The sequence below is a fragment of the Ahaetulla prasina genome, chromosome 3 (assembly GCF_028640845.1).
Source record: "Ahaetulla prasina isolate Xishuangbanna chromosome 3, ASM2864084v1, whole genome shotgun sequence".
Classification (NCBI taxonomy): domain Eukaryota; kingdom Metazoa; phylum Chordata; class Lepidosauria; order Squamata; family Colubridae; genus Ahaetulla; species Ahaetulla prasina.
In genome coordinates this window covers 61,889,771-61,961,859 of record NC_080541.1, presented here as the reverse complement: position 1 = coordinate 61,961,859, position 72,089 = coordinate 61,889,771, and the positions used below count along the sequence as shown (strand labels likewise).

General features: G+C 37.3%; 2 protein-coding genes across 3 annotated transcripts; one reads left to right on the top strand and one right to left on the bottom strand.

The window, feature by feature from the left end:
* Positions 1-7,241: 7,241 nt before the first annotated feature.
* On the top strand, positions 7,242-31,450 carry APCDD1 (APC down-regulated 1). Its single transcript, XM_058174272.1, has 4 exons — positions 7,242-7,434; positions 8,709-9,240; positions 17,788-18,109; positions 26,538-31,450. Exons 1-4 carry the CDS (start codon positions 7,355-7,357, stop codon positions 26,987-26,989), a joined length of 1,386 nt encoding a protein of 461 aa, XP_058030255.1. The 5' UTR covers positions 7,242-7,354; the 3' UTR covers positions 26,990-31,450.
* Positions 31,451-32,717: 1,267 nt separating this feature from the next.
* Positions 32,718-71,497, bottom strand: VAPA (VAMP associated protein A). 2 transcript variants are annotated; one of them, XM_058174273.1, is made up of 7 exons: positions 70,867-71,497; positions 49,244-49,396; positions 45,065-45,168; positions 43,973-44,053; positions 40,668-40,796; positions 36,870-37,046; positions 32,718-36,141 (listed from the first exon to the last, which is right to left on the bottom strand). In XM_058174273.1, the coding sequence occupies exons 1-7, from the start codon at positions 70,940-70,942 to the stop codon at positions 35,986-35,988; spliced, it is 876 nt and encodes a 291-aa protein (XP_058030256.1). In that variant the 5' UTR covers positions 70,943-71,497; the 3' UTR covers positions 32,718-35,985. The 2 variants fall into 2 exon arrangements, with proteins under 2 accessions (XP_058030256.1, XP_058030257.1); XM_058174274.1 differs by lacking the exon at positions 40,668-40,796 and having other exon boundaries at positions 70,867-71,468.
* Positions 71,498-72,089: the final 592 nt, after the last annotated feature.

Here is a 72,089-nt window from a genome sequence, read left to right as displayed (position 1 = left end):
TTAAGATTGGTCCGTGGTGGCTCAGGCTGTAAGATAGCCTGTTATTAAAACACAGCAGCCTGCAATTACTGCAGTCTCGAATCCCACCAGGCCCAAGGTTGGCTCAGCCTTCCATCCTTTATAAGGTAGGTATAATGAGGACCCAGATTGTTGGGGGGGCAATAAGTTGACTTTGTAAATATACAAATAGAATGAGACTATTGCCTTACACACTGTAAGCCGCCCTGAGTCTTCGGAGAAGGGCGGGATATAAATGTAAATAAATAAATAAATAAAAGATTATTTTCCACCCTGAACTAATATCCCTTAAATCACTCGTTTTCAATCTAGTTGTGTGTGTGTGTGTGTGTGTTGTATGATACACCAAACACAGTATCAAAGGGCCTGGGGTCTACCTTGGGAGAAATAAAAGAATATTTTAATGCTTATATATATTCTGTCATTACATTTATAATTTACTGTCTCAGCAACTGTAGTTCTCGATTTATGACTACAATTGGGACCAGAATTTCCATTGCTAAGCGAGGCGGTTGTTAAGTGAGTCACATCCAATTTTATGACCTTTTTTGCCATCATTATAAATGAACCACTGCGGTTGTTAATTGAATCACATCACACGGTTGTTAAGCAAATCCAGCCTTCTCCATTGACTTTGCTTGTCAGAAATTGGCTAGGAAGGTCACAAATGGTGATTACAAGACTCTGGGACTGTCATAAAAAAACATGCTGGTTGACAAGTACCAGGATTTTGATCAAGGGATCATTGTGTGAGTACCAGTTGTAAGTCACTTTTTTCAGTTCCATTCAGTGGTGGATTTCTACTGATTCACCCTGGTTCGGGCGAACCGGTAGCAGCGGGAGGTTCCGCCCACCCACCTGGATGTCATCACGGATGCTCTGCGCATGAGCAGAAGGTTCTGCGCATGTGCAGAAGCGCTGAGCACAAGCAAAGCAAGCATGCACTCACAGTTCCAAACCAGTAGCGAAGGTAAGTGAAACCCACTACTGGTTCCATTGTAATTTCAAGCAGTTGCTAAATGAATGGTTGTAAGTTATATATATATTAGGTAGGTAGGTAGGCAGGCAGGCAGACAGACAGACAGACAGATTGATTTTTCAAACACTGCTGGTTAGGTGGGATATAAATTTAGGATTATCCAATTAATTTAGGACAGAGGACAAAAATATTGCATATAATTAATTTAATAATTTTGTTGCCTTAAAATGTGATGGATTTGTTGAATTAATTGGAGAATAGATTTATTTAATAGAATAGACTATTAACCCTGATAATCATGCAGGAGTTGCATATTCTAAAACAGTACATTTCTGAACTTCAATTTCTTGCATGCAAGCACACATTGCCTCCCGTGTCTTGTTTGTGGGTTTCCTATAAGCATCTGGCAGGCCATTGTTGGAAGCAGATGGCAGAGATAATCTAAATGGACTTCTGATGTCTTTGATTTTTGTTCTAAACATGGAGAGTCTTTGTCTATTATTTCTATGACTCATACTCTCTGAATCTTTTCCAATTCCACCACTGGTCAAAACTTGAAAATCTTGTCTGGAAGATTATATCTGTCGGAACTACATAATAATAATATTACATCCCAATCTCTGGATTTTGCTTTTTCTATACCTAGATTATTCCTTCAGGTCCACTATTAAAATTGACATTTATCATTAATGACTGATTAGGCAAGATAAAACTGAAAAAAAATCTGTCAAGATACTAGATTACATAGTTGTATCTAACCAAGCGGGACTTCATGTGGCAATTCATAATTTATATATTTTTTATCAAATATACAAAAACACTGCTATTTATTTAAAAATTGAATTATCGGTAATTTCCTTATATACTGACATTATGTAATGGAGTAAAATGTAAATTTAGAAAATTCATTGTATAGAGGGAAATAGAAAAAAGAGAAAGAGAGCATCCTATCTCAGTAACTTATAAATGACTTTTAAAATACTATATTTATTACTTGTTGAATGTTAAAGAAGGTTTCAATCATGTGACAAAATTTTTCTGTTATCAAAATTCTGATTAAAATGAGCAGTAAAATGAATTCAGAACAATGGGGTTAATTCATTTTACAATAAACTATGATAGCTTTCCAAAATAATTAACATTTATATTGTACATTAAATGTAATTTTGCTTTCTCAAAATAACTATCACTGTTATATTGAGTTTCCAGCTAGTTAACATGAAATATCAGAATGTATGGTAAATACATACAGTATATGGTACCTATTGTAATTGACTCCTTTAACTACACGGGCAAGTTCATGCAGTTTTCTTGGCAAGGTTTTTCAGAAGTGATTTGTCATTGCCTTGTTACTAGGGCTGAGAGAGAATGACTGGCCCAAAGTCACTCAGCAGGCTTCATGCCCGAAGCACCACTAGAACGCACAGTCTCCTAGTTTCTAGCTCACTACCTTAATCATTTCATCAAGCAGGGTCTCATCCCCCTCTTTTTTTCTTAAATAAAGAATGTTCATCTACATTATTTAAACTTTGGAAGATTCTTTCTAAATTACTAAATACTGAATTACCTAACAAACTCTGCTATAGACTTTCATGAGATACAGTAAACTGCTGCTTTCTGTTCACTCTTTGTTCAGTTAGCTGCTTCTTATGGTTGGTCACACAGTTAGCCAGATGTTTAGACAAGATTTGGCATTTTATCCACCCATCATGTCCTTCCCAAGGACCTGGGATAGGCCGATGTTATTTGATGATGTTATAATTAAAGCTGTTCCAAGCAAAGCTGCCTTTTGCAGTTGACTGATAATGATTTTGTCAGTACCCGATGGTGGTACTCCAGTTATTTTGGGATTGTACCCAATGTGTCTATCACCATTGGTACTATCTTTGCTTGGCTGAGTTACCACAGCCCTTCTTTTCAGGCCAGATATTTTTATTATCCTATTAGTTGTTAAATTTAAGACCTTTTACATATAGATCATATAGTCTATCACTGAGTTTTAGTTCCTCCCCCTTTATAATTTTTTCCTTTAGTAAATTTGCATCATAATCACAGATTTAAACATAAGCAAGAAAACATAAGAATATGGCCATTGCTCAGCAAAAAAATAATGTATTTAGCCATTCTCCTGTATTTTGCAGTTGTTCCATTTTATATTAAGTCCTTGCAAAAGATACATGTTTTGAAGGGATGTATACTGAAATATTTATTGACCCACAGAGGGAAAATAGGTACAGAATTTCAGAAGAGCATTTGATTATCCTGTAATAACTTGGCTGTAATAAGTTACTGTCATTAGAACTCCATGCAACTTTCATTAACTAGCTCCAAATGGAAAACATTCGTTCCAACGTTGTGCAATCTCCCATCTTTCTGGATTAAGTAGGAAAAGTTACTGTGTTATTAATAATTTACTAATTAGTTTGTATGGCCGTCCAATTCACAATTGTGACTTTCAGCAGCTAGCATCAGCAGAAAAACACATAAACAAAAGGCAACAAAATGAATTTTAAAAAGACATCTATCCTTAACCGCAACCACTCTTAACTCTTACACAACATGCTTGTCTAACATCCTAGTCCAATGCCTCAAAGAGCACCTCAAACTAACCACACTGCTTCATTCTGGACCAGTTGTCTCTTCCAGGTGGTCTTCAAGGATACTTAATGTGTAGTTTGCCTTGTAGAAGTCCAAACGGGAGGTACTCAAATTTGAGGGATCATGAACAGGGCTTCCCAATCGAGGAGCTGGTGCAAATAGTGCATAACATAGGTTTGTTGAAAGACTTTCCTAGCCATAGCAACCACTATGGGATAGGAGCTATGAGTCCAAGAAGCTCCCAAATGTGTACCAATTCTGTTTAGGGAAGCACTACCCTATCTAGAACTAATGATGGAACGTCCTCAGCTCTGGGGAGCCCTAAAACCCACAGCCATTTGGTTTTGAAGCCTATTCTTCCTCCAGACCCACATAGCCTTCAACACTGGCAAAGAATCTAGGTGGAATCACTTGGTTGGCCAGGGATAAAGATGTGCAACTGAGCATCATCAGCATATTGATGTTGCTTAATCCCTTACCAAAGAAGCACCTCATCTAGAGGCTTCATGTAAATGTGAAATAAAAGTGGGGAGATGAGCTCTAAAGAACCTCACAAAGCAAAGTCCTAAAACTAGACCTGTCTCCCTATCAATATGATTGGAATTAGGCCACAGGTAGGAGGAAAACTACTGTAACACCATTCACTCCCCACTCCTAATTCTAATATCCTATGCTGATCCAGAAGGATACCATGATTAATGACACTTATTTTATTTATTTATTTATTTATTTACTTACTTACTTACTTACTTACTTACTTACTTACTCCAGGTGACTTTATTGAAGGTCTTTGACAGATGAGACAGGGCAGTGATAGATGTTCTACCTCTGTCTTGGCTATGTTACATTGCTGTCACTTGAAGTATCATGGTATTTTTTCCCTTTGTGGAGCTGGGGTGGGTGTGGCCTGCACAAGACGCATCTGGCCGATGGGCCGCCACCCCTGAAAATATAGCAACAAATATCCTAAAGCATGACAAGTCCTTTCAGCAATGATTTGAGATGCAGGGAAAAGAAAAGCTCCATTGCATGTAACTCAGAATTTTCTAGAACTTCTGACAAGTTTTTGCTCCAAAAAACATGTTGCAGAATGTAAAGCTTTATATCAGAGTATTTATATCAATACTCTCATAGCAGAGCGGATATTCACAGGTTACATATTTTCCTTGTTTATTTATTAATTTTATAAATAATTCAAGGTGGTGAACATATATAATGCTACTTCCTCCTCCTGTTTTTCTGACAACAATCCTGCGAGGTGGGTGGGGCTGAGAGAAAGTGACTGGTCCAATGTCATCCAGCTGGCTCTCAGGCCTAAGGTAGACTAGAACTCACAGTCTCCTGTTTTCTGGCCTGGTGCATTAAATATTAGACCAAACTGTCTCTCAGTGCTCTCATGTGCTAAACCTATTGAATCAAATAGGCCAAGTCTTAATTTCTCTTCGTGAAAATATTTGCTAATGATTGCACAGTGCCTTCTTATACATAGTTATTCAGATGCTCCTTGCATAAAATTTGTAACCACAGTATTTGTAGCCATATAAACTTGAGATCTATACATATATTGGGTATTAATATATCATATAATTTTTGTATAATTGTATCAATTCAGATTTCCCTCAGTTTCAGAATTTTAGAAATGAAATGGCAGTTCTATTGTAAGGCATTTATATTTGTTACAATGTATTACAGGATGAAGTGTTTTCATGGGACATTGTATACTGTATATAAAGTATATAATAGAGATATTATAAGTATATAATAGTATATAATAAAGACTTGGTTTTCCTTTACAGTGATTAGTGGATCAGTGTTACCTAAAAAGTAAACTAATCCTGCTATAACTTGTCCAAATATATATAAAAACTATTTTCTAAATATGTTCTAGCATAAACAAGAAATTTAAATGTTACAAAGAAAGAAATTGGGATCTGCAATTAAAAACAACTTGATTGTTTAAAAGAACAATACTGTAAAATGAGAATAGAAGAGGGTGTTGAAAATAAAGGAATTACTATAAAGTGCAAAAGGCTTAGCAGATGCTCCTGATACCTTTGAAGATTAGTTATCTCTTGGAAGGGCTGTTTGACTATGAAATTTAACCCTTTTTAAAATGGGCAAACAGGTGTCTCTTTTCTTTTCTCCCCTGTTTCTCTTCCTTCTTTTTCCTATCCCTTTCTTCTTTCTTTTTCTTTTTCTTTTTTTTTTTTGCTGTTTCTTTCATGAAGGAGGACAAAGTGTGAGTATGTACGTGCATGTGCGTGTGTACGCATGCACACGTGTGTAATATGTGTAATATCGACTTGTGCATGAGAAAGAATAGTTGGAATATACTGAGCTTTCATTACTTTTGTAAAAAGTATATTTTACTGGCAATTAATTTGATTTAATAAACATTAATTTAGTCAATATTAACTCCTTTCATCCCAGCCCTGATTTTTGCAGGGGGAGGGGGAATGATAGCTGCTGGCAGGTATCCATATTGGCATACATAAAATCATATATGTCACTTGCACTCATTTACTGACAAAAGGAAATTTTTAGAATAGGTTTCAGCTGATTTTGGCAACTCCAGGTTGATAAATTTGGAAGCTAGGCATTGCATAAAGTAAAGCTTTTTTTTCAATGTAGTGATAGCATGCATGTAATTCACTATTTGTTGGATCCAAGTATTAGAATCCGTCAGTCAGTAAACTTTTCATAATATCTCTACAGTCTTTCAAAATTTGCATTCATCATCATCTCCATTTCAAGCAGATGGTCAGTTTCTAGAGGCCTGCATTCACATGTCAAACTATCTCTCATTGCCAATAACTGAAATTTATTTTTTATATTTTTTTTAAATTAATCTATATTCACCAGAATGTTTATGTTTCATCTTTGATTATCCAGGGCTGGGAGAAGGTTCTGCACTTCACGACAGCAGGACTCATCCTCAAACATTAGAAAAGAATGCGTGGCGAACTTTCAAGGAATCGCAGTGTCATCACATGCTGAAACATCTTCACAATGGAGCTCGGATTACTGTACAGATGCCACCCATGATTGAGGGACATTGGGTTTCAACTGGGTAAGTTTATAGGCAAACAAAATGATCATACTGGAAAACACTACAGGCTAAAATACTTTTCACTTGCAATCAGTTAAAGGATTTGGGTGCATTAATTTTCCCCCCTTAATGATAGTAGCTAGCTCGCCCTCCCTCCCTCTCCCCCTCCCTCTCTCCCAACCCTTTCCTGCCTCCCTCCCTGTCTCTCTGTCTCCATAAATATCAAAGTCAGCTCTTATTGTAACATGTGGCTGTTGTGATTGGCTGCAGAATTTTGTGACCACAATCTGTGTTTAAGCCATTGCAAATATTTTCTATCTTCCTTACTTGGAAACTGCAGCATAGCAGAAAATTGTTCATATGCTGTTCCTGTGTTGGGACTTAAATATTATAAGATCTTTTGAATAAATTCATGACTTCACGTTTTATCTTCTGACGTTTGTACAAATTCATTTATAAATTGAAATTACAGAGTTATAGTTGACAATCCAAGCATGTGTAAATGTTTAATTGACATATAGATATTCTTGTAGAATAAGATTTATTTTTTATATTTTTTTTAAATTAATCTATATTCACCAGAATGTTTATGTTTCATCTTTGATTATCCAGGGCTGGGAGAAGGTTCTGCACTTCACGACAGCAGGACTCATCCTCAAACATTAGAAAAGAATGCGTGGCGAACTTTCAAGGAATCGCAGTGTCATCACATGCTGAAACATCTTCACAATGGAGCTCGGATTACTGTACAGATGCCACCCATGATTGAGGGACATTGGGTTTCAACTGGGTAAGTTTATAGGCAAACAAAATGATCATACTGGAAAACACTACAGGCTAAAATACTTTTCACTTGCAATCAGTTAAAGGATTTGGGTGCATTAATTTTCCCCCCTTAATGATAGTAGCTAGCTCGCCCTCCCTCCCTCTCCCCCTCCCTCTCTCCCAACCCTTTCCTGCCTCCCTCCCTGTCTCTCTGTCTCCATAAATATCAAAGTCAGCTCTTATTGTAACATGTGGCTGTTGTGATTGGCTGCAGAATTTTGTGACCACAATCTGTGTTTAAGCCATTGCAAATATTTTCTATCTTCCTTACTTGGAAACTGCAGCATAGCAGAAAATTGTTCATATGCTGTTCCTGTGTTGGGACTTAAATATTATAAGATCTTTTGAATAAATTCATGACTTCACGTTTTATCTTCTGACGTTTGTACAAATTCATTTATAAATTGAAATTACAGAGTTATAGTTGACAATCCAAGCATGTGTAAATGTTTAATTGACATATAGATATTCTTGTAGAATAAGATTTATTTTATAGTCTTCTTTTACAGTATACTCTAAATTATGTTCTTAGGCGTATATTCTTCAGGTGTACTGTTCTTTCAAATCTAATCCAGCAGTCCTTATTCAGACAAAAGCCACAGTTAAAGTTAATGGGACGATTATTTTGATAAATACCAGTCTTCATTCAAATTACTAAAAAGTCCTGGTAGAAGCTATAAAAGCTCATTTCTTAGGTAAATTCTTATTTATAATTGGAAAATTGGCAAATAGGCAGATTGGTTAAACATCATCTTTTGCATTTATAATCTATATGCAACCGTTTGATACAGGTATTTGTTTAGTATATTAGTGTATCATATGTTACATTATTAATCTAGAATACATTTATGCTACCAATTTGGTGGATGGGTCCAGTCTTTTTATAAGAATGTGGATGAAGCACCTTTACAGAAATTGCATTAAACTATCTCCATATAACATACCATGAGTTCTTAATATATAATAAAAGGGAAAAAAACAATAAGTAAAATAGGAAAACAAAGTGTAGTGCAACAAGTAGGAAGAGAAATAAAAGGCTCTTACCTGAAGTGTTCTGTTAAGAAATCAAAGCAAATATTGTTACATATAGAAGCGTTAAAGCTCAAGTCTTCCAATTATCATTATTATAAATACTGTGAATAGGTTGTTACTTAGAAATGTATTAACTCCAGAACCTGTTTTGACAATAACTATAATTTCATACCTTAACAAAGGATTTTTTTTCCTGTTTGACTATAGTTGTGAAGTTAGAGCAGGTCCCGAATTCATCACAAGATCCTACAGATTCTACCATAACAATACATTTAAAGCTTATCAGTTTTACTATGGAAGCAATCGGTGTACAACCCCAATCTATACCTTGGTTATCCGTGGTAAAGTCCGCCTTCGTCAAGCATCCTGGATTATCCGAGGAGGGACCGAAGCGGATTATCAATTGCATAACATTCAGATCATCTGCCACAATGAGGCAGTAGCTGATAAACTAAATCAGTTGGTGAATCGTACATGTCCTGGATTTGTAGCAGGAGATAAACCTTGGGAGCAGAATGTGAGCTATGATTTATGGAGAGAAGAGAATGGCTATGAGTGTACAAAGGCACTGAATTTTGCTATGCATGAACTTCAACTGATTCGAGTAGAGAAACAATACCTTCACCATAATTTAGATCACTTAGTAGAAGAACTGTTTCTTGGCGACATCCACACAGATCCTGCTCAAAGGATGTATTATCGCCCATCCAGTTATCAACCTCCACTCCAAAATGCCAAGGTATGTGAACATTTCAGTTGTATTTCCAAGACATGTAAATGAAGTATGTTTTTAAAATTACCAAAGATTTTGGAGTATAAGATGCACCTTTTTCCCCCAAAAAAGAGGGTGAAAATCTAGGTGTGTTTTATACTCTGAATGTAGCCCCGCCCAGCTTCTCAAGCGGAGATTTCAGAGGCTGAAAAAAGCAGCAGAAACAAAGCTTCAGAAAAAAAGCCTCCAAACAGAGCTTCAGAAAAATAGAGGAACAGAGCTTCAGAGGCTTTTTTTCTGAAGCTCTGTTTCGGAGGCTTTCAGAGGCAAAAAAAAAAGTTTTTTCTGAAACAGAGTTTCAGAAGTTTCAGAAGCAGGAAAAAAAAAGCAGGAAAAAAAAGCAAGACACAGAGCTCACAACCAACAAACCTGTTGCTAAAATTCACTTCTGGGAACAGCTGATCGGGGGTATTCCGGGAGGCCAATCCACCCGCCAATCAGCTTTTTTCTTATTTTCCTCCCCAAAAACTAAGGTGTGTCTTATACTCAGGTGCATCATATACTCTGAAAAATACAGTACTTAGCCCAAAGTCCAGATCCTATGCAGGCTTTGTTTTCCTTATCAAGGTTGCTTATCTTGTCTGTCAGTATGCCTTCTAGATGTTATTATCCTATTACATCTTCCTATCTGACAATCAAACTGCTATATTCTCTTTGCTGGCTTATCACCCATGTTGCCACGTTTTCATGTCTTTTTAATTTGCACCTTGGATGCAGACTTGTAGGATCAAATCTGTTTCATGTTTTTAATATTTTAATTGGAAAGAATGAAACAATGTCTCATTTTGTTCAATATATTTACAGCAGTGGCATCTGGAGTAGGTAGTGAGGTACAAAATGATAAAAGCAGTATCATGACGGTGTAACATACATGTACAAAAGGGACTGAGCTTGCTGACAGAATGCAACAATATTGCTTTTGTCCTTTTGACGAACAGACATTGCTGCTTGGCAGAATTTTTTCCTTGGTGGCAAGGAAGCATTGATCCATACTCTCAAAAGTTTCTGCTCTTTAAAATCTGTCTGATAGTTGCAAGAGAATACCTTGCAAAATTTCCTGAAAAATTGAAAAATATACTGTGTGGCCAGTTACCCAGCTACCCACCTGAAAGGAAATTTCAAATTTTATATTTTATAAATATAAAATATATTTCTACAGGAAAGATAAAAGTAGAATAAGGTAATGGCAAACTTGTTATGTATAGATTTTCATAATGATTGTGAAAAAGAAACAATAAATAATGTATAGTAGTTCATTGCTTTTCAATATTTGCCATTTCAAAGTGCATTTCATAAGATTTTTTAAGACCTAACTTTTTTTCACCTTGTATGTACTTTATACACTTAATTTGTTTTATATTTTCTTCTTGCTCTTTATCCAAAATATATTCAGAATGGCTTATATATCTCCCCCCTGTCTCCTTGAAAGGAAGAAGCAAAATGAGGGAAGCAAAGTTTGTTAAAATGTATTAAACCTTACATTTACAGCACAGCTGATAGTATATCTTCCCTCAAAATTATAAAAAATATGGAAATTATTAAATGGAATCTCCAGTGCCTTCCTTTTGAAAGGAATTAATGTTATAAAGCAGCAAAAAATGGGCAATCCTCCTCAATGGGCAGCATTCCTTTATATCAGGAGTGGGGAACGATGGCCCCTTTATGACTTGTGGACTTCAACTCAGGAATTCTGGGGGGTGAAGTCCACAAGTCAAAAAGAGACCATCATTCCCACCTCTGCTTTATATAATCTTCAAACATCCTTGGGTCTTGATGATTTCATTGGGGGGGAAATGACATCCATTTAGAGTAGGTTGGGGAACTATGGCCCTTTTACGACTTGTGGACTTCAACTCCCAGAATTCTCCCAATTCCCCACCTCTGATTTAGAACATCATAAATTGCAATGAAAATTAAAGGGGCAACTGTTTGTAACAGAATGGAATAAGGCAGATTCAGGATAAGCATATCATCTTATGAATCAAAGAATACATTTTTTGCCTTACAAGTTTTGATTGAAATGTAGCTTCCAAGACCGAGGAGAATAAAATATAAATGGAAGCTTTTCCTGAAAATATTTAGTAGCATTTTCTCTCTCCAGCAATCTGTTCACATGGAAGCAATTCATGAAAATATTTAATAGCATTTTCTCTCTCCAGCAATCTGTTCACATTTGATAAGCTGCTCTTTGCTATCAAGTTTTTTCTTTTTATCTCTTGTTAATACTGCAATTATTACAATTCCCAACACATTATAGTGCAATATCACAATAGATTTTGATATTTGCATGGAGTGTGATTATCATTAAAGCCCCAAAAAGGTTAATCCTAATGGGGAAGACTTTTACTGAAAGAAAGAAAAAAATGTTTGAGAAAACATAAGTGGGGGAAGAGAATGATAGCAGTCAACAGCAGGGACAAGAGCTTAAAGTAGAGTTCCTCAAGTGGTGATACATGTGTCCTTCAAAATAACCTGAGGATCATTCCACCGTATTGGCAGTTTGGCTTATTGATAGGAGGATCAGAAGCACCATTCAGGAGCAATGTACTTCCATACTACAGCTAGAGTAAAGAGGCCCATCCAGTTGCCTGTTTTGAGGGAGAAGGAAACTTGGGAGGAGCTGACAAAAATAGAGTGGTACTTGGTCATGAGATTAAGATTGTATAGAGTAGTGTTTCTCAACTTTAGAAATGCTAAAATGTGTGACCTTCCTAGCTGGATGGGGAATTCTGGGAGTTGAAGTCCAGATATATTAAAGGTGCTAACATTGGGAAACACTGGTGTAGAGATTTACTTTTGCATTATGGGATAATTTGGTGATATATCATGTGATTCCAATGCAGTGGAACACACCAGTGTAAGATTAACTTTTTTTCTGAGTAAGGTGTTACCACAAGCTTCTCTAATACTTATTATAATTATGTCTAATTATTGCTATGACATCTTTCCTAGTAATATTTTTCTTATCTTAGAGTTATACAGCAGTAGAAATCAATATATATATTTACATATTTTAGTTGTAATGAAAACTGAAGATGCAGCACCTTAATGAACTATCTTATTAACAAAAACATACATAGAAATGAGAATATATTGTTAAAGTTTCACAGTAGGGCTATACATCTTTTCTGATGACATCTCAAAGGAATGTACATAGCAATTGGAACCACATTTGAGATCATAGTTGTCATCAGTTAATTCCAGCAGAGTCTTTCAGAGTTACTTCAAGTTATTCTTTAAACATTTTCATAATGTTCTGAATGTTTTTTAGAAATAAAGTTGAACAGTACATATTTAAGTGAGGCATATGGCATTATTTTAGGCTATATAATTTTATTGTATGCAGTGTTACAAATTGTTTTATTTTCATGAATGTGCAATAAGAGAACGGAGGAACTGGCTGTCTGGTTCAGATCCAGAACCCTTTGATGTAATGTTCCATTTCAAGCAAAAGTGCAGATATGACTGTAAAGTCTTTGGGTCAGACTGTGCAATTAAGTTAATATGCGGGGCTGGGGAGGGGGTTTATTGGGCATCTTTCCCCAACAAAGCATCGTCCAGATATTTAACTACAAGAATGCTCTGCCAGCGTAGCTAATGGGAAAATTGGGAATGCTGTGATTAGACTTAAACAAAAGTAGAAATTCTATTTGAAGTATAATTGCAGTTTCAAGAAAGAATTCATGTGGCTGCAAAGAGCATATATTACTTTTCCCATGTCCTACTTTTTAAAATATTAAAACTTGCCTTCAGGTTGTTTTATACCCCAACAGTACAGTTATGAACATATACATATACATACATACATACATACACATACATACATACGTACATATACATATACACACACACACACACACACACACACACACACACATATATATATTTTGGCAGAATTCTGGCAAAACTAAAGCAAAACAAAAAACACTCCTCTCAGAAGAGAATCCGTTGTAGAGAATCTGCCTAACAAATCTTGCTTGATGATCTGTTTTTAAATTGTAAAACATAAATATAATCCTATTTATAACAAAAGAGAGTTTAGAAGATTTTAAAATTGAGGGATTCCATAGCCAAATTGCCAAAAAGCAGAACAGTAATCCCTCAGCACATTGTTCTGGAAATTGTCATTGAAATAGGATCAGAACTACCATGATACAGGGCCTTCACCTCCAATTCAGATGGTCTGGCCAGCAAGAGTCTATGTTCAATATTTTCAGGACATTGATAGGTTAAGAACCAACAGAATTGCTATCTCTGTCTTTTTCCTGACACAGATCATTCCACAGGGTGACCAAAGTTATTTATTTTTTATAATTAAGGCTAAAACTAGTTTGAAAGGAATCTAAAAATCATTTTCACCCAAGAGAATCTGTAACTGATCAGTTACCACCCTTACAAACTACCTTGCCTAGCAAGGGAGTATTGACCACTAGTATGCAACTGTTTTCATCCACTGGGTCCAGGCTTTATTTCTTCAGGAACAGCTTGATCATTGGTTTTAAAGAGGTGGACATCACACTCTGTCTGAACAAGGCACATACAACTTCCTGCATCCATCAGTTCTGAGTTACTTTAAATGAACTTTTTGTACTATTCATCTTGTATTGTTTTCTATTGGTTAGTAAACGTTAGTTAAAGCTTTGTTAATAAGGGACTTTTTCCTGGGGGATGCTGATGCTTCTTTCCAGGATTGGCAAATGTTTCATTGTAAATACTTTAGATTTATTTAATTTGAGTTGTTCCTGACCTTTTCTGGTTCTCTGGTTCCCATATTGGTGACTCTCCCATATCTTCCAGGACACTGATATCCCAAGATATTCATGAATAAATAAATATTAATATATAATAATAAAACTGGCAGCCCGAACATCTTCTTTTCTGCCATTTAATTAGGATTGAGCCATTGGTTTTCTTCACCAGTAGGTGACACAGAATAGAAGAGAAAGAACTTCAGGGAATTCAGTTATTATTCAAAACCTGTCCTAATTTACACTTTATGAAGTCAGCAACCCTGAGTGGCTCTGCTTGTGAGACATGATAAAAATGGGCTGTGGGAGCAGCACTTATATCAACATGCAGTCTCAAGCAGGGGAGGGCAGCACATTAATGTGTTGTAAAGAAGAGCCCTAAAGTGTAGGATGGACTCTGTGAAAGTAACTTAGGTCTTTGTCATGTTTGTCTTTGCACAGTTTGCGCAGCAATTTGAAATGGACAAGGAATTAGTAACTAGTTCAGCTACTTCACTACAGGACTAATATAGCACTTATAGCACTGCTACTTCCTGGGCCAATTGCAGTTTCTGAACACTCAAATGAGTAAACTGCAGTAATCCAATATTAAAGTTACTGGCTATAGTTTATTAACTCATGTTAAGACAAAAAAAAATGCTATTTAGGTAGTGTCAGTGTCAAATTTAGGTGGAACACCAGTCAGAGAACTTGATTCTTATCGGAAAGGGTCAAGGGCATCTTCCAAATTTCAAAATTCAGCTTGTAGAATCAGCAATAGTAGATCTTGCCTCATTTGAATTCAGCTTTAGCAGACATTATAGGGAGCCCAAAAATTGAGTCCTAAAGGGCCAAACAAGAATATTGCAACAGCACATTTTGATACATCTCAGAATAGTGTTTTAGAGAGAGAGAGAAGCAAAATAAACTGTTCAGGACAAAGCAAGTAAGTCAAATGTTGCCTTTCAGTTGTTTTCTCATTTGAAACATTTATTATTTAACATTAGGCATGGAGATTTGTATTAACAAACATACTTGGCATTATGTTTACTGTTAAATAACTAAATGGATAAGCTAAACCATTTGCCACAGAACTCAAGATGTGTTATTGTATTCAGGCAGTGATTGGGTAAGCAAGAGATTACACTGGATAAGGTGATTCGGCAAATAAATAAATAAGGACAAGAAAATCTCCTGATAAACTATTGTAATGATGTCTGAACTGCATAGATCAAGATTTAGTAATTCAGTTTATTGTTTCAGGTGACAGTATATTTTTAAACCCACAAATTAGTTGTGTTTAAAGCTGTGCTGTAGTTTGTAATAGCATGTTAGCATTTCGAACTATCAAAGTATACTGAAAATCTAAAAGAATGTTTTTTAAAAATACCCTGTTCAAAATTACCGTATATACTCGAGTATAAGCCGAGTTTTTCAGCACGTTTTTTGTGCTGAAAAACGTCCTAAACTTATACTCGGATCGGCTTATACTCGGATCGGCTTATACTCGAGTTTTTTTTTCTTCTTCTTTTTTTCACATTATACCGGATGGCGCAAACTTGGCGGGCTTTTGCATTAGCGCGGGGAAGCCCTGCCAGTGCAGTGAGAGGGCGGGGCGGGGGAGCCGCCAGCCTTCTCGGCTGAGGGAGGGAGGGTTTCCCCGACCGGTAGCTGCCTCATTTCCCACCCTCGGCTTATACTCGAGTCCCCAGTTTACCCCAGTTTTTTGGGGTAAAATTGGGGACCTCGGCTTATACTCGGATCGGCTTATATTCGAGTATATACGGGTAAGTGAATCTACACCAAAAATAATTCTATAATGGAGTATTGGCTACTCCCAAATGTCTCATAAAGCTATCATTTATACAATACAAAATACAGAATATTTCTGACTTGGCATGTCTTTTTTCTTCAATATTTGTAACTGAACATTTTATGAGCTTCAAGGTTCACAACTAAGTACTTATTTTAAAGCAAATCAAAGTCAGCTCAAATAAAAACCATTCTCTTAGTTCTGTTACCTGTTCGTAATTCTTTAGCTTTTAATCAAAATACAACTCAGTTCCTAATCAATAAACTGGAACTGGCATAGCTTGACACAGGTTATTGGATAAAAGCTGATACAAATCAGAGCATCTGGACATTTTTATATAAGCATTCTGGGATGTAGAGAAAAGGACAGGAAAAATAATTTCTGAAACACTTTATTTTAGTCTCACTAAATCAGAGCAACGAATTTATTATTATTAATCAGGATAATATCATCAAGAATAGAAAAGCTATCATAAAGACATTCAGAAAAGGTTATGGAAAAAGCAAATTGCATGTGTATTTTTTATTTAAAGTGCTGGTCTCAACAGATACTTCAAAAAATCGATTAAACTACAGTTCTTGAACTGCATTTTAATTTCACTGTTTCATCATTGAAAGGAGAAAGAATAAGCAAGGAGTGAAAGGAAACACGAATAAAAAAGAATTTACTTTTCTTCCAACTAAAACTAAATTGCATTCCTTAAGCTTTTATCTTTTTGAAAAGGATTCACATACTATATTATAATTTCAGAATGTGTGCATCAGAGCTACAAAATACAGTAATTCTCCCTTTTTTCTTCATCAAAATATTAATTCTTTATTTTGTTTCTGATACTTTCATTTAGTAGTTTATTCATCATTTTTAAATTAGTAGTCTGGTAAGTATGTATGTTACGGAGAAGTGGCTTTGAGTAAGATTCGGGATTTAACATAGTATTTTATATCAAATAGAGGAAACTAATACTTTGCATTTGGGGATGATTAAGTATAGAAAAAGGAAGATCGTTCTCCTGAAATGGTTCCACATGTAAAATGCAATATTTTGCATCTGTGAAATAGGAAAATGCAGATGCATAAAACAGGATTAATGACTTGTAATTTAGAACTATATAAAGTATAAATCAAGTGAAAAGTTTTGATTTTTATTCTAGAATATCAATTTTGCTTAATAATTTTGTTTATAAATTTCAGATTGTCTCATGCATTTTCAGATTCCATATCCTTAACATAGCACAGTAGTTTCAAATGCAGAATCTAAACAGTTTCACATAAACCAATTTTACTACCTAAAATACATTTTTTCTTTTTTGAGAATGGATCTTGACCTTTATTCTCACATTTCAGTAAAAGAAATGAAATTGCAGAATAGCATTTTTAACAGCCATCAGCGAATAAACAATTTTAATTTATATTTTAAAAATTCCATTAGTTATCGATCTTAGTCTGGTTTTCTTGAAGGTTGATTTAGAAAAGGCACAGAAAGGTAATCGGAGTGGGAGAGAATTTAGTGGTTCTTTAAACAAACTTTTCTTGAATTGAGATACAGATTTTGGCAAGGAATTTTTTTTGGTAAGGGTCATTTCCCTAACCTATTCTATGCAATTTTACATTTAGTAAGGAATTAGGATGACTTAACTTTGTTCCTTATAGACCACCATAAGGGGAAAAAATGTATTTCTTGCATAGAGTTGTAAGAAAGATCAGAATGTGTATTTTCACCACTATTAACGTAACATACTAAGGCTTGTGAATGCTCAAAGGGCCTTTTTTTAAAACAAAAAGTCTGAAGATTTATTTCCAGCATGAAAGTTTTCAACCCCCGTGGTCTCTTAAGCAGGCAATTCTAGTTTTGTCTCATTTTAGATTCTAGCCACATTTAAGCACATGACCATATGATATGTAAAGGTTATGAGCATTATGTAATGAATTTTATTTCATACATTTTTTAAAATGGCCAATTTTTTTTTAACTTCAGAACCATGACCATTCGTGTATAGCATGTAGGATCATCTATCGATCAGATGAACACCATCCTCCAATTTTGCCTCCAAAAGCGGATTTAACTATTGGATTACATGGGGAATGGGTGAGCCAGCGCTGTGAAGTACGTCCTGAAGTGCTCTTTCTTACTAGACATTTCGTTTTCCATGACAACAATAATACCTGGGAAGGTCACTACTATCATTATTCTGATCCAATCTGCAAGCATCCCACGTTCACTATTTATGCAAAAGGCCGTTACAGCAGGGGTGTACATTCAACCAAAGTGATGGGAGGAACAGAATTTGTCTTTAAAGGTAAGATTCTATTCTCTTCAGGTTCAGATTCTTTCATTCTGGGTGAGATGGTGATGTAATAAAGTTACTGAAAGAGATGGAATTTGAAGCATGTTTCCTCCTCTTGGTTGTGGGGAATGATTTTAAACCTGGAGGGATTTAGTACACCAGTGGGATTTTGTTTTTCTCTTGTTTTCTGTCAAAAAATATCAAAGTTACACTGCTTCCGTTTGCCCATTTGTATTGTTGTAATATAGTTAAAAGTCTTAGAGGGTATGCAAGTAAAGGCAGTTAATCAAGGAAAGTTAAAATATGCATTTTATTAAAGGGAAAAGATAGCAAGGGCATGTTTATCTTCTAAGTAAGGAGAAATACTGATTTAAGGCAGTTTTCCCAATTTTGTGGTTTTAGCTTTATTGTGTTCATACCTGCTAGAACTATGTTTTTCTGTTGGCTGGGGAATTCTGCAATATATCCTAAAGTCGCTGAGGTTGAGATACACTAGAGTTTTCAGGTAGAACTTTAAGCCAAATATATTTGAAGGGCACTGAATTAGAGAAGGCTTCATAATAGAGAAATTTGGAAGCAACTTTCACAATGTAAGTGTAAATACAGCTCTTAGTTTGGTTGAGCAAAGTTTAGCCCCTTGATTTCAGACTGCGTGCAGGTAAATGACTGTCAGCTCCTTAACACACAGATATCCTTTCCTAGGATTGTGCTGTCGTTCTGCAGGGCAGCCACACAATCCTGAGAAAGGCAAAATTGACTTAAGGCATTTCCAACAGGTGCTGTCTTAAAAGCTTAAGCACACACTTGAAAGTCCTTTTCCCTTTGAACGAAGTGTTCTCCCAACCGTACTGGTTGAGATGTTGGCTTTGGGCCAGGCAAACACATTATAACACTAAGTCTACAGAGCAGATTTACAGCCTTTACTTTGCCTTTTTTTAAAAAAATCAGGTGACATGACAAAATTTAAAATGTACCTTTTGCGAGTTAATTATAGAATAGCCTCCCTGGTTAAATGGTCAGTTAACTGGTCACAAGGGCTGACTGAGATTATTACCATAAAACTAAACTTTTAAAATGAAATAACATCTGTATTGGTAATGGCAAAGAACTTTTTGCTGGGGTTTTTGAGTTTTATATATGATGTTGACATCAGAATTGAAATGGAACCAATGTCTGTCTGCTTAAGAATTCTTTTGAGGGAGACTATTCAGTTCAGTTGGAAGATAAAACTAAAATCATTTAAATTACGTTTAGTCGTTCTTCTCAGAATCAAAATAACTTGGCTCATATAAATCAAGTTTATTTTTCCACAACACTGGTCTTTATACATTATTTTTCCTCAGGAAATTATGCTAGATGAAAGCTCAAGAGGATAATATATTAATGGCTGCCATTCTATCTGATGCTTACTCCCCATTTGGCTACAATTTTAAAAAGAAATTTAATTTAAGTTTTGCATCATTCTCTCTCCACAATAATTCCATAAATACCAGTTTATAAGTTTGGTTGGCCAAGAACATTAAGAAACAACAAAAAAAATTATCTTCAATTTTCCTACCAAGAAATTGATTTTTCAAATGGAGTCTTTTCTTTTTTTTTAATGGGATAGTTATGTGCAAACCCTGAGCTATGGTAGTTTGTTGAATGCATTTAGAATTTTTTTTTTAATTTGAATTTATATCCTGCCCTTCTCCGAAGACTCAGGGCGGCTTACATTGTGTTAAGCAATAGTCTCATCCATTTGTATATTATATACAAAGTCAACTTTTATTGCCCCCAACAATCTGGGTCCTCATTTTACCTACCTTATAAAGAATGGAAGGCTGAGTCAACCTTGGGCCTGGTGGGACTTGAACTTGCAGTAATTGCAAGCAGCTGTGTTAATACGTTGTTTCACAAATGAGTGGCTCACTTGATCTTAATTGATCCAAAAATAAATCAGAAATTGTAAATATAGTGACTGATGAGTAGATATATTCTACACTTAGTACATGCATTTTATGGTTTAATTCTAAAATTGTGAAAGGTGTTGAATTACATTTCTATTTTAGAGAAAAGTAGAATTACACCATATGAAAACATTAATACTTATTATTTGTAGGTAACAGGAGAATGAAAATAAATTTATCCCACCTTGCTTTTCTTGCCAGCAAGTGAAATAAAATTATAGGATTTTTGCATTTCTAAGAGTTTTATATGCACAATTGTTAAAATCAAACTGCAAATTACAATTATCTCATTTTTGAAATAAAAGCTTTTTTCTTGGTGCTACTTTGTCCTAATAAAAGAAGCCATAAGGCTTTGTTCTTGATCTAATTTTCCAAGAAATAACCTGCATTCTCTTCCCAAGTAGCTTTTTCAATAGTGTATTAAAAATGTAATAGAATTTTCAGCAAAACAATCGCATGAGATCCACATAGAAAATATGAATCCTGTTTTTCAAAATGATAAATTTTACCTGTACAGTTAAGATTTCATTACTATAGTCCAAGCAACAAATCAAAACTAATAGCTCTAGCAACTTAATCTCATGAGTAAGTTATCCGGAAATTATTTATACCTAGGTTAAAGAAAATTATGAGGAAATTTGAGCAATATTGCTTGTGGCTTCACTTCAAGGTCTCTTTAAGATGAGTTACATTAACACCAGGAACCAACACGTTACTGGTCTCATCCTTATTAGAATTGTCAGATGTGGGTAGCTAGATGTCATGCCCTCTTATTGGGAATTATTGGGAATTGAACTCAAGGATCTTGCAGATGGATGACTATATACAGTATAACATAACATCTGTTTCTCTCTTCTTGAGACCTTAAGGGAAGATGGACTTTATATACTATTCTGATGGCCTGTAAAAAAGATATTTTCCCCATAAAATATTCTTGTAACAATTTATCCTAAAAGCTTATCTATTTCTATATATCATTCAGCTCTCTCCATTTAAATCAAATGCTACTACCCACATAAAAAGAAAGTTTCAGATGTGCAATCTACTCAGAGAGGACATTCACAAAACCTTGGCAGTAATAATTACCGTATATACTCGAGTATAAGCCGAGTTTTTCAGCACGTTTTTTGTGCTGAAAAGCGCCCCCTCGGCTTATACTCGAGTCTACGTCTTGATGTACTTCGGGAACCCCGCACAGGAGACGCCAAAGAGGCGGCGAGATCGTCCGGCGGGATTTGCCCAAGGCTGAGCAATTCGCCGCGCGGACCTGAGCCAAGCCGGTCCCAGTCCAGCCGAACGGTGAAAGCGACATGCCGAGCGCCGCTCCGCTTTCACCGTTCGGCTGGACTGGGACCGGCTTGGCTCGGGTCCGCAGTAACTCCGCCAGGCTGTGCGCGAAGAAACCATTTAAAAGCCCCGCCAGGGCTTTCTTCTCCTCCGTGCTTCAGAAGTTGGGCTTTTAAATGGTTTCTTGGCGGCACAGCCTGGCGGGGAGTTACTGCGGACCCGAGCCAAGCCGGTCGCAGTCCAGCCGAACGGTGAAAGCGACATGCCGGCGCCGCTCGCTTTCACCGTTCGGCTGGACTGGGACCGCTTGGCTCGGGTCCGCAGTAACTCCGCCAGGCTGTGCAGCGAAGAAACCATTTAAAAGCCCCGCCAGGGCTTTCTCTTCTCCTCCGTGCTTCAGAAGTTGGGCTTTTAAATGGTTTCTTCGCGCACAGCCTGGCGGGGAGTTACTGCGGACCCGAGCCAAGCCGGTCGCAGTCCAGCCGAACGGTGAAAGCGACATGCCGGCGCCGCCCGCTTTCACCGCTCGCTGGACTGGGACCGCTTGGCTCGGGTCCGCAGTAACTCCGCCAGGCTGTGCAGCGAAGAAACCATTTAAAAGCCCCGCCAGGGCTTTCTTTCTTCTCCCTCCATGCTTCAGAAGTTGGGCTTTTAAATGGTTTCTTTGCGGCACAGCCTGGCGGGAGTTACTGCGGACCCGAGCCAAGCCGGTCGCAGTCCAGCCGAACGGTGAAAGCGGAATGGCGCTCGGCATGTCGCTTTCACCGTTCGGCTGACTGCGACCGCTTGGCTCGGGTCCCAGCGGGCGGGCGGGGAGCCGACTTTGGCCCTTTAGCAAGGAGGAAGGTGGGAGGCGGAGCTGCCGGCTGTGGCGCCCGCTGAGCCGCCGCCGCCGCCGCCTGGAAGAGGAGGAGGTGACCTTCACGCGGAGAGGGTGGGGATGGGGGTTGAGGCGTGCAAGAGGAGCGGCGTGGAGGAAGAGGAGGAGGCGACGGCCCCGCCGACAGCGCGGCTTCTAAGATCAGCCCACGCTCGAAGAGGGAAAGGGAGCGAGTGGGTGGGTGGCTGGGATGAGACCCCACCACAAACACACACACAGCCGGTCGGACGGCGCGGTTCCTTTCTCTGCTCTCTCGCTCTGCGTCAAGGCGCTGGAAGGGGGCGGAGAGCGAAACAGCAGCAGGAGCAGCCGCGCCGCCGCTTCCTCCTCCTCCTCCTCCTCCTCCTCCTTTCGTGGCGGGCTGCTTCCAAGTCTGGAAATCTGTTTTGGGAAGTGGTGGTGCAGCTGCAGTTCAGCCCTGTCGGCCGGGGGAAGGAGGCGGTGGATCGGATTCTCGCGCCACACCGAAGTCGGCTGGAAAGCTTGCTGCTGCTTCTTCTTTTTTGCTTCTCTCCCCGCCCCCCTCTTTTCGGCTCTCTTGCAACGTTGCTGCAGCTCCTCGGCTCCTTTTCCCGGCGCCCCAGAAGGCTCGAGCCTCTGCTGCCGATTGAATACTAAAATAAAATAAAAGAGCGGAGAAGAACGGGGCGCCATGGTGTCCGCGTCCCTGCCCCCGCCCGGCAGGACGCGTTTAAAAAAAAGGGGCGGGGGAGTTGAAAAGAGGCTGCCTCTTCGGGTTACCTCAACATCCATTCCAGAGCCGCTAAAAGAGCGGCTGCTTGGCCCGCCCTGGTTGGGGAACGGGCACAAAAAAAGGGTCCCTGGTGACCCAGAATTCATCCTAGCCCCATTGACTGGCCCCTTTGACTCGATAGGATTTAGCTGACGGGATTGTTAAACAGCCAGACCTTTCTCCTGGGGAGAGAAGTCACTCTAATAAATATTGGGAGGTGTTTTCAAGGAAACATAGGGGTCCACCTTCTGCCCACAAGAAATGTAGGGAAATGCCACCATTCCCAGCCTTCTGAGCACATCAGCTTATCCTGGCAGAGGATGAGGAAAGTCGATTTCAAAGCCTTTGGAAATCACCAGCTTGGAAAAAGCTAAATTATGTAGGGCTATTCAGCTACAACTTCGTGTTTAGGTTTTGTCTTTTGAGCGAGATAATGATAGCTAGCTAGCTAGCTAATTAGATAGATAGATAGATAGATAGATAGATAGATAGATAGATAGATAGATAGATAGATAGATAGATAGATAGATAGATAGATAGATTAGAAAGAAAACAGAACAAAAAAACAGAATAATAGAGTTGGAAGGACCTTGGAGGTCTTCTAGTCTAACCCTGCTTACGCAGGAAACCTTATACCACTTCAAATGCTTATCCAATATCTTCTTAAAACTTCCAGTGTTAGAGCATTCACAACTTCTGGAGGCAAGTTGTTCCACTGGTTAATTGTTCTAACTGTCAGGAAATTTCTCCTTAGTTCTAGGTTGCTTCTCCTTGATTAGTTTCCACCCATGCTTCTTGTCCTGCCCTCAGGTGCTTTGGAGAATAGTTTGATTCCCCTTCTTTGTGGCAGCCCTGAGATATTGGAATGTTCCTATCATGTCACCCCTAAACTAGACATACCCAGTTCACATGCCCGTGAGACGCCTTGCTTGCATGTCACACACACGCACCGCTCGCTGGGAAAAAAAAAGGATGGAAGGAAGGAAGGAAGGAAGGATGGATTGATGGATGGAGGCGACCGCTTTGAAGCGCAACCCTTCTCCGCAACTAAGGGGGTCAATGTTTTCCCCAATCCTAGGGTGTGGGAAACAGTCATTCTTTCTTCCCCTAGTCTCTCCCGAGATCGCACTGCAGCGCCCATCATCCCCAGCCGGCAATCTGAGCTCGTGCCATCGATGTGGTCCTTGAACTTCCTCCTTGTTTCTAACCCAGCCTAGGATGGCCGGGCGTGGAGGGTATGGTGGTGGTAAACGACCAGGAGAAAGCTTTCGCTCTTTTCGAGAGGTCCTCTTGGAAGGCTGCCTTGGAAAGGGAAAGTGGGAGGGGCAGAGATTTCTCCTCAAAGGTCCCCTTGGAAGGCTGGGTTGGAAAGGGAAAGTGGGAGGGGCAGAGATTTCTTCCTCTCGGGTCCCCTTGGAAGGCTGGGTTGGAAAGGGAAAGTGGGAGGGGCAGAGATTTCTTCCTCGGTCCTTCTAGAGTCCTTGAGAAACTGATATCATACAAGGTTAATAAATTATACTCCTCCTCCTCATTGATGAGTTTTCATCCTGAAATTGATTGAAACATTGTACCATCATATGCTGCCATAGTATAGTGTTAACAACATCTGTAAAGATGATATATGAGCATGACACTAAGTTTTTCTATATTTCCCCTTTATTGAAAAACTTCCATCATGCTTCTTTCTGAAAACAAAGGTCATTATAATATACCTCATTATATATTTGATTTGATGATATTTCAGTTAATAAATACCATTTAAGGTGTTAAGCTTCCTTTCTTTTCAGCAGCAAAGTGAATTACAACTTTAAAGAACTTTATTACTTTATATTCATTTATTTTAAGTATAGATTTTAGATTTTTAAACAAATATGTTTAGAGCTTTTATATCTTTCAAGTTATTCAAATTATCCCCTCAGCAGGTATATAATGGCATCCAATTCCAATATCATGTTGGGGCTTTTGAGCAAGGGAGGAGGAACGCGAACACCGCCTTTCGCGCTGGCATTCCGGGATTTCCCTTTGTTTAGAGCTGGGAATCCTCCTTCCCCCTTTTGCACTTTTATTGTTTTTCGTTCAAATAAATATTCATGTTATTTTACTTGGCTCTATCTTTATTTTTTACATTGACCAGTAGCTGCCTCATTTCCCACCCTCGGCTTATACTCGAGTCAATAGTTTTTCCCAGTTTTTTGTGGTAAAATTAGGTGCCTCGGCTTATATTCGGGTCGGCTTATACTCGAGTATATACGGTATGTATTTGTAAACACTGTGCATGCTAAAATTCTAAAAAATGCATTGTTGAAATACTTGTTCATGAACAAAACCCATTCAAAACTGCCAGCTCGTTGCTTTTCTGGCTGCACAACATCCACATATTGGATGTAAGATGTTGACCTCTGGAAATATCTGGATTCAGCAGAGCACAGCTACAACAAAATTATACTGTTGTTCCAGGGACATCATTTATTATTCACAGATCAATAGGCAATTGTGACTTGTCATGATTAATACTGCAAACATAGTTATGACACGTTTGCTTCTTAGAAACTAGAGTACTAATCCAGTACTGTCACAAACAGAAACTAATTCTTTTGAGCATTTTTAGATTTTTCTCCACAGCATATATTTCACGCATACGCTCAGTAGCTACAATGTGAAAATACTTTGAGGGACTTAAGGAAGATGGAACTAAAAGGAATGCTATCTTCAGCTGCATGAAATGCATTCTGTCCCCACTGCATCACAAGTTTTTCAGCAGTTATTCAGGGAAGGGCAATACACTTTTCTACTTGGTTGGAATTGTCCAGTTGTGGAAGCACTGCCATCAATCGGATCAGCTGTTTGTTCTTAGTCAAGCTTCTGCATTCATTACAGCAACCCCGACTAGAATAATAAAGAAATAGGGAGGCAGAAACAAACAATAATGTCCAGACATAAAGATGGAGAGGAGACATTTTAGGTCCCTTCAAAGCATTATTTTAAGGCTATTTCTAAAAACCGAGCATATATTGAGAATATCCATATATTATTCAAAACACTCTACTTAATTTTAATACTTAAGACGACAAGTAACATCTGTGATTGCAATAGTGGATATCTGAGATATTTTCACTCGGTGCATACCAATGCTTCTGCTTCTGCAAGACAGTAAAGTAGGCACCTTTAAATATTAGCCACATTGATAGAGGGTACATCTGTTAACATATGTTAATCATGAATTCTAATGAATTCTCCAAGTTTAAAAAGTGGTATCTAAAAACCAGTTGCTTAAAAGGAAATAAAAAGTGGAATGGTTGTTGACTTTTTGAAAGGATCTTGAATATCATTGGAAATAGAATGCGGGAGCAGATGGGCAAGTGTTAGAATACCTTTGAAGCAAATTAACTTTAGGCCTATTTTACTTACATCAATTTTAATGTATTTTAACTTTAACATTTATTTTATAATGTATTTTAAAGGAAATACAGTTTAAAGGAAAACTATAATTTAAAGGTAAGGAGTTTGATCATGTTCACAAAATAGCATCAATTCATGACTGGATTATTAATTGCTATACTTCAAAATATAAGCAATTTCTTCTCTTTGCAGTGAACCATATGAAAGTTACTCCCATGGATATAGCTACAGCCTCTCTACTGAATGTTTTCAATGGAAATGAATGTGGAGCAGAAGGATCCTGGCACGTTGGGGTACAGCAAGATGTGACTCACACAAACGGATGTATTGCTTTGGGAATCCGTCTGCCTCACACAGAATACGAGATCTTCAAAATGGAGCAGGATGCCAGGGGGAGATACTTGCTGTATAACGGCCAGAGGCCTAGTGATGGATCCAGCCCAGACAAACCAGAAAAAAGAGCAACCTCCTACCAAATGCCCTTAATCCAGTGTACATCAGCAGCCCCAAGAATAGAAGGAACATTAGAAGAAAACATTCTAGGCTGGTATAATAACGGAGCCTCAACAAGCAATTCCTGTGCATTTGTGCTAGCCACAATAGTCGCTATTTATACTGTGCCTCACTTGGACTTTCTCAGCTAGAAGAACATTTTGAAATTTCTCAGATCAGGGCAATATAGGAATTGGGATTCATGAGAATGGCAAAGGGCATTTTTAAGACAAGAATAATTATTTTCTTGATGCACTTGAATGCCTAAAAACTTTTGTTATTTTCTCATGTTTTCCTGTATTTTAATCATGAACAGCACTCATTTCTTTGAGCTTCATCCAGTCTGATCTACGGTTTGACATGACTGCACAATAATAATTGCACTTTAAGACTGCAGTTTCTTTATTTCATGTTAAAAACTCTTGTTACAACTAACCGGAACATATTCTGCAACCTTTCTTCCATCAGCTTTGCCGTTGCAGTCCATTGAATTAAAACGTATTTTTTCACTGAATTTAATTATCAGATATTATTATACTTTTATAGTGCCAATATTAGAAAACTGCATCTTTCTTAAGCTACAATGTACATATGTATATACAAAAAATTCAAACCATGGATGTATCTAAATATACTTTTATAGATTTTACATATGAAATGCTTAGAATAAAAAAACTGAATGGCAAATATAAAATCTTCAAAAATTGAAAATGTATAAAGATTTTGTGAAATTAAATTCAATGATGCAGAATAATACATGACACGTTTTATATTGTTGCTCAATATATGATAATTTAATGTTTTTCTGATTTCCAATAACTTGTAATTAAAATTGTAAAGTAAAATGGGGGAGGAAAGATTACGAGACGTCTCAGTTAACAGCCAAAGTATTTTTAAAATATATTTTCATGAAAGAAATGTTGTCATATTCATTGCACGTACCTTGAATCTCATTTTATTAAAGTGGGAAATTAACTAAAACAGGGCTAAATCCTAATAAATGTCATTCTTTACAAGGAAACTTTTAAAACTAAGAACATGTAGCAATTTGTTAAAGAACAGATTTATAAGCAACTTAAATCAAATTGCAAACTTGTATTGGTTGAGCAAAGCAGAGGCATTTTAGATGAAGAGTAACTCCATCTTTACTAGTAATGGGAAAGAATAAACTACAAATATGTATCATTATTCTTTTTCTTTAGAGTCACAGCTCGTTACTAAATAAGTCCAGAAAACACAGTATTCTCCAGATAGTTTTTTTCTACAGGTGTGCATTTGTGTGTACTTATGCACTCACAAATGCCTACATCGACTAGTATGCATGTCAACTACCACTGTGCATAGAAATAGTAATGAAACAGAGCATATGGCTAAGCTAAACCACCATTATATCACAAAACATAATAGATAGCTCTCTTACATCTTATAAAAAAGAGTGCAGTATATGATTATGATTTAGCCATTTTGTAACTTTCTTAATTATAGAAGTCTAATTGGAATTAAAAATACAAGAAAAAGTTAAAATGAAGCTTATCCTTTGAAATTAATAATTAATTATGTCATGTTTAACGTTGTAGCTTATAATTTATTCCCTTTTTAATAAAATGCCTTATTGAAAGCATTGCAAAAGATCTGAATATGAATATGAATATGAGATTAAGAAAATTCTTACCTATTTTTTTCCTGGTATTACGTCAAAACTCAATAGCAATTCTACTAAGATTGCTTTTTGTTAATATTATTTTTGAATCTTTACAGCTAGCAATATATGTAGAAAATCAAAAGTACATTATGATCTTTATTATTTCTCAAACATTTCTAAAGATGATTTTAAAATGATATACCTACCTACTTCACTTTGGAAGACAAATGTATACTTCTGCAATAGTGACAGTTGTATTTAAACCCCATTATTTTTGAGTTTTTAAACCGATAAGGTAGCAATTTTATTTTTAATTTAACAGTAAGAAATATACAACTTAATATGCTTGAACTTCCAGTCAGTACTCTATACAGTATTCACTTCCATGTACTTCCCACATACTATTGGAGGATATGTGCATGTTTATTGACACAATTTCCTGTCCAAAATTTCAGTTTACATACTGACCTGATCGGCAAAACCCTTCCACTTTTATATTTAATAGGGAAGATCATGAGGATATCATATCTTTAAACTGAATCCTGCGTTAAAATAATGTAGTATATAATGCATTATATTGTTTAATGCTAATAAAGGGACTGAGCTCTGAAATTTTCATCTCCTCCTGGAATAGTGAAATTTACACTAATGCTGGTTTAAATAATCTCCTTCCAATTGTATGGAAAAGAAACAAAATATATTAAAACAAAAGGGAATGGGCAGATCATGAAATTATAAGCTTCCATTAAAATGAAACAAAAAACAAAAAGAACCCATAATTGAGCATTCACAAGATGTATGAAAACCAGACATTCTTAAAAGCAAATTAGTATCATTTGAAATATTCCATTGATATATTGGCCAAATACTAATTTCCAGAAAGAAAAGAGAATTCATTTATATTAAAGGCATTCATTTAAATAATGAAAACTGCATGTAATCCGCTGTATTTTCTGATGTTGACAGGCAAATGGATTTACATGTGTGCAAAACTACACCTAACATATTAAAACCAATACAGTAATCCTCTGCACTTAAAGAGTGTTGGATTAATGGGATCAGCAGGCTGCAATTGCGTGGATTCAAGCATGGTTCCACTTTTTGGGATTAGATTGTAAACTGGTTTTATATTTATGTATGTGCCCAGGAATTGTAAGATACATTTTTTCCTAATATTTTATTCCCTGTTCATTTTCTAATTTAAAGTGCTTGGGAAACTTGAGCACATGATAATACCCTGAATACAGGAAACTAATTACTAGAAGAATAACTAATTCTTCTAAGTAGAACATGTTTTTGTCAACTACAGCTGTCTCTCATTTGTTGCTATCCAGATGTGTTGAGATTGAAACTCCCAACATTCCCTTAGAAACCATGGTTACAATACCTCTTAAGGGTGCAAGTCTATGAAAATTGTTGTTAGATTGCAAGAAGAAACATTTTGCTGTTTTACAAAAAAGTGACATGCTATAGTAAACTAAGTAGCAAATTTACATAGATAAAATGGTGCACATAATGCAGGGCTGTCAAACTCCCGGCCCATGGGCCGGATGCGTCACATGCCCAGTTTGGCGAAGGAGAAAAAAGTCCCGATACATCACATGATGCTGCCGTGACTATGTGAGTTTGACATCCCTGACAAAGTAATTCTGGTAGAAATTAGCTTTATTTTATTCACTTAATTGAAATTATTTATATCCAATTATCTTTATTTTTAAAATAGCAGGGCATGCTCACAAATAACTTGGCATGACATCGCAGCTAAAGTTCAAGTTTTTCATTTTGCTCTTATATTCTGAGAGGATATATAAAATCGTCATCTAATGTTTAATATTTCCAACTCAGAATTTTATTTTATTTTTGAAAAAGTTGCAGAGTTAAATCCAAATTTTATATTTATTAATTACTGTTGTTCATACTGGCTATTCTGTAATGCATTAAAAAAAAGGAATACGGTGTAATCATTTTTTTAATGAACCCAGCAAGATGATTTATGTAAAACAACTATTAGCACAAGCCTGTGCTAGAAACCAAAGTTACACAGAAAAATGTTCCAGTGCTTCCAACAAGAATTAAATGATTAACAAGACTTAAAATATTGCCATCTAGTGGTATCATCTTGCCTCCAAAAGATGGATAGATTTCATAGTAATTATTATATTTATCTAGCAATATAAGTCATGTATTTACAAGTTGGGGCAGACAGCCAAACTGTGATAAAGTGTGGAATAAATAAATGAAAATGTGGAATAAAATGTAAATGGAAAAAATCCTCTATCTAGCCAACTATTAGATAAAACTATCACTAACCTCTAGATTGCCAACAGAAAGCCATTTTAAAAAACCGGGCTCTTGTCTAAATTTAGTTTGGGCAACTGCTTTTCAAAAACATGTTGAAAGCAAACTTCAATTTATTGTATAATTTATCTAAACTTTTATTTTAGGACTGATGCTACATTAAAAAAAAGATTGTGCACAAATTAGGTTGCATCAGAAAAGAGGAATTGTTAGAATTATATTCTAAGCCTGACAGTTCTTAAAACACCCATTTTGCCTGTTCTGTTCATGTAACTCAGTTTGTGTATAAAAAATGTTGGTCAACTGACTTAAAGGAGACGGGTGTCCATAGGCTATGGTCAAGAATCAGGATGGTGGTAGCTACAATGGTGTGACTGACATGGGTTTTCTAAGGTACACATGTTTTTATGCATCACAACTGGTTTTTTTTTAATGTGGTATACTTAAAAAACACGCAGAGCTTTGATTGCATTCCTGCAGATATCTCTATAAGATGATTTTAAAAACAGTTAAAATAAAAATGGCAACAGGAAAACTAGACTTGTGATACAAAATCTTTTTTTCTGTATTTATAGAAAGGCAATATAAGATTTGGAAAGATTTACGAACATTGAAGTTGTTGAATACCTAATGTACAATTCTGTACATTATAATAAAGTAAACTTTTTGTTTTGCTTCTTTCCCCAATAATTTATAGGTCTCATTAGCACTAAGAACACAAAGAAGATGAGAAGAACGGCACTGAAAGCTCAAACCACATGCATCAATCCATTTGTCACTCACCATCCTGTAATCCTCATTTGATCTATTTCTGCTTTGGAGTTGAAGAATGTTTAAAAACTTGCAGTTTTTCTGAATAAAGGCAAGCTTGAGACAGGCATCTTCTTATTCAAGAAGCCCCAGACCCAAGCTAACAGAATAAATCTAATTCTGAAAACTTAAGATTTTATCAACTCAAGAAGTTTAATTATGTTTAACAAAGCTCAATCACAATAATAGAGAAATAAGCAAAACAGAAATCTTCACAAAGACATAACTTTAGATAATCCCAGATATTATCTATATAATTTTTACTTTGGTAGCTTCCATGTAATGGAAGCTTTCAGAATGACTGATAAATGGGGGTGCCCATAAGAACATATCTCCCCAGGCATCCTGTCTAGTTTAGGGAAACAGCTACCATAAAAAAAGCACTCAAAGAGCATCAAGGCAGCAGCTCAATCTCAGAACATTCTCACTGTGAATACCAAGGTTTATATGCTGAATTTGGGAAATGGCACAATATTACATACAACTGAAAAAGGGCAGAGTAAGACAAATGAGAAAATATGTTCAACTTTTCAGAGAAACTTTTATATTTAAGCAGCTAGATTAATCAAATCCAGGATGACTTATTTTTCATATTACACTGAATGCTTATTTGAATTAGCATGTATGAAATGTGATACCTTAAAATTATAACAAACAAAAATTATTAACACAGCAAACAAGACATTCAATATGATCTGATCTTAAATTTAAGTACTGTAGTGAAAATATAGTCACCTAGCTTCTTCAGATTTCTGGAATCAGACTGTATGCCAAAACAAAAGTTTTCTAGTACAAAATACTTCTATATGTATGCTGAATCATTAATCCTGGAAAGAATTAGTTTGTTTTTGAAATATATGTAGGCTGTCTGAAATTATTCTATGATCCCCATATAATTAGTACTGGCATGTTTTAGAGAGAAAGATGCAAATGGAAGCAAGTGAAAAGGATTACTATTCCAATAATTTCTTGCCTGAAAACTGATCATGCTACTAGAAAATAATCTGTTAGCAATAACTGGGTCTTACAAATGTTGTTACTTTATTACAAGAGCATATAGATTGCCACCTAGTGTATTAGGCCGAACAATACAGGAAAAATACGTGTAATAAGATAGTATTAGATAATCATCAGGGAAAAGGTTTCCTTTAATTCATAAATTCACAAATTAGATAAAAGAATACAGTTGCTGAGAGTCAAGAACAAATTCAAACAGCCTCTCAAATTATTCATGTGTCTTTTTTGTTAGATAAGAATATGTCTATTCTTACACAATTGCATTGATTCACAAAATATACTTATTTGAACACAAATTTCAACTTATCCCAACAAGCCAGTATTTACTGAACATTATATTCAAATCCAATGGCCTATTTTATACGCTTAATTGCATAACAGGCTATATTAAAGTTTTATGATTGTTACCAAGAACTAATGGGGCACTCTCCATATTTTCTGCATTATGTTTCTCCTATAATCTCTAGTCTTAGTATAGGTCTTTTAGATGTTCAGGAATTATAATCCAAAACAATTTGTGTGTGTGAAGTTGCCAGTTTCCCATGTTATGAATACCAAGTTTTAATTTATTTTATAAACTTTGCATTCAACACAACAAAAACATCTTGTATTACAGAAACCAATGGGTACCATAAATCCTTTGCAATTTTTGTTAATGTTCACTCAGTTCATAACTTGTAGTGTTATTTTCCCAATATCTTTAATACTACCTGAATGCACAAAAGACTTTTGGCAATGAGAAATTCACTGGAAAAATCATTTTAATGTTACTTAAGCATAATTATTTTCTTTCAAATCAATTAAACAGATTTTGGGCAGACCTTCTTTCTTACTTTGCAAGAAGCAGACGAAAACATATTTCAGGACTTTTAAATAATTTTGCTTTTTGCTATAATTTCTTGCCATAAGCAAAGTTGCCAACCTTAAATATAAAGCTTGCATCATGCAAGCTGCAGGAGCCAATAATTCACTATACATAAGATCTACTACAGTGAACACACTGCACTTTCTGATGGAAGCACTTACTAACAGGAACAAGTATGTTCCTCACATTGGTGTACACAAGCAAACAGGCAAAGTTCTAACCATTTCAGGAACAGACAATTTAATCCGTATTACATAAATTCACTAAATACAGTTGGTATCATCCAGAATCACTCCTGAGAGCGAAATAGTTTAGCATTACATTTTATATACAGTTATGAAAAGATTATTAAAAACTAGAAGCGCATCCACAAACAGGATTTTCTCACTCTACTTACAGTAATTATTGAATCATTCCATAATATTTGTCTTTGAAAGCCTGGCCCTGCTAAGTGGCCCAGCTAGGACCCTAATTTTACACTTATGATCATCATATTATAAGCTGTGGAATGCTTTTGTTATTGTTGTCTTTATTTTATTTTATTTTATTTTTGGCAAGAGATCTGCCAAGGTTAGAGTACTTCCTCATACTATGTTTCACCACAATTCTGGCTATCTGGAATAAATTCTAAGTTCAGGCTAATAAATGCTAAAGTATTTAGCCAGTGCAAACCGTTGTAGCTTTTGTTGAACAGCGAACATATCTTTGAAGCTTTCTTCTTTCACAGAATTATCAAACATATTGAGAAGTTATAGCCTGTACATAAATCTTCCTTGTAATCTCATTCAATGATCAACTTCCTTCAAGGAATAAATGCTTTCTCCTGATGTACCAGTTATATAATACAGTATGAACAATACTACTGCTTTTAGAACCAATTGAGAGAGAACCGGATATGAGCACACTTCTTCAAGTCACCAAAGTCAGAATGCAGATACCAGAAAACACAAAGAGTAACTGTATTTGCATGCTTTTAAGTGAAACATCAGGCAAGTAGTTTGTTCATCATCTTCTTTGTAAATTGCAAGATGTTTATAAAAGTTTATCACAGCGAATTGTGATGGTACATGACATAAGTAGTTCTATTTAAAAAAAGCATTAAAAATCAAAGGCAACCAAGATGATTTATATTTTTCCTAGAACAGTTCTCAGCTATATAAAATCTACATAGCACTGCTTCATTATATCCAAGGACATACAAAATTCTGCTTATAAGTATAAGCCTTCCAAAATATCAATTTCAAATGCTTCCTTATGATGGATTATGTAGAATAGCTGTATTGTGCTTTCAAAATCATCTATTTAATGAAGTGAATACCAGAAATTAAACAAACCACAAGATTGTGGAGAAAAAATATTCAGACCAAATAAAATGAATTTCATAGAATTAAGATATGCATAGCTAACAGGCAGCTGTGCCAAGACATTTACTGAAGAAGGCTTAATTTTTTCACAAAACTAAATGATCAATGTTTTCTCCATCAGTATTAACTTTGGGTTATTTGGAAACATTATAGGGAATGTTCTTCTATGGATACTTTGCCTAAATAAGTCTGGATGAAAAATCAAGATACAATTGATTCCATAAATTTAAAAGAATATCAGTGATATAGCAGAAGTATCTGAAAAACCCAAAAAACTATTTTTAAAAAGTAAATTTAAAGTATGTATCCCATGTCCCAAACAAATCAAATTCTGACCTTTTCCTAAAAAGCCAGGTAATTTTACAGCTGCTGCTGCACAATATGGAAACTGCTACATTTCTTCTGAAGCTTCACTGGCACCAGTCTAACCCACAACTAGTGAACAATATAAATCTGTGACAAGAAGCAGGCTGTGTATAGCATATGTTGTAAAATCTTTCTAAAAGAACAATTCACAGAAACAAGCTACCCATCAGAAAGTCTGTTAACAGTTTTATTATTTTGTTTGTTAAATACCATGGGACAGGGCTGTCAGGATGATTATTTTTTTCTTCCACAACCACCTCACAAGGGTAAGAAATTCTGCCATGATATCAGCAAAGTAAGGTGAAGGGAAAAATGTATACACTAAGAGGAACATTTCCCCACAGAATGCCTCATCATTTTCCTGAACAAGCGAATTAGCATTCTAATAATCATTCTTTCCAAGAGGCAAGAATAACAGATAAAATTTGAAAAGGATTATTAAAATAACATTTACAAGACTTTGAACAATTTTAACTCTTATTAAAACCACAAAAAGAAAGAACAATTCTTTATTTATGAGTTTTCATAAAGGACTGAATGTGCAACTGACACCTGCTATTAATGAATTAATATACAATTTTGTCCAGCAGCCGAACAGTTTGTCTTTTTATCGTGTTGTCTAACCGTGCAAGATCATTAGAGGCAAAGCCTGTATGATGCTGTACACAAAAATGGTCACTTTGGCCATACTACCAATGAAGTGGTAGGTAATTTTTTTTTTCTGGCCAAGAAAAAAAAAGGAAGCAGCATTCTGCATGCTTCTCTCTCTCTCTTCTCTCTCCCTTTCTACAAGATGAATTTCCCTAAAAAGAATCCAATGAAAATGGCTGCAATTACAACAAGGAGTGAAGGAAGAGGGTTGGAGCCATTATCTCGGAGGGCCAAGCCTGATGGTCCAGGTTTATCTGAGTGTGCCACCTTTCTCAGCCTCAAGCCTTCATCCTGAAAATACACGGAGGAAATTAATCAACAGAGGGAAAAATCACAAGTCCACATCAGGCCCGAATATAACCAGGACGCATTTCGCAGAAGTATTTCAATGCTATCATAGACTATTTATTCATGCATGCTGACTTTAAAGAGTGATACTTAACACAAAGGGGGCATAAAATATTAATCTTAAATTAAAAATAGGTACTAAGAAATTTCCCCATCTATATTATTACTATAATAGTATAATTAAATATTTAAAATAATTGAGAACAATGATTTGCTGGAAACATTACTATTTATTTCAGCTTTAGGATTACAAATGGTGGCACAAAGGAAACTTCTAGGCTTTTAACACCATCCCAGCTTTACAGAAAGTTCAAGAAGAAAAATTTAAGCCTAAATCCACTTGTAAGTCAGAGACTACTAAACTACTAAAATAACCTGATTCACATTAAAAACACATTTTTATTTGTTTTGATTAATGGAAGCACAACCTAAAATCTTTAACTATTAGGTGTACTGTCTGTGATTAATTTATCATTTTAGTAAATTTAATTGCCTTAATTCTTGAAACAGGTATTTTACCGTCATTATTTACTGGATTAGTATTCTATCCTTCTAGCATAGAAAAACTATTATAAACAGCTTGGTGTAAACCATTTTTAAAACTGCATTTCATGAACAAATCTGTAAAATCCAATTTTACTGATGAGATTATTATGTATCTGCAAACTTACTCTCAGATGTCTATTTTCCTCTGATAGTTTCACAACATCTGCCTGAAGTCTTTTGCATTCTTCCACTAGCTTCCTTGTTTCAGTGTCATTAAGCGAAACACTATGTGATTTTGGCACCAGACCATCTTGCTTTGTTGCATTCAGTATTGGAGCAGACTTACTTGTTTCTATTTCATTCTGGAAATATTAAAAAAAAAAAGTTTCAAAATAAGTATTTCATTGTTAATGTCATTTATTACTTTTTTTAAAATGCAGGTAATTTCCAAGAAGATAAATATGAAAGGGGTTTGAAAGCAGAACTTAGTTTCGAAAGATGTATTTTTAAGTGACTAATAAAAATAAGATAGCATAACAGAATTATATATTCATCCTGCATTTCATTCCAAGATAAATCTCTAAAGAATTAATATTTATCCCCAAGGATAAAATAGATATAGAAACTTCACAGTTGAGACACTCTTCCTGAAGAGATTAGACAATCGTGAATGTTTCAAGGCTCCGACACTCTTTCTATTATTTTCTAACTATACTTCCACCAACTAAAATTTAAAGCTAGTCACAGCCAACACTGACATTTGGACAAATGTAGCTTTGAAAACTGGAAAAGAGGGATATTTATAAATTGTGTATCATTTAAATCAAAGCATCTATGGCATGGTTTAAATGTACACAGAAAGTGCTATATACATATACTAAGAGGCCAGTCTGCAACACGAATCAAAAAAGTATTTTAATTTACTTGGACTTCAGTAAAGCATTTGATAAAGTAGACCATAACTTACTACTAGATAAAATAGAAAAATGTGGGTTAGACAGCATCACCACCAGATGGATTCATAACTGGCTGACCAACCGCACTCAACGTGTAGTCCTCAATGGAACTACATCCACATGGAGGGAAGTATGCAGTGGAGTACCCCAAGGCTCTGTTTTAGGCCCAGTACTCTTCAACATCTTCATCAATGACTTGGACGAGGGGATAGATGGGGAACTCATCAAATTTGCAAATGACACCAAGCTGGCAGGAATAGCCAACACTCCAGAAGATAGGCTCAAGTTACAGAAGGATCTTGACAGACTTGAACATTGGGCGCTATCTAACAAAATGAAATTCAACAGTGAAAAAAGTAAGGTTCTACATTTAGGCAAAAAACCCAAAATGCACAGGTACCGTATATGTGGTACCTTGCTCAATAGTAGTAACTGTGAGACGGATCTTGGAGTCCAAGTGGACAACCATTTAGATATGAGCCAGCAGTGTGCAGCAGCTGCCAAAAAAGCCAACACAGTTCTGGGCTGCATAAACAGAGGGATAGAATCAAGATCACGTGAAGTGTTAATAGCACTTTATAATGCCTTGGTAAGGCCACACTTGGAATACTGCATTCAGTTTTAGTCGCCACGATGTAAAAAAGATATTGAGACTCTAGAAAGAGTGCAGAGAAGAGCAACAAAGATGATTAGGGGACTAAAGGCTAAAACATGAAGAACGGTTGCAGGAACTGGGTATGTCTAGTTTAATGAAAAGAAGGACTAGGGGAGACATGATAGCAGTGTTCCAATATCTCAGGGGCTGCCACAAAGAAGAGGGAGTCAAGCTATTCTCCAAAGCACCTGAAGGCAGGACAAGAAGCAATGGGTGGAAACTAATCAAGGAGAGAAGCAACTTAGAACTAAGGAGAAATTTCCTGACAGTTAGAACAATCAATAAGTGGAACAACTTGCCTGCAGAAGCTGTGAATGCTCCAACATTGGAAATTTTTAAGAAAATGTTGGATAACCATTTGTCTCAAATGGTGTAGGGTTTCCTGCCTGGGCAGGGGGTTGGACTAGAAGACCTCCAAGGTCCCTTTCATCTGTTATTATGTTAAAAAAGAAGATTTTTGTCACAGTAGATGCAGTATAAACAATGTTTGCATTTTTCTGCCAGCGATTGCCAGTTTCTACTGAAAGAACATGGATGGAGATTTCTTTTCCCCACTATTCCACCACTATTGTGGTAATCCCTAAGCTTTATGAGCAAACACAGAGATACTGCAGTGGGGAGGAGAAAATCTGATCACAAAATTAAGCTAAAATTTTCATCTTTGTGATATATGTCATACTCCCATTGGAGCCTGAATCTGTGGGGAAAGACGAGCTGGGAACTTGAGCCGACAGAGATTGAAAGGGGGGGGGTTGTTGTCTTCAGAAGAAAATGGGGAAGGCCAGGGTCTTTCAGGATTAGGACAGCTTGTAGACAGGGAGGAACAGGGGCAGGATGAACATGAGAGACAGAGCTCAGGCGAGGAGCAAGGACCACCCCCTCCTGATCCAAGAGCTTGGAGAGTGGAAAGAAGGCGTGAACAGCACAAACTGAGCAGGCTACTCAGGAGAAGAGTGCCCTGCCCATCTTCACAAGGCACATCTGGGGAATGAGACTTAAGAAGATGCTCTGGGGAGGGTCACTTGTCAGGAACAAACACTGAGTTCCAGAAGTGTTGAGTGCCAATGTTTGAACTTTCCAAGAGTCCTTGCATTCTTTCTCGCGTTCTGAACTAACTACCTGGATCTTTTGCTTCCTGAACTCCTTGATTTGTCCTGCTGGATTTATTGTTGTGCAGCCCTTGTATACACAGCGCTAGGCTGGACTAAGTGGAGCCAGAGGCTGCTTGAGGTTTGTGTGGGGGTTTGTTATCACTTTGCTCTGGGACTTGGAAAAACCGTGAGAGCGTTTGGGGAATTTTTTATTTTTTTTTTTGCATTTATATCCCGCCCTTCTCCGAAGACTCAGGGCGCCTTACACTATGTCATTGCTCATTTGGAGCAATAAAGGGGCAGTTTGAACTGCCAGCTGTTTGTGTTATCTCTGTGCCATGCCCCAGGTCATCTCTCTCTCTCTCTCTCTCTCTCTCATACACACACACACACACACACACCATGCAATTTCTTTTACTTTAATAAATATTCTTGACATGCCTATTTTTTAAATCCACCAAAACTATGCTAAGTAAAATACATAGTTTAGAAATGAATAAAAGTATCTGTTTTCCTTAACACCATGCCATACCTTGATTTTTGCACATGAATCAAGCTGACCACCAGATTAAAATGATCATACCTTACTTAATAATCTTTTGTTGTATTCTGCCCTTTCATGCTAAGTGACAGAACAAATAGAAAACTCTTCTATTAACTACAACTTCCTGTTTCAGCAAGAAATAAATAATGCTTAATGTCATAGTTCCCAAATGGGAGTCACACTGAACTCATAGGGTCACTGCAAAGTATTTTAAATTTCCAAAGAAAAGCCTGTGATACTTGACATCTGTCAGACATTGCACGAACTGCTAGCCTAGGAGCACAGTGAAAAAATTACCAAGACACAAAGGACACCATGAACTAAGAGGGAACCTCTGATTTAATGGATTTGGAATAAACCATGATAATTTTAAATCCTGCCATCTCCAAAGCAACTGTGAACTACTTCCTACTTTGAGTAAACTGAAGAGCCCTGGGTTTATTTAATTTCACCAGAAAACAAGAGAGCAAAAGGGTTGTATGAACTTGTAGAAACCTTGTTCCTATCACTGTTTATTTACCAGATAAATATCATCCCAACTAGTCCAACACCATTTGGGCTGATTCCAGTTGCTGAAGACGGCTTGTAGAAAAAATCCCCATTGGTTCTAACTTAATTCTTAATTATTAATTTTGCCTCTTCCAAGCAGAGTTAGCTGCTTTTTTTCCCCTTAGTTAGCTGCAATGAACTACTTTAGAACTAGAAAAATCTTGAAGCTTTCAGCTCCCTCAACAAACCTGATCCGTCTTGTTATTGACCTCACTGCCTGGTTCCATCATGTCAATCTTCTGTCTATTATTTGCAGGCTCCTGAAGAAAGTTTCTGTTGGCTGGAATTACGTATACAGATCTTGATGAAGATAAAACCTGAGATAGCAGGTAAGACATACCCTCAGCACTCAGGAGATCTATTACTGCAAGGCGTAAAGGAATGACTAAACCAACGGCTAAAGGATTAAGGTCCGGAACCCTATTCTGCTACTTAGAAAAACATGAATGTTATGTACAAGCAGTTAAGCAATAGCTTATAAAGCATTGGAACAAACAAAATAAAAGTTGTCTTTAGACACTTGAGTTTTATAGACTAAAACGAAAAACTCTAAATGCATTTTTGCAGGATTAAGCCCTAAAAAATAATATGATTTAGTCATAATACATACTATAGACAGAACTACGTAGAAATTCAATCCAGGTCATTTTAAAAATAATTTTGGAGCAAAAAACAGTTGTTTCCAAACGTACAAATAACTTAAAGTAAACTGCTACGAACTTAAATACCAAAGACAGCAAACTCCATTCTGGCTGTTTGCAGCTCCAATGATCTTGCACAAAGATTAATTTCTAATATTATAAACATAAGCACCCTAATTTGGGCTGATTTTTAGTTTTAAAAAGCCTCTTTTTTGCTTGAACTGCTTTTCCTCTGAATATGGCATCACATAGTCAGATGTGTTTATCAGACTGAATGAACATTCAGCACACTCATAAATACCGTATTTTTCGGACTATAAGACACACTTTTTTGTCTCCCAAAACGGGGTAAAAATGTCTGTGCGTCTTATACACTGAATATTGCTGAAGCCCGCCCACCTGCTGGGCGTTTTTTGGCCTCCTCATGCCTCATTTTGACAGAACTGAATGAACATCCTTGACTTTGAGCCTCTTTTGATATTTTTCTTAGCTAGCTGCAATGAACCACTTTAGAACTAGAAAAATCTTGAAGCTTTCAGTTCCCTCAACAAATGTGATCCATCTTGTGACTGACCTCACTGCCTGGTTCCATCATGTCAAACTTCTGCCTATTATTTGCAGGCTCCTGAAGAAAGTTTCTGTTGGCTGGAGTTATGTATACAGATATTGATGAAGATAAAACCTGAGATGGCAGGTAAGACATACCCTCAGCACTCAGGAGATCTCTCACTGCAAGGCTTAAAGGAATGACTAAACCAACGGCTAAAGGATTTAATACATCCCTCAGCTATCTAGACCAGTGATGGTTAACCTTTTTGCCATCGCATGCCAGGAGGGGTGGAGGGGGGTCGCGCACATGTGCAGCCACACCCATAATTCTATGCGCCCCACCCCTGTGCATGCGTGCGTGACCATCCCACCCTGCTCTTGGCACGTGATGGCCTGGTAGGCTCGTTTTTCTCTCTCACCTGGCTCCAGAACCTTTCTAGGAGTCTGGGGGGTGGGCGAAAATGTCCTTCCCCACTGCCCCGGAAGTCCTCTGGAGACCTAAAACAGCCCATTTGCCAACTTCTTGTGGGACCGGAACACCCTTTTTTTGCTGTCCCCAGCCTCCAGGGCCTCTCTAGGAGTCTGGAAAGGGTGAAAACGCCGCCCCCAAGAGGTCCTCCAGATGTCAGAAACAGCCCGGTGGGACTGGAAGGGACAGGTGGCACGCATGCCATAGGTTTGCCATCACGGTCCTAGACCTTCCCAGACCAATGGGCATCCAATCTTTGCTTCAAAACCTCCAGTGATAGAGCACTCCAGGAGACTGGCTCTTCTACTGTCTAATATTTTTCAAGATAAGGAAATTCCTCCTTATTTTAAGTTTAAATCTCCTTATCTATGTCTTCTCACCCACTTTCTATAAAGCAATAATTTGACTGAGAGAACCACCTCACAAGTATGCCACATTAAGAAGCATGCCTATTTTGTGGCTTTCTTTATAGAATAAAGCTTAATAATAAAGGAATTTCTTATAAATAGAACAAACTAATAAAACAATGTTAAAATAATTTAAAATGTAAACTTCCATTTAGGGTAAACGAAGTGCTTAACATTTCCTGGATACTTTAAAACAGAAGTATACAGTCTGAGACCACTACTGTGGAATATAGTCCCCAAGTACCTTGAGTATAATCCTACCACTCCAAAAATTGTTAACAATAACAAGCATTATTATTAGTAGTAGAATAGTAGTATGCTATAACATAGAATAATAGGGTTGGAAGGGACTTTGGACATTTTCTAGCCCAACCTCCTGCTCAAGCAGGGTACCCTATACCATTCTGAACAAAAGCTTGTCCAAACTCTTCTTGAAAACCTCCAGTGATGGAGCATCCACACAGTTTCCCTCCCCTATTTATTAATACTTACTACTATGGATACTAATAATAATAATATTTAAACTTGTATGCCACCCAACTCTGGGCAGCTTACAAGAAATCAAAGTAAAACCAATAAAATGTAATTATCTGCCTGTGACCTGATGGGCATTTTGACAATGATTCTGTACCCTTTCCAGCCTCATAAGTATCAGTAAATCCTTTTTCTGAAATCAAGTTTTCTTTTGATTGATACATGGTTCACTTCCACAAACCTATTCTATGAAGATAACCAGTGTGGCAAATAACACATGTATGTTTTTTTTAAACAGGGGAGGGTCACATCTCAGTGTTATCTCCTGGACCTAATTTACTCAATTGAAATGGGACATCATATATTTTTCCCATTAAATACACTAAATGCCAGATCAATGTGCTAATAAGCAGGATATAATATTGGATGTTATTAGTTTCACCAGAATCTTTTTATCTATTACAGGACTTAGATGAAGCTCTGATCACACTATACAATAGTTCAGAATTACAGATAGTTATAAAGGTAGTTCAGAATTGCTGATAATTCACAAACTGCCTTTCACCACTCAGGAACTTTCATTCTTTCAAGAAGACTGAATGGAAACAAATTTCTTTTATCCACTTCCAGTAGTTATTTCTTCTTTCTGCAGATCCATGTTTCTTATTTTCTTTTGAGATGTACCCATTTTTACAAATTATAAACTTGCACTTATTACACAGACTAAATGGCTTTATTGATTCCAAGCCAATTTTTACTTTGACTAAATTTACAACATATTTTAACATAAAAGTAGCGTAATTAAAAGTTTACAAAAGCACGGTGTTTTTACATTAGAAAGAAGACTGGAAAGCTTTAGAAGTTTTATTAAAGCACTAATTATAATCTCTATATTTAACAATATGCAAAAGATCTAAGCAGAACATGAACTTTTCAATATATCTTTTACTTACCAGCTTATCATTTTCATTAGGCATTTCAAATACACATCTCAATTTGGAGTCCATTAATTCATCAGATTTTGCATCCTTCCACTATGACAACAATGAAAAACATTAATTATGTTACTAGTTGTTGTCAAATAAATTTTCATAATGTATAAACTCTGCTTTGTATACTGATTTTCAAGAACTAGCATGGCTTAGCAGATAATTGGTCTTTAAGTAGGAAATCTAGACTTAAACCCTTGTGATATATAAATCATTCTTCATCAAGCATCAATATTTTTTGTAGTTTTGAATAGTCAGTTTACCTTTATATTGGAACCAAAAAGCTACAAATACCAGAAAATGGGTAAGCTTATTTCTGAAACCATGGTTTGAAATCTAGTCAGGGATGTAACAATCTCCTAATTCAGATGTAAAATGAACCTACACTAAATAAAACCAATAAAGATGTCTATATTCATGCTATACTGAGAAGAGGAAAAGTGCCATATGCAAGAAATACATATTTGATTATATGTGCTATCACATAACTTTAACTACCCACACAAAGTTATTTCTAAGACAATGGACAATATATACTTATGAATTATTTTATTAGGAAAGAAATTTGACAGGCACATTCTCAGCAGGAGGGAGCCTGCAAAGTTGTAATACTGTAGATTACAACCTGTAAAATGAGGAAGAAAATACAAGTCTAAATTGTTGCAATTCTTATTTTTACATAGAGTAAAATTAATCAGCCATTTTGTAGTGTTCCTCACAATACTGTCTCAAATATCCAGATATGTCAGTAGGTTCAAAATTGCTGAAGCTCCTCAAACAGACAAAATACTGAAAACACTAAAGCTACTCTGAGAAATAATGCCTTTTCTCCCCAAGCAAAAACCATCCCAATTCCAATACTTTGTCTCTAAATTAAGTGATTTGAAATCTTTCTCAGATACTGATGCTGTTTTTTAAAAACAGATTCAGAGAAGTTGGAAAAGCTTTGAGATATATGAGGCAAAAGGAAGTCCAAGGGGGCTGATTTCAAAAAAACTGAAAAGGAATTCGTATCTGTCCTTTTACTAAAAACTGAAATTGTAGATATTTACGTACCACTGCTTCCATATCTGTAATGTTTGGAGGGGCAAAGATCGTCTGTACCATAAACTTATGTTTACTCTTCTCATTTGGATCATAATCAAAAGGCTGTAACATAACTGCATAATAGACAAAGTTTGTATTATACAAAAGTTTGCAAACTTTTTCTTGTTAACTTTTAATTTTCTTGTAAATTCAGAAAATACAGTGTATACTTTGAAGTTTTTTCAATAACCAAATTCTTTTATTATGTATCAGCTGATCCTTATTTTCTTGTAATTAGCTACACTTTATAATTTGAAAAATAAGGTATTATTTCAAATATTTGTCATCTTTAATTTAATAATTTATAAGTCTCAAATGAATATAAATTCAGAGAAGACAAATAAACTAGAGTTCCATTAAGAAATAAGAAAATTTTTGTTATACACTGTATTCAATGTTCTGAAGTATATTAAAGATGATCAGTAGCTCTCAAATTAGAGTCCAATAATGCTGTATTTTTTCTGTTGAGGATAGAATGTATTAGTCATTTTGCAAGTACAAGTGATAGAGAAACTAATCTTATTACATAAATAGAACTCAACACATATTGCATTGAATACAGCTTTTTAGTACACATTTTATGAAGAGTCTGAGACTACTTTATTTATTTATTTATTTATTTATTTATTTATTTATTTATTTATTTAATTAATTAATTAATTAATTAATTTATACACCGTCCTTCTCCCGAAGGACTCAGGGCGGTTTACAGCCAGGGTAAAAAGCACAAATCAGAAACATTCTCAGCCAATTTATTTACTTTATACAACAATGTGTACTTGTTCTTCTCATTAACCATTAGAAAGTAAAGTAAAGATAAAACAAAATACCCTTCCTCCCAAAAGGCTGGATAGCTTCAACAGATAAAAACAGAGCTCATATAAACATTTGCCTAAACAGGATACATTTTGCCCTGCAGAAAATATTACACCCAATTCACGTACAACAATTAAAAACAATCCAAAGGATTTATTTTGGCTTATCTGAAAGTATATATTGTAAACCAAAGTTTATTACTTGAGATTAGTTCATATATCACACTGAGCCAAATCTGAACAATTCACATTATAACTTTTACAATTAACTTACAATTAAATAAGGACCAATTGAGCCTTCCAAAGCAAAAATAATCAGAATGGATATAATTATTAGATGAATTCACCTAGCAAGGCACTAGCTATTTATGCCCTATTACTAGTGTTTTCTTCTTTAAAAAATCCAGTGGCTAGTAAACGAGTTTTAATGCTAAAGTTTTAATTTCTACTCATGAGAAGGGAAGAACAGTTAAAGCATTAGGCACTGCTACATGATGTCCTTGTATAACATTATTTAAGGCAGGGTATATGCTACATATATATTGAGGAAACTGGAAAGGAAGAACAACAACATTGTTTTAAAATTGAAGAAGAAACACCCATAACTTATGCTACCCATTCCGAAAATGCAAAGAATCTGCAAGCCCCAGTATTAAAAGAACACAGTAAAAAAATGGAACTTAATTAAATAGAAAGACGACCAAATTAATGACATGCACAACAAGCACTCTTAGAATTGAGAGTAAAGATACTGAGGTGTGGATAGCTTTTGCCTTTTAGGGTTAACCATCAACAGCAAAGGAACGAGCAACAAAAACAAGTAACAAATAAGCCTCACATTAGCACTTAGTACAGCAACCACGAAGGTTTTGGAAAAGATATTCAAATGTTTTGATGTGTCTATGCCTACAAAAATCAGAATCATGCAAGCCATAACTGAATGGAAATAAAAGTTGGACTTTTAAGAAGGGTAGGAACAGTAGTGTTGCCTTTGAAAATTTGTGTTGGAGAAGACTCCTGAAAATACCATAAACAGCCAAGAAAACAAACACATCACTGAAAACTCAACCCAGGTAGTATTTTATACCTTCTCTCTCACCACAATCGACAAATGCAAAACTGTAAGAATAAGTCTCAGTATGTTCCTTCACTAGGACAATTACTCCCTTATTCATTTACCATACACTCTAAGCTGAAGATACAATTTTGCTATATATGTACCTACAAAAAAATTCCATCTCTCCACCTTCCTACTAAATATGGGACAGCTCCAGTCAGCAAAATTCATTTGAACCTACAGCATTATCCTGTTACAACTACCCTTTAGGTAGAAGAGTTAAAATACATTGAACATGATATATTTATTTTGATTAAGTTGTATGTACTTTGCCTATCTAAGTAGAGATTAATAGAGTTAGATTTTCTCTGCCTAGAACTGACCTTACCAGATTGACAGAGACTTTCCCTGTAAGCCTTTGGTAGCTACAAAAATGCTAGATAGGGTAGAGGGGAAACTGCTTTGTATATTCACTCATAATTTATCATGCTTACTTTAACCTAGTTACCTTAAACATTTCAGAAGAATAGACAAAGATATGTCAATGACAAGTTCAAGGACATCTGCCATCATTTAGCAAAATATAATTGATGTTTCTGTTTTTTTATTATTTATATTAGAATACTGAAAAAAAATATTTTAACTAAAAATATTGCCGATAGAAGGAAACATGTAATGTACTACAAAAACAAAAGGTGACACATTTTAACTGATGTTTATATTATAAAATATCTTCATTATTCTCTAAAGGCAAAACTATTTTTAACGACAACTAAAATATTAAGGCAGCCAATAGTAGAAAAGCATGAAATCACAGTACAGGAGCCACATAATTCTTCTCCTAAAACAAGGATTAAGAAAATGCTAGTAGCACCACCTTGTGGATCTGTAGAGAACAGGCTGATAAAGCACTAGCAACATTATAATGATGTATTTGCCTAAAGTATGAAAATTATTAATTTAAACTGATTTCTCCCCAAAGGAACATAAAATAAATTCAGACCCAAGTTTTGGCAAAGCACAGCTGCTGCTGCTGCTGCTTCTTGTCATCCTAAGGGTGCCAATTCCAGCTCAAACTGGTGGATAGCTTTCGCCTTTTAGGATCAACCATCAACAGTAAAGCATGAACACTCCAATTCCAAATAACTGTATGTAAATGACAACTTGTTTATGAGTAGGCATATGTGCATCTGCATATATATTTGCCACAAACACTGTAGATAAACTGACTTCCAAATTTCTCTCTCACACATACATAAACATACTTTTAATAACTATTTTATAGAAATTTATTAATTCCTGTAAAATTATAATTGCCTGTAAAGATGCTCCTTTTATGAAATCAATTAACCCCTATCTGCCTATATTAACTATTATCTCTCATACAACTAAGTATTTTCTGCACAGATTTTCATTTTTTTTTTCTCCAGAGGAAAGATAGATAGGAAGAAGATAGGAAGGGGCAACTGCACTAAAAAGGAGAAACAAGAAGTGGGAGAAAAACTGGATATAGATAAGGGAAGAGAGTTATCAAGGGAAGGAAAAGGGAGATATTTGTTTAGATTAAATGCACCAGACAAGCAGTCCTTCTCAACACTCAACCCAGTGACTTCTATTTTTCTTGGTGAATCTAACAGGGTGCTTCCAATTCACAATAGATTATCTGGGGTGGGAAACTCATTATATCATGTAAATAATAATTATTATTATTATCCTAGTAGGTTTTCTTCTTCCTGAAGGTGAATTAAATGTTATTTCCAAAAAGAAATCTTAACTGGTGGCTGGGGGTGTAGGGTTCATTGAGGAAGCATAAGGTGGTTATCTGCATCTTTCTTTAAAACTTCCTTCTCTGCTCCTATTTGGAATTCATTATATCAAACTAAGTTAGTGCTTTTAGAGCTTTGATAAGGTACAGGTGAATAAATAAACTGGCTTGAATTTTTTTGTAATTGTGGCCTCTTACTAATCCACACTTATTCTGGAGTAAAAGCTAGTGCTACTGGTCCATAGAAATGTCGAAAAGATCTCTATATCTAATATCCCAACTAACTCTCCCAACAAAAATTCAAGATTATTTTCTTAATTAAATTATTAAGCAGAATATAAGTAGTATAAATGTCAACAAATAATAATGTGGTTAGTTTCATCTGAAATTTTTAATGACTCAAATAATAAATATATCATTTATTGGTTTTTTATTATGCACTACTAAATATTCAATACCTTTATAAATAAAAAAGCCCCAAAAAGGAACAAAATTGTATTTAATATTTTTACCAGATACAGTTACTGAAGTTCCTGGGTCAATAATTCCACTATTTGGCCGCACACAGTATCGACGAGGTGCTGTAGTCTTTACTTTAAAGCATATTTTTCTGTCTGATGGATTTCGTAGTTTAAGATTCGTGGTGACTACATCTGTAAAAGGACCTGTAAAAAGTTTCAAGAATTATTTTTAGGAATTAATTCTTAAACATTTAACAAAATGAAAAATCAATAGACTATTCTTAGAAGACTGTAGAATGTGTCAAGTTAGTATGCTTTTTTTAAGTGTTCCAGTTTGTTTTTCAGTGCTTATGCTATCATTTCTACCTGTATTCACAAAAATAGAACTTCTTTCTTAGCAGTTCTTTCATGTAAGTTGTATCAATCACCCCATTGAAGAACCAAGAGTCCCACCCAAATAGAATTTTTTATATGTATGAAGAAATTTTTTTATTACATTTGCCATCTAATTTTAAGTACCATATTTTTCAGAGTATAAGACACACCTTCCCCCCCCCAAAAAAAGACGGTGAAAATCTTGAGTGCGTCTTATGCACCGAATGTAGGCCCACCCACCCGTCAGCTCCCACCGTTCTGAAGTTGTCGGCCTCCGCACGTCGCATTTTCTGGTGGTCCCAGGCAGCGGGGATCCTCATTTCTACTCGGATTTTGATAACGAGTAGCACAGATCATTTTATCCATTTAAAACAAACCCTATCACTCTATGTGCATTTAATTGGAATGGGTGGGGTGTGGTATGGGTGGATAGGGTATGATTTTCATGGGGGCAGAAGAGAGACTTGGTATCTAAAGCTCCACTCTCAAGACGCCCCCGTGTTCTACCTATAGCCATAGGCGGTGAAAGCCTGGCTTTCTCACAGCAAGGCCCAATAGAGATGCAACACTTCAGCCCTCCTGGACACTGCCATCTCATAAACACGGTGCCTGGCTTCCCAGCAAGCCCCCTGCGCCTTTGCTGCCTCGGTTGGAGCCCGATTCCAGAAGTGGCCCAGGGAAGCGCGGAGGTCAGGACTCAGTTAGCGAAGTGGACACTGTGCAGGGGGCGTAAGGCAAGGTGCTGCCACTCAAAAACACTGTTGCTGCGATCTCCGCCACCTGGAACCCCCCGAAAGCACAATGCTCTTTTTTTGCCTTCATACGCCCCGTTTTTGAAATCAGGGAAGAAAGTGTTTTTGGGCAGCAGCGCCTGCCACACGACTCCTTCGCTGCTACCCGAAAACACTTTCGTCCCCGATTCCAAAAACGTGTGTGCAGAGGCAAAAAAGAGTATTGCATTTTCAACGGCAGGCGGTTCCTGCCAGTGCTGCTGCCCGAAAACACTTTCCTCTCCAATTTTAAAAACGGGGCGTGTGGAGGCAAAAAAAGAGCATTGCGTTTTCAGGCAGTTCCAGGTGGCGGAGATCGCAGCAAGTGTTTTAGGTGGCAGCCCATTGCCTTACGCCCCCTGCACAGCGTCCACGTTGCCAACTGAGTGCCAACCTCCGCACTTCCCCGGCCACTTCTGGAATCATGCTCTGACCAAGGCAGCAAAGGCACAAGGGACTTGCCACGAATCCCAGCACCATGTTTATGAGATGGCAGCATCCAGGAGGACTGCGTCTCTATCGGGCCTTGCTGTGAGAAAGGCAGGCTTTCAACACCTATAGCTTTAGGTAGGACGATAGGGGCATCTCGAGAGTGGAGTCTTTGGTGCCAAGTCCCTCTTCTGCCCCCATGAAAATCATCCCCCACACCACCCACTCCAGTTAAATGTGCGTAGAGTGATAGGGTTTGTTTTAAACTGATAAAAATATCTGTGCTACTTGTTATCAAAATCTGAGTGGAAGTGAGGATGCTGCTGATCCTGCTGCTGGTAGGCAGAGGCAGAATTCTTTTTTTCTTGTTTTCCTCCCCAAAAAATTAAGGTGCGTCTTATAGTCCGATGCATCTTATAGACAGAAACATACGATACATTGGAAATTGCAATCATATTGTTGACAATACTGCTACAATTGTGCAATAAAAATTAGAGTTAATTGGAACTAAAGTAGTATTTGCCACTGTGGTAACTATCTTTCCTTAGTTCAGAATGGAAAAAGAAAAACAAATAATAGGAGAAAGAGAGCTACCTAAGTACAAAATTTTATTTTAGTTGCTAAACCCAATGTTCTCAGAAGTTACACATTAAGACTTCTAGAAAACGCTTTGGTGATGTTCATATTGTCTCAATAAATTCAACTAGAGACTGGAAGTTTTGCTCTTTTCACGTAGAAAAGCTCTTGACTAATGTGAAAAGGCTAACATTTTCAAACTAGGCTATTTCTGAGTATGAGCAGAAGTATGATTTTAGAAGATTATTTTTTCCCATCAAGAACAACAAAAAGAGGTTATGCAAATGTCCTTCCATTTGCCTAACTAAGATAATGTCAAGTTTTCCAACCCTTTTAGTCTATGTATCTTCATAGAAAAAGAATCATTATTCAAAAGTGGGGAAAGAATTTGGCATCTAATTTTACTTTTAGAAAGTTATCTTTCCAAATGAACTTATAGAGGAGATAAGACGTTTTCTGAGTGATTATGGCCATCCAAGTCAAACAGTGCAACTCTGACCAGCAGATCAGAAAACAACCAAAATAAAACAACAATAAAATAATATCAGCAGTTCCAAGAAGGTTCCACACCCATTTGCACTACTCAGCTGACCCTCATTTGGAAATCATCAAAGCTATGATGGCAGTTAATGAGAGAAACCTATGGCCCTCATATTACAGCCATCACAGCATCCCCCAATCACATAATTGCAATTGGGGAAACCCAAGTTTTAGTCCTCCTTTAGGCATGAAAGCCAGCTGGGGGACTTTAGAGCAATCACGGTCTCTCAGGCTTAGGGAGACGGTACTGGTAAAACCACTTCTATGTAGTCACCAAGAGGCAAGATTGATTTAAGGGCCATGACAATAACAATGACAATACATACACACACACACACACCCCTCAGCATGCAAACTCTTAAATTTTGTTTTTAACATCACTAGCCAAACTGTGTATGCACAGGACCGTAACATTGAAGTAGATCACAGCAGTCAAGAAATACATTACTGACTAGCACGTGGCAGACCAGCCCTCAAGGCCTTGGAAAAGATATTCAAATGCTGCGATGTGTCTGGGGTGAAATCCAAAAGGTTCTGACAGGTTCTGGAGAACTGGCAGCGGAAATTTTGAGCAGTTCGGAGAACCGGTAGCGGAAATTTTGAGTAGTTTGGAGAATCGGCTGGCCCCAGAGCGGGGTGGGAATGGAGTTTTTGCAATATCCTGCCCCCAGGAGTGGGGAGAGAATGGGGATTTTGTAGTATCCTTCCTGGAGTGGGGTGGGAATGGAGATTTTCAGTATCCTTCCTCTGCCATACCCACTAAGCCACACCCACTAAGCCATGCCCACAGAACCGGTAGTAAAAAAAATTGGATTTTACCACTGGATGTGTCTATACCTAGAATAATCAGAATCATAGAAACCCAGGTATTCCCTGTGACAATGGAAGCAAAATGTAGATTTTAAAGAAGCAGGATAGAAGAACTAACAAAGACTTCAAAAAGTCCTGGGAATATAATGGATAGCCAAGAAAACATATTAATTGATCAATGAACAAATCAACCAAGTGTTCTTACTCAAGGCACAAATCATCTCAAGGCACAGACTCAAATTATCTTACTTCTGACGCTTTATGCAAAGACCCAACTGTCTGAAAAGATTCTAATGCTAAGAAAGAAGGAGGGGAGGGGAAGGAAAAGGAAAATTAGCAGCAAAGTGGATAGTTATGAGCAAAAAGTGCACAACTGGGAGACTTGAAAGAACAGGCTAGGGCAATGACCTTTTTGGTGCCAAGTGCTCAAAGCGTGCACAAACCTCCCCCCCACCGCGGTCTGTTTTGGGCCTTGAAAGTCTCCTGCACCCCCACGCACGCGCCCTACCTTCCTGCACATGCACCCCACCCCCCGCACATGTGTGACAGAGACCCAAAGAGCATCTGGTCAGCAGGAGGTGCACGTGCATGCGCAGTGGAGCTGGGCTGGGGCAAAGGCTGGCATGCCCGCAGAGAGGGCTCTGCATGCCACCTGTGGCACACGTACCATAGGTTCGCCATCATGGGGCTAGGGACACATTGTTATAGAGAAAAATCTATCCATGTGGTACAGATTGATTAGACTACTGTGTTTTATCTCTTACCAATGCAAATGCAATGAAGGACATCGAAACCTTCTGTTTCTTTTTATTTAACTGCAGTCAATCAAATACCTAACAGAAAATAGGAAACCTAAGAAAATTATTTATGCATCTGTACATTTATAGTCCTTAACATTAAGAATATACAAGTAGTCCTCGACTCATTACCACGTTTGGGACCAGAATTGTGATCACTAAGCAAAGCAGTCATAAAAGTGTGATGTGACTACATCACTTAGTGATGACAATCCTGGCATTCCCCATTGCCAGAGTTAACCAAATTCCACCGATCAATAGCCAAGGATCTCCCACCTCCCCCAATCCAAGCCATTCCAGGCTTGGTCCTTCTCAGCCATTCAACACTAAGTTAATTAAAAGGCAGAGGGAGGGGTTTCTGGTGCTAACTAGTCCCATAGCTGTGTTTGTCTCTGTCAACACCAAGCAAGACAGCAGAGCTATCTTTTCAAACCTTTCTGAAAGGCCAAGAGAATGGGGGTCTGCCTCACCTCTGGGAAGAAGAATGTTCCAGAAGGTGGGGGTGGGGAGCAACAGCAGACTGGGTGGGATGGGCTGATGTAATGAAGATGGTTCTGTAGCAGGGGTGGGTTTCACTTATCTTTGCTACTGGTTCGCTCACGTGCGCAGATCGGATTTCATGACGTCTAGGCGGGTGGGTGGAGCCTCCCACCGCTGCTGCTACCAGTTCACCCAAACCAGAGTGAACTGGTAGCAACTCACCATTATTCTGTAGGTAAGTTGGCTCATGTCATGTAGGGCTTTAATGGTCATAGCCAACACCTTGAATTAACTTACTCCCAATGCAGATTTCACAGCAAAGGTGTTACATGCCCCTCTTTGGGCATGCAAGATTGCTCACATGGCCATATTGTGTACTACCTGACGCTTTCAGATACATTTCAAGGGTAGCCTGTGTAGAATGCATTGCAATAATCCAAATGGGAGATGATCAGGGCATGACTGACCAAGCTGAAAGGGCATAACTGAAACACAGCATGGTTGAGCAAAGGCCCTCTTAGGTATAGCTGCCATTTGCTCTTTGAGCAGAAGCAGCGAGTCCAGGAGGACTCCTAGATTGCACTCTTTTCTCTCTGGGTAGTGCAACTTCATTCAAGACCAAAGGTGATGAACTCCTGGATTCAGAGCAGCCCACCAAAAGCCACACTCTTACAAGGATTCAGCTAAAGTCTACCGTTCTCAGGAGTCACACCAGAGACCTCAAATAACTGTCAACTCAAACTATCTTATAGGGTTGTTAACATTAGAAAAAGTGAGAGAAAGCAGCATTATGCATGTCACCTTGAACTTCTAATTTAAAGACAGGATCTAAATTTAACAAATAAATAAACACATTACATTTGTCTTCAAATTATACCACTATATAAATTTTAAAATATTTTCAATGTTTTTTCAAATTAAACTTTCAAATTTCTTCTCAATTTCTTCAAATCTTGATTTCCATATCTATGTATATTTCAGATACGAAAATAATCTGAGCACACTAGTATTTCCAAATACTGGGTATGACCTAAGGGGAATGAAACATAATCCAATTTTTAAATGTTAATAATACTTCATAGTATAATTTACAGATTTCACATATATCAACACTTAAAGGTAAAGATTCCCCTCGCACATATCCTAGTCGTTCCCAACTCTAGGGGGCGATGCTCATCTCCGTTTCAAAGCCGAAGAGCCAGCAATGTCCAAAGATGTCTCCATGGTCATGTGACCGGCATGACTAAATGCCAAAGGCGCACGGAACGCTGTTACCTTACCATCAAAGATGGTCCCTATTTTTCTACTTGCATTTTTACATGCTTTCAAACTGCTAGGTTGGCAGAAGTTGGGATAAGTAACGGGAGCTCACCCTGTTACGCAGCACTAGTGATTTGAACCGCTGAACTGCTGACCTTTCGATCAACAAGCTCAGCGTCTTAGCCACCGAGCCACCGCTTCAATGCTTATTATACTGCAAATATCCTCAAGATAGCAAAACTTTTCCAAAGGACTGCCAAAAGGATCACATGGTATATTCATAAATGTGATTAGTTTGTCATTTAAATGCACAACTGAGACAGCACTGAGGAAGGAATTTAAATCAAAACAGTTCCAGATTTTTATCAGTCGTGTTACACATATCCAGAAGACAGGATTAATCTTCTCTTCTGATCATTTAGATCAGGCCTATCAAACTGGTGGCCCATTGGCCAGATGCATCACCTGTAGGCCACACCCACCCCGGCTCCACAAGGGCAAAAAAACGCTGTGATACATCACGATACATCACATGATGTAATTGAGTTTGATACCCATAGATGAAAGTTTACAGCACAACAAAACATCTTTGGATATTTCTCTTTTGTATTATTCTTACAACTCAGCAAAATGTTGAAAGGGAATAAAAATCCAAGACTGTGTTCATCTGTCCTTTAACAGAATAATTCTCCAAAAAAAATAAGACAATGGGACCACATTTGGTAGGGCCGAAGTCAGCAAATGAAAGTTTGATTTCAAATAGGTAAGAATTACAAAGAAAATTCAGAAAAAATATTTCCCAATTTATCCTTATGGCAGATAGTGACTTGGAATATGACTGACAGTCCCATTCTAAGTATTGCTCCCTCTTGATCACTTGACCCTGAATGAAGCATTCATAGTCTGCCCTCTGCTTCCCAGTGCACATGTATATAGAGGACATCTATACTGGTAGTGACCAGTTCTGACCAGTTAGAACTGGAATTTCTGTCACTAAGCAATGAGGTCACAGTGAGTCAACACATGACCATGCCTGATTTTACAACATTCTTTTGATACTGTTATTAAGCAAATTCTGCTTCCCCCATTGACTTTGCTTATTGGAAACACCCTGGGAAGATCACAAATAGCAATCATGTGACTACAAGAAGCTGCAACTGTCATAAATACATACCAGTTGTCAAGCACCTGAATCATAATCATGTAACCATGGGGAGGCTGTGATGATTATAAATGGGAGGACTGGTCATAAGTCACTTTTTTCAGCACCATTCTAATTCCTAAACAATCATTAAGTAAGTGGTTGTTGTTGGGAACTATTTATGGCTAGCATGCTGACTAGTAGGAAGGAATAAATAATGAGAAAATGACTCCAAGGAATTCATCATAAAAATTCCAACAAGACGACAGTCCTCATACCAATTACATATAGAAATGTACACAAGTTCAATTTATGCACACTGTTAATCCCAGGAAAGTGTATGCATCAGGGGTGGATTCTAATTTTTTTTACTACCGGTTTGGTAGTTCTTCTCTAACTTGCGCAAGACTGTTAGCGAGGTCATCCAGAAAGTCTTGGAGGAGCGAGCAGAGGTTATTCTCGTAGCACCTTACTGGCCCCGATGGACCTGGTTCGCGGACCCATGAGCGTAACAATTGCTCGCCCCTGGAGGATTCCTCCAGACTGGATCTCCCTATACCAGGGGGCTATCTTCCATCCGGAATCCCAGTGGTTCTAATTGGCCATCTGGTACTTGAAAGGGAGATCCTGAGGAGGGATCAATTCTCTAGAAATGTGATTTCTACCATCCTGGCTTCATGACGCCCGTCAACAACCCGCGTATACAATGCCACATGGTCCTCTTTCTGCCACTGGTGTTCTAGGAAAGGAATAGTCCCTACATCAGCATCTGTCCCACGGATTTTGGCTTCCTTCAGGAAGGTTTAATACAGGACTAACCACAAATATACTCTGCCGGCAAGTCACTGCACTGGCAACTATCTTACCTTGTGAAGGGGCCACAACCCTTTGTCAACATCCATGAGTTCGTAGCTTCCTGAAAGGGGCTTCTAACCTTCGCCCCCCTCCAGTCTAGAGATATCCATCCTAGGATCTGAGCCTGGTACTTCAGGCACTCATCTCATCGCCATTCGAACCATTGGACTCTGCCAGTCTCAAGCGCCTGACCTTCAAGATGACCCTTCTAGTAGCGATAACATCTGCTTGAATTTCGGAAATAGCGGCCCTTTCAGTACGGAGAGACTTATGCATTTTTCATCCCGATCGAGTCATTCTTCGTCAGATCCGACATTTCTCCCAAAAATCAACACCTGGTTCCATAGAGCCCAGGAGGTTGTCTTACCTGATTTTTGTCCTAAATTCAGGCATCCTAGAGAACACTGCTGGCACTCCTTAGGGTCTGCAGGGCTCTGCATAAATACATTGACAGAATGGAACGGCACCATTCAGGAAGACGGAATCGTTATTCATTTCTTTTCAGCCAAGATCCTTAGACGAAAAAGTGATTCCATCCACCATCGGTCGATGGCTCAAGGCCTGTATTTCCATGGCCTACGATCATCAGAACCGACAGCAGCCTGGCTGAATTACAGCCCATTCTATATGAAGCGCAGCCACCAGAGCAGCTTGGGCCACCCAGGCTTCTATTCTAGAAATCTGCAGAGCGGTCACTTGGGCCTCTCCTTCACCCTTCGTCCAGAACTACAAGTTGGACAAGTTTGCCTCGGACAAGGCAGACTTTGGCCGAAGAGTGCTCCAGCAGGTTCTTCCTGTTAAGGGGACACTGGACTCTTCTACTTACCACCCTAGGGATATAAAGCTTGGGTATATCCCGTTGCTTGGACTCTCTAAGCAGCACACAGAAGGAACATTGAATTTATCTGAACGTTCATTCTATGTGCGCTGCGTAAGAGTCCAACCCCTCCCTATCTTAGATTGGGTCCAGGATCCTAGATAACTGTGTTTCCTTCCAGATTTCATCTTCTCCAGATCCTGACCCTCGTTAACAAACTGGAGCTCTACAGGAAGAAGAGGTGTGATTAAACAAATTTCAAGTCAGTCTCTGGCTGATCAGATGAAGTTAACACCCACTGCTTGGACTATCACGCAGTGCACATAGAATGAACATTCGGGTAAGTTCAACATTCCATATCCACAGATACCTAGCTAGCAACCCTGTTCAAAGTGGTCAAGTCCCTCCTAGATTGGGATGGGCCTGAGCTGCAGGCTCTCTGTGAAGACTGTTTTCAGGTAATTATTGGATATGCTTCCATCTACTCTGAGTTGGACTCTGTGCAAGCTCATGGAGTTCACCGTAGCCTTGTCAAATATGGTTATTTGGAAAGAATTTGAGCCTATGATGGCTAACCTTTTCCAGACTGAGTGCCCAAAGTGCACACGCACATATGTGCATGCCCGAACTGCCAAAATGCAATGCACACACGGCCATGCCCATGCCCATGCGCGGGTAGCCAAGTGCTCCCTGCCCTTGTACATGTGCAGCAGAGACCCAAAGATCAGCTGGCCTGTGGGAGACGTGCACGCATGAAGGGCAGAGCTGAGCTGGACCGATGGCTCGTATGCCCAGAGATGGTGCTGCGTCCCACCTGTGGCACATGTGCCATAGGTTCACCATCACATCTATAAGCCCTGAGAAAGTAGACAGGATTCTTGGGGGTTTTAAGTGCAGCCAGCTAATGAATCAGTTCCAGGTCTCTCCTTACTGATTAAAAAGTCTGTTGGGAGACAAAATATTTTTGCATTCAGTGATGGTGAATGAATCCTTGAAGGAAAGCAGTAGCTTGTCAGTTCTTAAAGAGGCAGGTGTCTGCCCCCTCCTCCAAGTTTCATCCTTGGATCCAACAATTCTAGACAATTTTCATCCTGCCTGCAACAATTCTCTTTTTAAGGTTAGAATTAGAGTTAGGCTTCCTTTTTAGGGAAGACTGCTGAGGAGGTGATCAGTTTGCAGCTACAGACCACCCTTCAGGGTATGGATTATCTTACCCTTTTCAGTTTCAGATCAGATGTAGCACTGAAACAGCACAGATCATACCTATAGATGATCCATGGTAGAACTGGAATGGGTTTTCATCTGGCCCTCTTTGATCCATCCCTCAATGACTTTTGATACCACAATGACATGGTTCTCTTTCCTCCAAAGCGGTTCAGATTGATGTGAACAAGAGAAGTTTAGCTTTGCATTCCTGCTTTAAAGATTTCCTCAGAGTTCCACTCTTTCTTCCTGCTCCTATTTAACATGTAAGACATATTTGTTAGCACAGGATTAAGTACCATCAATATGCTAATAATATGTGATGTTATATCCTTATCCCTGCCCAATCAAATTAAGTTCTTTTCCAGAGCCTGAAAGCTGTGGGCGTCTGGATATGGAAGAACAAGTTCTGCAACCCAACAAAAAAGTAATGACTGGATTTTAGTGCCATGATCCCTTTCCCTCACCCCTCTCAAATTTGAAAACTTTCCATCTTTAGATCTAGCATTCCCCTAGAGAGAACTTGATAACAATTTCAGGATCCTCATGGACTCACAATTCCTGTTTGCAGCAGGTAGCAGCCAGGAGCAAGCGATCCTTTTGCCTAACTCAATCTTGTATATCAACTGTGTCCATTCCTGGATTGGGAGGCCTTGTTATGTTTTGATTATATCTCAGACTACTGCAACATGCGCTATATCCCTTGAACATCACCTGGAAACTATGGTTGTCCAGAATGTACCATGGTTGGGTATAGCACATTATGCCAATTTGACATCAATATTTCATGAGATGCACTGGCTTATCATAATTTCTACTGCAATTCAAGGTACTGCTTATCACCTGTAAAGCCGTTCATAGCACAGAACTACTTTATTTGTAGAATCATCTATCTTCAACTATTTCTGCTTTCCTTAAGTCAGATAGAACAGTCAAGTTTTGGATCCCCTCCATGAACCAGTGACTTCTAATGAAGTCCAATAAGCATGCCTTCTCTGTCATGGCACATGCCCTTTAGAATAGCAGACCAGCCAAAATACAGATAACCTTGATTCTGCTGTCTTCTATAAAACTTTAAAGGCAAAGCTTTCCCCAAGCACTAGGTTAGGATGTAGGGTAAGTCTATTAGGAAACCTAGATCAAGATTTTGATTTATTTATTTTTTTGATGCTTTATTTATACTGTTCTACTGTGGTTCTTTTATATTTATGGTATGCCTTGTTTTGTTTTTAATCCTAAATTAGCTGTCTAGAGTTGCTTTTTATGAATTGGGTGGCCATACACATTGTTTAAATAATAAATCTAACAAATAAATATTCAATAGGTGCATAGTACCACAAGAGGAGACTAGAGATATGATAGTGTACCAATTTAAGGTCATGACATTCACTTAATGACCATAGTGATTCATTTAATGACTGACACAAAAAATACTGTAAAATCAGATCCAGTCATGTGGGTGCCTCAACACAACCAGAACAATTTACAATGGGAAATCCTGTCTCAATTACAATCATAAGTCGAGGACTACCTGTAAGATTTTAAAAACTACTTAAAATGTTATTTAATGAATGAATGAATGAGATTAGTTTTAAAACCTACAACATTTATTCATGTTCACTATCCAACCAACTATTTGGGCATTTTATTATGTTAGAAGCTATACAAAATGTGGTGAGTATTAAAATGTGGAAAATATTATGCTGAACTGACCAGGACTAGTAAGTAGCACAAAAGCCATCTTTAATGCTATCAAATGCATCAAAGCATACTATGCTTTCAGATTTCTAATGTGCTTTTAAACATTAAATAAAATTATCTCAAAATATGTCATCTTCCCAAGTTATACATAACATAAATTGCTTGCTTCAGCCAACTCCACATTCAAACACTGCCACCTGGAAATTATAGAAGGTGTCATTATATCAATACGCTCATCGGCTCTAGGTTCCAAATCCTACAATTTAAAATATATGCTACTGTGCTGATCAGGCAAACCCCAGAGGAAAATCCTTCAGTCTGTACATTCAATCATACAACCAATATTCAATCCCAGAAAGGCAGGAAAGCTCATAATGACTACAAAATTGAAGCCTCAAGGGTGATAAGAGAAGAATCTTGCCCTGGTTTGCTCAACAAGTTCCCCTTTCTTTACAATTGCTAACAAAAACTGTTGTCTGTAGAAAAAAGAACAATCAGTGGTATATCTTCAGAAACAGAACATCTGATGGAGCCAATTTGGTATGCATGTAGTCTTTGACTTAGAACCACTTATTTAATGATGGTTTGAAGTTACAAAGGTGCTGAAAAAAAGTGACACGATCCATTCTCAGTTATAACTGTCGCACCACCTCCATGGTTCCATGATCACAATTTGGGAACTTGGCAATCAGATCACATTTATGATCATTGCAGTGTCTTGTGATCATACAATCATAATTTGCAATCTTCCCAGCCAACTTCCAACAAGTAAAGTAAGTAAGGAAAGCCAGATGTGCTTAATAACCATGCGATTTGCTTAAGGATGACAGAGATTTGCTTAATAACTACAGCAAAAATGATTATAAAATCATGTCTGGTCATGTGATTATTCACTTAATGATTGCATTGCTTAGCAACCAAAATTCCAATCCCAATTTTGATAATAAATTGAAGACTATCTGTAGTAGTTAAGACTATTAATTCTAGTTCTGTTTTAGGCATGAAAGTCAGTTGGGTAACTTTGGGCAAGTCTTGTTCTCTCATTCCAACCCAACTCACAGGGTTGTTGTTGTGGAGAAAATAGAAGGTATGAGTATTAAGTATGTTTGCAGCTTTTAATTATATATTAATAATGAAGGATAAAAATCTAACACTAGTAATCTAGAAGAAGGAAAAAGCAAGGTATGTAGAAACATAAGCAAAGTGAGATTGGATATAGTCACGAGACCCTGATTAGTTTCCAGGAGAGAGCTAACAATCTTTCTCTGGGATTAAAGATGAGTGTGTGACTTGGAATCAAGAATATCTTCAAGGAGAAGAGAACAAGGCCTGCTTATGGAGGGACAGGCAAAGACTCTACGTAGCCAGGGATGATTTGTTTGGAAACCATGGTAACAGCAGTGTTAGGTGTCTGGATTGAAGAGAGAAAAAATGTTGAACCATGACCCATAAAACTGGTGAGTTAACAGGAGCTACAAAGAAGTGCTTCTAAAGCTTTGGTTGAAGGTTGCAATCTGAGGGAGTAAATACCAGCTAACCGGAGAATCAAGTTAGAGAAAATTCCTATTTTAAACGTCTTATCTTAGGTACCCAAGCTAAAAAATGTTTTAGTTTTCCTTATTTTTAAGATTTTTAAATACTAAGACTAATGATTATGTTTTCACCTCCTCACAAGGCGCTGTTATCTGGCCACAAAGCTCAAAGTTGTTAAAACCAGAAAGTGATGCTATAAAGAGTTGCATCATAATTATTATTGTGCTCAGTCTTGCAGTTGAGTTAATTTGCTTGGGCTATAAGAATCACATCTCTCACACAAATGGAATGATCAAAACATTTATTTCCTCCAGCAAGTGGTAACAATGGTAAAATATACTAAATCATAACCAAAAGCTATACCATGTACCCCAGCAGAAGGATGATAGGATCAAAGGTCATGATCCAGCAGGTCAAAACTTTCCAGCTGCATATACACAACCCAGCTAGCCACTCCCTACAGCTACTAAATGACCTTAATCCACTCATTTCATTCAGTGCATTACATCCATGAATTGAGAGAAGTATTGGTTTACCAATTGCTAAAAGCAACACAAATAAGAAATGTGTTAACTGTGATGAGCTGTGGTGATACCGTGGTTAGGATGCAATATTGCAGGCTAAGTCACTCCTCACTGCCAAGAGTTCAATTCCAACCAGCTCAAGATTGATTCAGCCTTACGTCCTTCTGAAGTTGGTAAAATGAGGACCGAGATTGCTGGGGGGGCAATATGCTGACTCTGCAAAGCATTTAGAAAGGATTATAAAGCATTGTGAAGTGGTATATAAGTCTATAATATGCTATTGCTATTACTATTATGTAACTGCTTAGGTCTATTCTTATATTCATTCAGTCTAAGGCATTTAAGAGTAGAATTGTATATTGCTTGCAATTTGAAGAACACAGATTAATAACAACTGTTAAAACATTTGTCCTAAACATTTTTACTGATTCTGTTTTTTTTTATGGATATTTTCCTAGTTTGTCACTGTGAATAACCAAGAATCCTTAAAACGCAACACATCAATCTGTTATGTATGGTACAACTTAATTAACTTCTCCATCAGCACTGCCAAATGTTTAATAATTGATATTTTAAACCTACTTCTCATATTACATGTAGACCTATTTTCTTTTGTATTATTAGAGATTCAGAAGCAAGTATTTATAATGGGCGGTTAGAGTCTATTTATTCTTAACCTATTTTCCAATCAAATTAAAATTTTATAGACACATATTTGCTATGTAATGAGCAATTTTTGCATTTTAGCAACTAAATTTAATATTTTACTTTTGTCCTCTCGAATCTTAACTTTTTGGCAAAGGAAAGTATACCAATAATATCGTTCTTGGAAAAGTATACCAGAAGCTGTAAGATAGATAAATCTAAAAGCCCCCATGAAAAAAAAGAGGTACTTTTGTAGCGCCTGTGAAAGCTACACCATAGTTATAGCTCTCTAAATCTAATAAGGGTATGGACAGTTTCTGGGTATGCTAAAAGGGGATTGGTTGTACCCATGGCTTCAACTATGCTAGTTATTCTTACATCACTATTTTTAGTGGTTAACTATTTTTTACGCTTGTGTAACCAACTGTATTTGCAGCTATATGTTTCATTAATAATACCACAAGCAAATGTGAGCTATACTCCTGAATATGTACTCAACGTTCACAGAAAATCTCAACATCAAGCTAACAAGGAATATTTAGTCGTTATAAACCAGCATATATACTAATAATCTGTAAGAATATCCTACATGGATTAATTAAATGAAAAGGTAATACAGAATGTGTGTTTCAACCAATTCCCTTTAATAAAAAAAGTTACTATATGTAACATAAAATTAGTAATTAACTTAACTTGAAATATCTAAAATTCTTGTATTGTAAAACCCATTAATAATTATGTGTTGCTACTGGTTTTTCAAAATTATGAAAACAGGATTAAATCTTTAAAAACTTTTAATACCAGTATTATTTAATATTTTCCATTCTATAAGGAGAATCTTGAAAAGAAGTCAATATTTGCATTGTTACCAAAGGAAGGGCAAGATCTTCCACTAAGAATTATAAACCAATTTTTCATGAGCAATAATTATTTAGTGTTTTCATCAATTTTTGGGAATAAATGAATTCCTACAAGACAAAAGTTCATTCATGAAAATCAATGCAGATTTCTACCTAAAAGATAATTTAAAAAGTGTGAATGTTATAGAATAGCCCAGGGATAGTCAACCTTTTTATACCTACTGCCCACTTTTGTATCTCTGTTAGTAGTAAAATTTTCTAACCACCCACCGGTTCCGCAGTAATGGTGATTTATAAAGTAGGGAAGTAATTTTACTTTATAAAATTTATAAAGCAGAGTTACAGTAAGTTAAAGCATATAATAATAATTACTTACCATTTAGTTTCACTTAAATAACGTGTGATAAACTTTTGCGCGGGCAAATAGTATATTTTCAGAAATTTAAATTGTCACAGGGAATTTTATGAAAACTTAATGAAAATGATTTTAAATAATGCTATGAATTTTTTTTAAAGTCAATTAAATTAAAAAAAAGGAAAATGCTTCAGTATCCGACAAAATCCCTACCGCCCACCATGAAAGCTGGAATGCCCACTAGTGGGCAGTAGGGACCAGGTTGACTACCACTGAAATAGCCAAACAATGTAGTGAGATCAAGCTATATTAATTTTCTTAGTACAGAGAAAGTTTTAGACACTCATCTGACAGGGTTGTTGTAGGGAAAGTAGGAGGAGGGAGAGAGGTTGCATATGTCCGTCGCCTTGAATTATTTGTAAAAATTATAAAGGTGAGATACAAATAGATTAAATTAAATTAATAGTGTTTTGACTAAATCATGTGATATCCAGAATGGAATAAAATTGTCTGCTGTCCCCTTTGTTGTTTATTTTGGTTCTTGAAGTTTTGAACAGAAATATTAGATCACATGAGAAGATAATAAGCCTAAAAATTAAAAATAATATGTTTAAATTCAGAGTTTTTGCTGATAATTTGGTTTTGATTTTACAAAACCCTCTGAAAGGGATTGCGTTTTTGATTAAAACATTGAAAGATTCTGGTGCACTAGCAGGTTTTAAGATTAATTTTTTTAAAAAGATAATGTTAAAAACATGACTAAACAAGATCAAGACAACCTGATGAAAAAAATCAGGTTTTAAAAATGACCTTTAAAAAGGTTAAATATTTGACTAGAAAAATATGAATTGCATGTTATTTCAAAATAATGTTAAAATATGGAATGAAGTTAAAAATATGGAATGAAGTTAAAAAAGAATGAGGTTAAGATTGAAAAATTGCAACTGTCTTAACTGTCTTCTTGTTGGGAAGAATTTCTGTGATTAAGATGAATGTTTTACCTAGAATGTTATTTTTATTCCAGACAATACCTATACTAACAACTGATGTAACATTTAAGCATCAGAAAAAAGGTATTCCCAAAATTGTTTGGCAAGGCAAGAAACTGAGAATTAAATACAAGCTGCTGGAGGATGCTAAAGGAAGAGAGGAGTTAGATACAATTTTGAAATTGTATTTTGCAGTTTGCTGTTTAATATGGGTGAAAGACTGGGTGACTTTAAGAAATAGACAGCTATTGGAATTGGAAGAATATGACTTAAGACCTGTTGGCACAGCTACTGGGATATGATAAAGTTAAAAGTTAATGTAAATTTTTAAAATCATACCTGAAAATTTTGAATTTGCATAAATCATAAGTGTCTCCTAAAATACCTTCATAGTTGTCGCCCTAAAAACCTTTTATTAGAAGGGAAATTACACTTAAAACACTGATGTGCTATATTTTTCCCAAGGAGTACCATGTTTCCCTGAAAATAAGACCCTGCCTTATATTTTTTTGAACCTTGAAATAAGCACTTGGCCTTATTACCATGCGCTCAAAAACCCGATTGGGCTTATTATAAGGGATGTCTTATTTTGGGGAAAACAATATTTAAGTGAAAACCTCGAGTTGGAAGACTTTACATGCCATTGGAACTTGACAAGACTAATGAATTTGAAAATGCTAAGACTGATTTTAATGTTGAATTGTATACAAATGATGGTATTATTGCTAAAATGTACTAACTTTTATTGAAAATTAAAACAGGATAAACAAGTGAAAGACTGTATAATAAAATGGACAAAAATAAATATAAAATACAGTTGGGTCAATGAGAGAGTATGAGGAAGAAAGGGTTTAAATTTACATTAAATTACAATCTTGAGAATTTTTATAAAATGATGTATTCCTGGTATATGACACTGGAAAAATTGTGAAACATATACAAGGGAATTTCAAATTTTCGTTGGAAATGAAATCAAACAGGGTATATTTTTTCAGCTTTGGTGGACATGCAAGAAAGCTAGAAAATACCGAGACTGAGCATGTATTCAGATGATTTTTAAAATGAGGGTATAATTGAAACTAGAGATTTTTATTTGGGGTTCAGTGGATAAACAAATGGAAACATCTTATGGAAACTCACTTTTATATGTGATGAACTGTAATGAGACTTTTGTATGCACAAGGATAGAAGGATTTACAAATAACTATGAAGCATACAGAAAGAATGAAGAATGGATGGTAAAGCTGATGGAATTGACATAGATGGCAAAGTTGACAGCTTTAAATAAAGAATATAGTAATTTTATTTCTATTTGGAAATCACTCTTGGATTTTTTGCAAAAAACTGAAATGTTGATTTGGGGATTTGATGATTAGAATTACACAGAATTACACAGGAGTAAAGAAATAATGTAGACAAATGATAAACTTATAGTAAAAGTTTATTTTTTTATTCATAACTCTACCAAAGAAAGTCAGAAATCATTATAGTTTGCTTGAATTTTTTTATAATTTTAACATGTTTTTTATTTATAATTGTTTTATAACTTTATAATTTTAACATGTTTTTTATTTATAATTGTTTTATGTTCACATATTTTGTGAACCACTCAAAGCTTACATGTTGCTTTGGCACAGAATTCAGTATGCTTTCTCCAAAACATTTAGCATGAGCTCAGTGAAACTTACTACATATGTGCATGACACATAGGTAAAACTTTTATTAACATCTTTATTCAAGTGTGTATAAAATAATATATAATATACATTAAACATGGTAGTTAAAATAAACTGTAAGAATTAAAGAGAATGAAAAGAAGGGAAAGAAAATATTGCTATCATGCTAAACATTATCTATGGTATCAGAGTTACAGGGGCAAAGATATTTGTGGAAGTGAATTTTTTTATATATTTACCATTGATTACTGCTGAAGGGAACTGAATCTGGCCAGAGCAAATGTTTTTGTTGTTTCAGACAGAAAAGTTTCCAAAACCTATGTACCCTTCGTGCTAAACTAATTTCGTATTACCATCCTACATCAAAACAGCTCTCCTTCAATGATCTTTTTACTTGGTTATTTTCCATCTTTTGTGTTGGTTCATTACAAAAGCCATAGGCTTCTAGATAGATTGGAAGTGATCTTTGTTAATGAGGGGTGTTAGGCCTATTCGCTTAAAGAGTACTTTTAGACTGTAATTAAAAATAATGATCCAAATCCTAGCTTCTATCCTATTCTTCATTCTAGTCCTAAAGCTGAGTTAGACACACATTTAGGGACTTGCATGATTAATCTTAAGAACTTGGGTCTGTATCCTCTGGGCTACAGTTAGTGTAATGCCTCACTGGAATCCCAAATAATAGTTATACCATTGCTTTTGCTTCAAAAAGTTTTAGTGGAGTTGGAATATAATGGCCAGCTTTGCAGAAACGAAAGGACAATTCACTGTGGCATTCCTCTAGACAACCTGCAATAAGTGGGCCAAATGTGAGTCCCTGCATTCCAACCACTGAAAGATCATTTCTTGGTAGTTAAAACATTTGACTTGTTTAGTCACTGATACACCACTATGCTTTTGAGGACTTTTGTTAAAGAATCAATTTTCCTTTTTCACAATATTGAACAAAGGACTCTTTGCATCCCTACCATAGATAATGACAGAATAACCATGTCGTCATGCAAGAGAAATGAAGGATGCCCATCAGTTAATTTTAGTGGGTGAAAGTTGTCATTATTGAGGTGCTGTGTAAATTCCAAAATAATGGAGCAACAATACAGTTTAATCCTTGTGCTGTTGAAATTGAGTTGGCTAGCTGCTCTTGGGAACCAAATCTTACCCTCGAGTTGGTGTTGCTATAAAGTTTATATATTAGGAGAAGCAGCCATTTATCTATGTTGTTAGATGGTGGTTCTTCCATCTACAAAAACTGAACAAAAGATTCAAAGCTATATTTCTTCACTAGGTGTTATAGGATTATCACTTAAATCTTGCTGGTCTAAAACCAGCTAGGATGTTGCATGTTTGACAATACACTGAAATGTCTTCATGATCTATCTTGCCAAGCTTCTACAGACAAAGACTCTTCTTAACAATCCCATTACAATTTCCTTTCATTGAAAATGTCAATGAATGAACCACAAATATTCAAAGCATTTGTATGTTCTACCATTTGAGCTATGTTCAGAAACAAGAATGACCATCTTGCATTATGCTAATGATTCTTCTAAAATATTAATAAACAGATAGTTCAAAAATATGAATACATTTGTTCATGTTCATAAAAATATAAATTCAATGAACCTTATAGGTTCAATTTCACATAATGAGTAAAATTTTCATATGAGAGCTTTCAGAACTTTCCCTGAAGTCCTATTCATTTAATATACATTATTTTCCCCAAACTGTAAACAATTAAAAGGCAAATCCTGTAATAATTCAGCAAACTAATTATTGTCTTGTCTTGCATATCCTTCCTCAGCATTCAATTCACTTTTGAGCAGAATGCTTTTCCTGTTCAGGGTTTGCATAGTTTAAAAGGCTGATTCCCAAGCACTCAATTTTTGAATTTTTTTTTTTAAATTACTCTGGAGGCTTTTATAGAATTATTATTTCATGCAAAAAGGGCTATAAGTATTATATATTCAAGACCATTCCCACATCTAATACATTGTTAAAAACCAAAGTATCTAATTTTAAAACGATCTATAAAATCTGGAAGTAATGACGAATACACTCCTACCAGAAGAAAAAAAAATATCGTTTTAAGTTACATTTACCTTGCTCTAATTTAATAACTACCACTGTTTTTCTAATGGAGCCAATCAGAAAGTAACATTTTTATCACCTATTATATAACAGTCCTACGGGATTTCACATCCGAATTTACTGTTCTAAGTATACAAGGGACATCCAAGGCTTATAAAGTTATCCGAGTCTTCCACGCCGTTTCATCGAACTGCAGCTGGAACTCCCTTTAATTGAGCCATCTATCAGAACACGAATGCAATTTATAAAGTTCAAAATGCAAAAGAGCATAAGCGTTGCAGTGGAAAACGCCCTGAACTAAGTACATACATGACACATCAGAGGGTGTTGGTGCAAGGTATCGCCACTCTTTTACGGTCGTATACCCCGCACGGACAAACCGCCGCGGTCATGCGCTGCATACAGTACTGTATTATATGCCGTGTACTGAATGGAAGGCAGCAACCCCCTTCGCCAGCCCCGATACAAAAAAAATAAAAAATAAAAAATAAAAACAGACGGCTGCCACAAGCTCTGAAAATACAAGACGCGTGGAGAGCTTCCACCACAGTCCACAAGCAAGGCATTTTCTGCAATTCGGGCCTCTCCTAGCCAACAGGGGAGGGCGGGGAAAAGTCGACCGGGAAAGACTCGGTGTCATGCCTGTGACGGGGGCCATTCCCGCCTCATAGCAGGAAGGACGCCGTGGTTCGCTGGCAGCCGAGCGTCCCGGGGTTCAGGGACGGAGGGTGCTGCGGTGCAGCAAAAAGAGAGAGAGAGAGAGAGAAAGGAACGCCTGCCAGATCTTAAGGCAGCTCCTGCCAAAAGCCGTTGGGCTCTTGAGCCTCTCCCCTTGCACTGGCGGACCTCGAGCAGCCGCTGAGGGGGAGCAGCAACCAGAGGCGACCTCGGAGGGAAAGCCAGCGAACCGCCGCTTTTACCGCTCACTATAGCAAACCCACCGGGAATTGGAGCGGGAGAGGCGGGGAGGGGGGTGTCGTAAAGACAAGGGAAGAGCAAAATGGCGACTGCGGCGCTTCGTCCTATTTCCCCCGAATCGACCTCCTTCTCAGGCCTCAGAAGGGGGTGTGCGGGAGGGGGGCGGCAAAGGAATAGCTCGGGCCTCCTCGGGCTACCCCCCCCCCTCATCTCTTCCCCCTTCCGCAGGCTCTTGAGCGCGGGAAGGATCCGGCTGAAGAGGCATAACGTTTCCTTCCCGGCCTTCTCGTTCTCGGCTCTCCATTCCTCCACCGGCCTTTCTATTACCGTACCTTTGAATTTTAGGTCGGTGGGCGGATCGAGCACCAGGATCTGCTCGTGCTTGGCCAGGACTCCGGCGGCCGCCATCGCTGCTCACACGTTCGCTGACTCCAGGAGGAAGGAGAGGGCGGGCAGGCGGGGGGGGGGTGGAGGGAGGACGTTCCGCTGGGGAAGGAGGAGGGGGGAGCCTTCCGAGGAGGATTTGCGGCGGCAAGGCTCGCAGCCGCCCCCTCCTCGTAGCCCCGCAAAGCACGCGGACGCAGAAGCGCGCGGGGTCAAGCCGCTGCCTTCGCGTTGCTGTCCTCCCGCCTCCCTTCGCTGCCCCTGGAGCAACTGAGTCACTGGCTCCCCCAGCGCACTGCGATCAACGCCAACTCTGGCGCGGGCACGAGGGCAGCGGCCGAGAAGTTCGAGCACCCGCGCGCCAAGCTGTGCGGGGAACCGCGCGGGCGCGAGCCAAGACAAACGCCGCCTCCGCGCGCTCCCCTCTTCTCTCTCCCGGCTCTCTCTGGTTGACAGCTTCCCTAGGTGCGGGTCGCCGCAGCTCCGGGAATTGTCACGCGCGAGGGAACGTAAAGCCCAAAGGCAAAGAGTCAGTCGGGAAGGGTTTCCTCTGCAGAGGGAGCAGCGCCTCACGACTCGGCTAACCCGAAAGAAGAAAATTGACTCAAGGACATTTAGGCGTCGGAAGCTTCAACGTCGCCTAAAGAAAGCGGCTTGATTGCTGAAACTCCACGCGTACAGCGCGCACCCGAATTTCTTTCAGATGCATGCCGGGAATTGTAGTCTTCAAGTAAATGGGAGAGAGGCGTTACGTTGCGCGCCCTTAGAACTTGGCTCTCGGCTTTAGGGTGTGCTAGTTTGCTTCGGTGACAGTTCTTTGTCACGACTGAAATGGGGTGAGCTTGAGTTAGGGCTGCACAAATCCAGATGACCTTTAGGTGTCGTCAGAGATAGGTACTGCTTATTGTGCCATCGAGTCGTTTTCGACTCCTAGCGACCACACAGAAATAGTGGTAGCCGGAGATTTTGCACTTCTGATAGCGCTCTCGTTAGTGATTATCTTCTCAATGAAACTAACGTCAAATCTCCCTTTATGCTGCACTAACATAATGCAGAGGAATCTTTGTTAAGTTTAATCAAAATAAAAAAGGCATTTTCCCATGCTAAAAGAATAGAATATAGTGCAATGTGCAGTTTATCTGCAAAGTGCAAAGTGTGCTATGCCACAGTT

What these genes read in the sequence shown, in the direction of transcription:
- VAPA (XM_058174273.1), bottom strand. Translation starts at nt 70,942, where the DNA reads ATGGCGGCCGCCGGAGTCCTGGCCAAGCACGAGCAGATCCTGGTGCTC. An exon ending in CACCGACCTAAAATTCAAAG is followed by an intron (nt 49,397 to 70,866) that starts GTACGGTAATAG and finishes AACTTTTTACAG; the next exon opens with GTCCTTTTACAGATGTAGTC. An exon ending in TCAATAACAAGACGGATCAG is followed by an intron (nt 37,047 to 40,667) that starts GTTTGTTGAGGG and finishes TAATATTTCCAG; the next exon opens with AATGAAATAGAAACAAGTAA.
- APCDD1 (XM_058174272.1), top strand. Translation starts at nt 7,355, where the DNA reads ATGCTGAAACATCTTCACAATGGAGCTCGGATTACTGTACAGATGCCA. An exon ending in CTCCACTCCAAAATGCCAAG is followed by an intron (nt 9,241 to 17,787) that starts GTATGTGAACAT and finishes TTTTAACTTCAG; the next exon opens with AACCATGACCATTCGTGTAT. An exon ending in AACAGAATTTGTCTTTAAAG is followed by an intron (nt 18,110 to 26,537) that starts GTAAGATTCTAT and finishes TTCTCTTTGCAG; the next exon opens with TGAACCATATGAAAGTTACT.